The sequence below is a fragment of the Cibotium barometz genome, chromosome 63, assembly GCF_041138505.1.
Source record: "Cibotium barometz isolate CiBa-2024 chromosome 63, ASM4113850v1, whole genome shotgun sequence".
In the NCBI taxonomy this organism is placed as follows: domain Eukaryota; kingdom Viridiplantae; phylum Streptophyta; class Polypodiopsida; order Cyatheales; family Cibotiaceae; genus Cibotium; species Cibotium barometz.
In genome coordinates, this window is record NC_141108.1 from 7,757,875 (window position 1) to 7,829,963 (window position 72,089).

At 41.3% G+C, this 72,089-nt stretch overlaps 1 protein-coding gene across 1 annotated transcript; it reads left to right on the forward strand.

Moving 5' to 3' along the window:
* The first annotated feature begins 13,644 nt into the window (after positions 1-13,644).
* Positions 13,645-55,702, forward strand: LOC147603622 (ubiquitin-conjugating enzyme E2 22-like). Its single transcript, XM_086796099.1, has 6 exons — positions 13,645-13,848; positions 14,536-14,680; positions 15,379-15,456; positions 54,207-54,319; positions 54,431-54,534; positions 54,760-55,702. Exons 1-6 carry the CDS (start codon positions 13,846-13,848, stop codon positions 55,058-55,060), a joined length of 744 nt encoding a protein of 247 aa, XP_086652225.1. The 5' UTR covers positions 13,645-13,845; the 3' UTR covers positions 55,061-55,702.
* Positions 55,703-72,089: the final 16,387 nt, after the last annotated feature.

Consider the following 72,089-nt stretch of genomic DNA (forward strand, 5'->3'; position numbering starts at 1 on the left):
TTCAGGCTTCAGCTCTGCCTCTTCAGCTTGCTCTACCTCATCAGCCTCCTTGGGATGTTCAATGTTAACCTCCACATTGGACCTTGGCTCTGCCTCCATGTGCTCAGAGGGCTTTGCCTCGTCCCTTATAGCCTGAAGGAGCACCTCGACGTCTGTAGGATCGGGGAATTTCGGCTAGTTCTCCTCAGACATCTCTGTGCTATTCTTTAGTATTAATCGTATCATGGTCACTCTGGATCGCTCCACATAGTTACTATCACAATTCTGTAATGCGGTCTAAAAAAATAAAATTCACAAACACCTCACATCTCATCACCTCTATTCACATCACATCCATCTATCCATCCATTCACACCTATCTGATTCTCATCACATCTCATTGCATCTATTCACCTCACATCTCATCACCTCTATTCACATCAAATCCATCCATCCATTCATTCACACCTATCTGATTCTCATCACATCTCATTACATCTATTCACCTCACATCTCATCACCTCACATCTCGTCACATCTATTCATAGAATTTAACCATAAAATTTAAGAGAATTCTAATTTTGATATAAAGATTCTTTACGCATCTATTTATGCATAAAAATTAACTTCAGTGGGAATAACACTTTTATAAAAATCCTTTTATGCATCTATTTATGCATAAAAATCAACTTCAGTGGGAATAACACTTTTATAAAAATCCTTTTATGCATCTATTTATGCATAAAAATCAACTTTAATGAGAATAACACTTTTGAAATAAAAATAAATCCTTTATGCATCTTTCTATGCATAAAATCAATTTTAATGAGAATAACACTTTTGAAATAAAAATAAATCCTTTATGCATCTTTCTATGCATAAAAGAAAATTCAATGAAAACAACACTTTTATAATAAAAAAATTTCATTATGCATCCTTATATGCATAGAAATTAAATTCAATAAAAATAACACTTTTATAATTAAAAAAATCCATTATGCATCTTTCTATGTATAGAAATTAAATTCAATGAAAACAACACTTTTATAATAAAAATTCCATTATGCACCTTTCTATGCATAGAAATTAATCTTAATAATTAATATCAGTGATATCCATGCATATTCATAGGTGAATATGTACATGGAGTAAATTAGAATATTTCTTTTAGAATGCACAAACGGTGGGAATTACTCTTTTGGAATAACATAAAAATAAACTTTCTTTTCCACAAAATTCTAAAAATTTTTGCCATAATCTCCTTTGTATGGCTGACCATTTCTCATTTTTATCATTCTATTTTCAACTTAAATTAACCCCAATTAGATGTAAAGGACTGTAATCTACACAATTTTCAATTTTCAAGAGAGTAAACAATAAGAAAAGTTTAATTAATCTTTTTGTTAATCATTCTAGGATAAAGAAGGGCTGAATTGTAAAGAAGAGAAGGGGGTGGCCTTTCCATCAAGGCATAGCATTAGATTTACTTCAATCAACTATAAAACAAGAAAATCAAGAAAACCATAGATTTAAAATCAAAAAGTAAGAAAAATTTAGCTTACATGGAGTTGTAAGCTTTTCTTTGGCTTGAGGGATTGAGGGTTCTACTCTTGTTTGAAGCAAGAGTGGCCACCAATTACTTTGCAGAGGATTAAGCCAAAAAATAATTGAATTATCAAAAAAATTCAATGTAAATGGCTCTAGATAAGAGTAGAGTAACAGTGCACAAACACCATTAAGATTTTACAAAAGGGAGAGGCTTCTATTTATAGGAAAAAGTGAGCCTCTAACCAAGCAAACTGATTCTAGAATTTTTCACATCAGTTTGGTCAATTTTTGACCATTTTTGGGTCAGTTTAGCTTACTTTTTGGATCTAGTTGAAATAGGAGAGAGGAGAGATGAAAATATCTCATGATTTTTGAGTTTAAAACTCCTCCACACATGTGAAATGGGCGCCTCCTTCATGAGGGGAGATCCCGACACCATTGAGGTGTCAAAAATGCATCATTTTCTCTAAATATCTCTTAATTTTTAACTAATAAACCTTGTACTCAGTCAACTCTTCATCTTATGTGAGCATTTACTCATTTTTGGGAGGTTTTTCTTTTATTCTTTAATTTATCTTCTCCCTACATTTGGATTAATCTTATTGGTCCATAGGAACCTTAATTGGAGCATAATTCAAATTTTTTTGAAAATCTGGACCCTTAGGCTAAGGTCCTTTATACCTATTTTTAATAAATTCCAATTGCACATTGGAAAGTTCTTTTTGAATTTCTGTTTCAAGGAAAATCATTTTAGACACTAGGAGGATTTTTATATCCAAAAATATCTCAATTTTGAATTACCTCCCTCTACATATTTTCTCTCTCGAGGCCAAAACAGGGTAAAACAGGATCTTTCTTTTATTTCAGAGAGGGGAATAATTATAAGATCAGAAGGGGAGGTTCTTATACCTGAACACCTGAAAAGATGGAGAGAGGAATCTTACATCCTACCCCACTTAAAAAATGTGAGATTTCCTCATCTCGCAAACTGGAGGACATCTCTTTCCCTTAAGATCCAACTAATTCTGGGGTTCCTTATAGTCTGGGGAACCCAACAGAATCCTGGGATAAAGATCCCTTATATAGAACTCATCATATTTCAATCAGAGTCCAAATCAACTCATCAGTTCTTCTCAACCAAAATTTAAAAATCATATCAACCACATTCAAATTCATCATCTGGATAGCATTTATGCTTATAATTTCAAGATCTTAGATTTACTCGTATATACTGCCAGTAAAGAGCTACAGTTATACCCTCGGTATATATAGATAGTCACGGTCCTTGGAATTTTAAGGTAAATATCATCATGTCTAGGTCTCAAGCAAGTCAGAGATTCTGTGCGATTGCGGTACTTCCACATTTGAAGATCCAATTACTAATTTATGAATTTCAGTCTGAATATCAATTTGTATGAATTTCATCACACAATTACAACCTTTTACTGCTACTTCAAAATTTTTTGACATTTTTGGCTTCACGATTGATCCACATTAGCCAAATTTGCTCTAATACGAGCTGAAAGATCCTTGTCCCCACCGCGCAACGAATTCAGGGGCTTAAGCCATCTCGAGAGATCTTATGACCCAAGTATAACAATTCCTTTTTCAAGAAATCACACTTAGATAATTTACAATACAGGTTCTCCTTCCTGAGCCTTTCTAGAACCTCTTTAAGATGATTCTCATGCTCAGTCAAAGTTTTACTGTATATCAAAATATCATCTAAGAAAACCACCACGATCCTCAAATATATCATTCATCATTTGTTGGAAAGTTGTTGGTGCATTAGTGAGACCAAAGGGTAACACTAAAAATTCATAATGGCCATAACGTGTCCTAAAAGCAATTTTAGGAATATCTTGCTCAATATGGATCTTATAATAACCGGTTTGCAAATTAAGCTTTGTGAAATACTTAGCTCCTTACAACTTATCAATAAGATTGTCTAATCTAGGCAATGGGTATTTGTATTTAATTATAACTTTGTTAAGACGTTTGTTATCAATACACATCCTCCAAGTACCTTGATCTTTTTTCTTAACCAGGAGAATTGGTGCACCTAAGGAGACTTACTTGGTCTAATTTACTACCTCGTCTTCCTCAGTCTGGCTAAGCCTATATGGAGGAATACTAACAGGTTCTGCACCTGGCACTAGCTCAATCTTATGGTCCACCTCTCGTTTAGGAGGTAACTCATTAGGAAATATATCCTGAAATTCACTCTTAATGGAATTTAACATTGTACTTTTCCAAACATCCATAGAAATAGTGTTTACATCAAAATGAATACATGAAGACACTGGATCCATAACCAATTGAAAAATTTCATAGTTAAAAAGATTTAAAGTTTCCTTAGGTACAATAATGTTTCCCTTAAGAGTAACAAGGTTTCCATTGTGATGGAAAGACATCAAATGTTTGACCTAATCAACAAAAAAATCCGTATTTTTTTATGAAACCATTCCATCCCTAGAATTATGTCTACATGACCCACGCTCATGACATGAAAATCAAGTTTATATGAGTACAATTGGATGTCTAATGGTAGTTTTGACACCTTCTTGTCCCAAAATTGGATTTGTCCTCTAGCCCATCCTGACCTTGTACATGTAATCATTCTGTGTGGTTTCCAGCTTCATCCTCTGTACCACAATGTTGTCAATAAAATTGTTAATACTACTAGGATAAAACAAAATATGAACCTGATGTCCATTTATTGATCCATAAACACGAAATAATTCGTTTAGACCAAAAACGTCTTTACTAAAAGTATAATATGAACATTAGCTTCCTTCAAGATGCATAATATTGACTTCAGAAAATTTACTTTGAAGTCCTGTAATGTGTACAGATTTCTTTGGCATGAACTTCTTCAGTGCCGCCTTTTGTCCAAGCGCCGAAGGTGCTGTAGTTCCATTCAAAGGACATAATTTCTTCATGTGTCCCTTTTCCTTGCATTTGAAACATATGATATTATCCTGTCTCACAAATTTCTACTTCTTGTGCTGGCATTGTTGGAATTTTTTGATTTTGGTGTGAAAACAACTTTCTTTTTTATCCACTATTTGAAAAAGTGAACGTGGATTTCTTTTCATTAGATGATGGTTTTGAAGTGTTGGCGGCGCTGACCATAGTCTTATGAAAAATCTGAGCTGCCTGAATAGCATCCTCAGCCGTTTTGACCTTGCATTTCTTTACCTCATATCATGAGCTAGACTATTGATGAAAAGGTATGATCATCAAATCTGGCTTTGGTAGTCAATTATCTGAATTTCTACACATACTTATCAAAAGACTGATTTCCCATGCTATTTTTAACAAGCTTGGCTATTATTTCGAATTCATCCTCTGGTTGGACAAACTCTTTTTTAAAAGCGTCCTCAAAACTTTGCCAAGTGGTGGGTGAGATCCTTCCAACAAGTTAATGCCTTTCCCTACGCCATCTACAGCTTTTGCGCATCTGTGAATGGATGAAAGGCAAAATGTTTAGTCCACCTATTGAGCCAGGCATCTACACATTCCTGAGTCTTCTCCTTTTTCTCACTGCCGTACACTTTTGGTGTAAATGATGGAGCAACCACTTTGGTAGGAGCAAGAGGTGCTGCCAAAAGAGCTTTTTGTGAAGTATAATTTCTACATCTTTAGTGACTCCATCTCGTCATGACATTTGGCAATAGTTGCCTCAAGGCACTCTATCACTTCCAAAAATTCACTCTTTCCAACAGCCTCCTCTTCTTCAACTTGAAATTTTAGATCTTCCCCACCCGAGTTAGAATGTAATCTGGATCCGTCTATAATGAATTGTGAATTTAATGGCATAATACTACACAGTATTCCTATAGCGGATAGGCCAGTAATATCAATATCTTTCTGTTAGGATCACTCATCTCATCGACATTATCATTGACTGAGAAGTCAATATGAGCTATTGTAATAAAATTCTACAAAAATCACAATTCACTTGAATTCAACTTCACTTGTCCTCTTTTGACCACAATGATCTAGCAAATCAATTCGCTAAGAACTGACTACACATAAGAAAATATGTTTTAATTAGCATTTTGGTGGCTAAACAATGATAAAAAGTCATGAAAACACCATCTAGAATTAATCAAACAGAAACAACTATAAATACGAGATATACTTGCATTAATTATAAGTGAATATTCCGCATCTATCTAATGCCGACACGTAAAAATGTACTTCAACACTAGATAGCTCTCGAAAATATTAAATTCTCGAGAAAAAAGAATTATCATGATTTTTCTCTATTTTTCTAAAACTTAAAAATTTACTAATTTTAAAATCCACCAAATTCTATCTTAAGGCACTCCAAATCTAAAATTTTCCAAAACATTTTAGCAATAAAATTTGCCAAAATACAATTGATATCTCAAAAATACCAATTTGTAGGATTTTTTAAATAATTTCTAGAATTTTTCTAATTTTGGTAATTATTAAAAAAATTACCCCGAGAATCTCATCGGATATAAAATTTTTCAATTCTGCCCGACAATTCTCAAATCCAATTAAAATTTACAATTTTAATAAATTTACTTTTTTGGGATTTAAAAAAAGATTTTTTTAAAAAAGAAATTTGAACGGTCACGGGCGTCCGAATGGACACACCACATGATGGTCACCAAACCCAGATATTCCAAAATTTTGAAATAACCTTTTTCTAATTTTTCATGAATTTTTAAATTTTTTTTAATAAATATTTAATGCATCCCGAACGCATTAGAATACGAATGGTCAAAAAATTCAAAAATCGAAAGGTCATCACAGAATACGAAAAGCCAAGGGTTGCTAGAAAATGAAAAGACAAAAAAAATACCGGAATTTGAAAACCAAAAAGAATTGGACCCCAAAAGATCAAAAGGGCTCATCATGATTTTTTTTGTTAAATTTTTTTTATGAAATAAAAAAAAATTATGAAATCAGAAGATTTTTTTTCTTTTTAAATTTTTAATCTAAATTTAATTAAGCTTTAATTGAATGTTAAATCTATATTAAAGCTTTTAACTAAGCTTTATTAAAAATCTTAATAATTTTTTTAATTGAAGATCAACCGGGGGGGGCTATGCGCTGGTGGCTTGTAGAACCCCCCCCCTAGCACGAACGACTGAGAGAGAGAGGGGAGAGGAACAGAGCTCACTCCCCCACTCATCCTCTATCTCCACTCTCTCTTCCCTTAACCCTTCTTCTCTCTCTGTGAATGAGATTAAAGTCTTAATCATAATTATATTTGCTAATCGATTAAAGCTTAATCAACCTCACCTATGAGGTGTTCACACGAGGGAGAAGAATATGAAATAAAATTCGGATTTGAGAGGGGAGAGGAACAGAGCTCACTCCCCCACTCATCCTCTATCTCCACTGTCTCTTCCTTCAACCCTTCTTCTCCACTGTCTATTCCGTGAATGAGATTAAAGTCTTAATCATAATTATATTTGCTAATTAAAGCTTAATCAACCCCACTACTACGAGGTGTTCACACAAGGGAGAAGAATATGAAATAAAATTCGGATTTGAGAGATAGAAAAAATGCCACGCACACGGGAGAGAACCCAATGCACCGACATGCGCTGTCCCCTACTGCATTTCAATAGAAAATCAACAGAGAATCGATAGCATGCCCGCGAGAAACCCGTAAAAAATGTATAAAAATGTTTCTTTAAACCAAAAAATGCTCAAACAATGTCCTAAAAGTAGCAAAAGATTCCTAAATTTATTTGAGATGCATGGGAATCCTTTTTTAGCAAAATATCCACATTATCATGTGCGGTATTTTGGTTTAAAAAATCCATAAATGCTTATTTTAACCATAAAAATCAAGAAAAATAGCATTTCCACTTGGGGAATTTCCCCGCAACGTCAATACGTCATCTAAGTTGAGAAGCACCACGTTCCAACCGCCATATTAATGTTTCCAACGCATAGACCACCAAAACAAACCAAAAAATAACATTTTTTGCTTAGTAAATGTTTAAATTTTACTTTAAAAATGCTAAATGTTTTGGAATAATGAGAGAAAAATAAGAAGAGAAAAACATCAAAATTTAACTAGAGACCACTCTGATACCACTATTAAAACCCTAAAGATCTCTCTAGCTAATAACCATGCATAACATGCATGAACCAGGCATATACTCATCCACTCAACCACCCCCGAGCCCAAGGGTGCACACATAAATACAATGAAGTATCACATCTCTTACCTTAGTGTCCCATACCACTAAGAGATATGACTTCACTAGTAGCACTTGGCTCTAGCTTGAAATGGCAAGAGAGTAAACTCAATGCTCTACACAAGAGAACATCCCTTGAGAATGCCCCATGCCCCTATTATATAATAGGAGGGTTCTCAAGTGACTCTTGACTCTCCATTTCTATGTGTGACCCTTGGTTGCCTAACCCTAACCTCAACCCAAGGTTAGACCTAACCCTTGCCCCACTAAAAAAATGTTCCCATTTTCCCATGTTCACATGCCTAGGGTGGGTTAACCTCCTAGTATATGCACATATAATGTGCACATAACACCATTACTAGGCCAGACTTGAGCTATGTTATTAGACTTGTCAGTCAGTTTACAGGCCCCTAGGAAGCCACACGTGGATGATACGGCTAGATGGATTCTCAGGTACATAAAGTCCACAGTTGATTATGGACTTTTCTATGAGGCTAGTACATGTACACATATGTTGATTTAGCTGATAGTTTTGTATACATGAGATCTACCAGTGGTTTAATATTTTCATTAAGGAGTGATGTTGTGAGTTAGAGTAGTAAGAAGGAGCCAATAGTTGCCTTCTCGAGTACAGAGGTAGAGTACAGGGGTGCTGCTATGTCAACTTATGAGGTAGCATGGTTTCAGAAGCTACTTGGTGATATGGGTAAGCCCGTGGATAGGGCAGTTGTCATTTATTGTGACAACATGAGTAGCATATAGTTGGCTAGTAACCTAGTATACCATGCTAGAATGAAGCACATTGAGGTGCATTATCACTTTGTGAGGGAGAAGTTCTAGTAGATGGTATATATTAACACATAGGATTAGGTAGCTGACATCTTCATGGAGGCATTAGGCACAGAGAAGCTCCATGGGTTTAGGAGCTTACTTGGAGTATAGTGTGTGGGGTTGAGCTCGAGGAGGAGTGATGAGATGCTACGCGGACATTGATGACCCACCTAGGTGATAGCTTCCGCACTTATACCACTGGCATGGTTGGTGAAATTATGGTTGATATGCCACCATTGGATGACACGTTGTGTGAGCGACTTTGGAGCACTAGAGTTATGGCATAGTTATAACACTGGCTTATATAGTTAGGTTCACACTTGGACTGACCATTGTATGTTATTGTAGGAGAGTACTTTCCCTTTATGTATGTACTCTTATCTTTTAGTTATATGGTTCTAGAGAAGAGAAGATAGAAGAAAATTCAACCATCAATCTCTGTCTTGTGACTTGCACTCTCTTATGCGTGTGTGTTTGCTTGTAAGGAACTCAAGCTCTCTCTCTTATGCGTGTGTGTTTGCTTGTAAGGAACTCAAGCTCTCTCTCCCCTCCGCATTCTCTTTAATAGGGTATGGCCCTATGCAAGGAACTCAAGCTCTACCTCTCCCCCACATTCTCTTTAATAGGGTGTAGCCCAATGCCTGTCTCACAGATCTAAATTTCTAAGAAAATAGAGTTAAAAAAGAAAATCAAATAACTCATCAAATACCACATGTTCAACATATTCAATATTTGAGTGGAAAACAAACAATACTTAGCTCACAAATCACGACTCCAAGATTGGGTGAAATCATCCCCCCTCATGTGTGTGGCCTCTCCCCACACATGAGTATTTACGAGATACTTTATTCCAAATTAGGCCATAGCCTCCAAGAGTACAAAAAGGTGCTGTCTTGCATGACACTCTCTTATGCTCAAAATAGAGTAAGGCTAGGGTTTAAAGCATATCACGCTTTACAAAATAATAAAGTTCAAGTCTATGCTTGATAAACTAAGGCTTTCCAAATAAATCAAAATGTGCACAAGCTAGCACATGTATATACAAAGCTTGTTTACAAAAATGGTGTGCTAATAAGTAATAAATATGTGCGAATTCTCCTTAATTTTTAGAATCCTCTACCTATAAAATAACCAATAATAAATTGGTAAACAAATATGCCATAAGTATACAAACCATAACCACACACATGTTTGCCAGGCGTAAGCAAACCAAGAATCACCCTTCCATACAAACTAACTGAAACAAACATTGGAGGCCCCAAACATATGTTAATATCCACCACACGTATTAATATTTTATAATGGCATCACCCATGATATTAATGTGATTTGGCTTGACGCAAAGATAATCCAAGTGTCCTCGAATTATCTAAGAGGCTAGAATAATATTTTTTAAAGAGGGCTTAAAATATATTCCCATAATAATGCCAATAATAATATTCTAAAGCCCTTTGACAATCGATACATAACACATAATATGTATGGGTAGTTGGTCTTGTTAAACTTATCCTCAACAAAAAGTGTCCCAAATACATCATTGCCTATTGCGAGTTCAGCCTACAAATAACAAATCACTTACACAAAATGCAAATATCATAGCAACTTACAAGTACTATCAAGGCCCATTGATAGTACTAATGTAACTAAAATGGTTGCCTAACAAATCACGATGAAGAGACCTACAAAGTGCATGTAAAATGACTGAGTGTAAAGTGTAGAAATGTTATTGCAAGGATAAAAAAAGCCAATGATAATGATGACAATGTTGATGAAGCTGTTGATGAGACAAGCTTGAAGGCGCGATGTCGATGTGACGAAGGAGCAATGGTGATGACCAAATATCTGCACACCAAAATTATGCTGCTACACTCTGCGCTAAGAACCTAAAATCTAAGAAAGACAATTCAAAATCCTCCAAGGTGTCTGCGAAAAGCTTTCAAAATGCGAACAGGCCCTGAAATGTGCCCGAAAAAGTTACCAAAATCCCAATTTACATAGTTAACAACACATTATAAAGTATAACTTCTTCGCTACTAAGAGGATAGCTTGATTTGAGACAATAAAAAGAGGAACTCACTGAGGTGATGTCAAGAACAAGCAAAGGAGGTGAGAGCCAAGAGAACCTATTTTAATATACCACTTGTTGTCCAATGGAGACAAAGAAAGCAACCCACACATAGATGCAATAACTAGTTTAATCTTACAACACCCCTGGGTTATCTTTTATTGTAGCAACCCATATGGCTGCAACATGAGTGCTCACTTTCTTAGATTTGTAGCAAATAAACTACTTTTCATCCCTTAGAGTTGTAGTACTTTCCGTGCCTTGGAGTTGTATCTGTGTGATGGCACTAGGATGGTTCTTCACCGTGGCGATAATTTCAAATTCAAATTCATAAAGACAGCCCCCCCCCCCCCCCCCCCCGAGTGATTGTGCACTTCAATTAATAGGTCCGAGAATAGACCTACATGAGGCAGGGAGAGATGTTATCTATTATTCTAGTGGTTATTTGGACGGACAACTTCGACGGGGCCCCACCAATACTACTGGTAATAACCCAACCCACCATTGGAGAAATGAATGGTTTTAAAGTTAATTAGATCCGTGATACCCCAATGACTTGCTAATTGAATAATAGGGATAGATGGGCATGATAATTAGATATATAGGAGAGGGCATATGCATCAACAAATAGAAGCCACACATATACAGGAGAAGCATGTGTATGATCCACATTACGTTTTGACATAATAATGTGACATCGTACATTTGCTTAGGAAAGGTAATTCCTTGACCAATGACAAATCCATGGCAAAAATTCCTAATGTTCTAAAAAAACTAAAAACCTAAGAACATTAAAAAATTCGATTGCAGTACTAGGATTGCCAAAGTGTTGGTGCTAACATGGAGTGATTAATGTGTTAATGACTAAACACACAGTAATAACATAAAAGATACCATAAACATAGAGGCAAGTTATCATGAATAATGTCTTGCATTATTGTATTGCTATGAATTCATATTATGATTTTTGTGCTAAAGATTACAACAATTGTGATACAAAGTGCCATTGTTGATTCGGTATTATTGTTGGTATCTAAATTGGAATGAATGTAATAGACTGCGGCTAAGGTATAAATGTAATAGACGATGGCTAAGGTATAAATGTAATACTATGGGTTATCTTCTCGGCTAACATAATTGGACCTAATAACTCATAATCTAGTCAATGCAAAGCAAGGAGGCTTGCACAAAGATCAAGATGTGGTATTACCACCTGAATCTTGAGCATTGAAGGTATATTTGGGTAAACACATGATAATGAGGGATACGTGTAGGTCTCCTTTTAAACTTTTACCATGTGCCATTTATATGTGAGTGGGAATGCAATGACTCCATTATGTACAGCAAGTGTATTTAGATTGTCTTTGTATAAATATTTTACAACTATTTTGAGCAAATAGAAAAGGTATCTTTGGAGTTAACAAAAAATGCATTTTTTTCATAGTAGTGCCATTATGTTTAATACATCTAGGAACATTAAGAAATTGTCTTTGTATAACTATTTTGAGCAAATAGAAAAGGTATCTTTGGAGTTAACAAAAAATGCATTTTTTTTCATAGTAATGCCATTATGTCTAATACATCTAGCAACATTAAGTGAAAGAAGTGGCCAACACTGTGCATGGACTTGAGGCCCCATGCACTAAGGAGATATCAAGCTCATGAATTTGGCATACTTTTGAGCATTCTGATATTGCCAAATAGACATGAGAAGATGGTTGCATACTTTTGAGCATTGTGGTATTGCCAAATAGACACGAGAAGGTGGTTGCATTGTTGCTATTGAAAGTAGTATCTTGCCATAGTATCTTGAAAGTAGTATCTTGCCATAATGAATCAATATACCAAAACTAACCATAGCAAAAGTCTTGAAACTTTGATGTTTTATTGGAGCAAAAACAAGGCGCAATTACTCTACTCACAAATACTATCTTTTGCTTTTGCATCACATAAAGAGCATCTCTTTTCAAAAGTCTAATTATTGCCTCAAATCTAGAGGCTGATGTTTTAACCATTTTAAAACAATTTCCCTTGGTCATGCATCCTTTTTTTTTTTGGCCATTCCATTGCGGTGGGGCACATGATGGGAAGTTGGGTGTAGAGTTGGCCATGCCATTGAAGTACTCAAATGCAATCCACTCTTCTTACTCTCATAAAAGGAAATTGAGGGAATATTCGATCACACATGATTTTCCTCTTTTTTGACGATACTCTCACGACTCACAACCTTAACATCTTTTTTTATTTGTTTACCTTCACACTATGCATGACACAAAATGTGTCTTTATTTTAAAAGCATAGCTTGCATGCATCACATGAATGGGAGAGTGGGTCTGAAATGTCTGGGTGGGTGAAGACATTGAGTAGTTGAGTGATGCGAGGGGTTTATGGAGGGTGGCTCATGAGTAAGGATTGACGATTTGAAATTTCGAAAGGTAGTGTGTGCACGGTACATAGTCTAAAGAAGCTTTCTTACATGCATAGCTGTAAACTCGTACACTCAATTGAGGTGGGATGGAACAAATCTTTCTAAGCTTTTAGATTTTACACGACAAAATGACAAGATAATTTGGCCTAACACACCATCACAATGTTTAGGGCATATGGGGTTCTAGGCAATGCATGATGCAAGGTCCACTTAGGCTACTTGGGTGATGAAAGCCTGGGGTCCCCTTGGGTGGGAAGGGAAATTCACACAAGGTGCTACATGTCCATGCCAAGTGGGAAGGGAAATTCACACGAGGTGCTACATGTCCATGCCAAGCAATACTTTTTTGGCAAGGTAATTCAATTCCGCTAGAACAATGAGACAAAAGTATCGATGGCAAGGAAACAACTTTTGGGACAAATTTTTTTTGATACAAAAGGGAGTGCCAACTTCCAAGGAAAGAGGCTATTTTTTATTTATTGCCAAACGGCTAGTTTAATAAATTGGGGGTTTCAAACAGGGGGGCGCTGTAGGTTTGTTTCATTTCATTTCATTTCATATCACTTACATGTCATATGCAACTAGTTTTCTCATTTCACATTTCAAAAGAGCAGAAATAAGCTTTTTGGCTCTTGCTGCTACGCCATAGCGCACTCGCACAGGAGCTCATCAGGCAGTTGGCCCATTTTGATGCATGAAATCCATCGCTATGCCTGCTTGAAAGAACAAACAGGAAATCTTCGCTCTGATCAACGTTTGCGGAGTGGAGAGCTTCACAATAACCTAATCTTTCCATCTCCATGGTATTCTTTTTGCTCTTAATTTGTGGACATCTTAGGGTTTCCACATTATTTTAGGGTTCTAAAACATAATCTGTATCACATATTTTGCACCCATTTTCACATCTTTTCATTTTAAGTCAGCTGGACATAAGGTCTTTGCATGTGGGCTTTTTGCATACAACGTCTTTGTTTCTGGTGCATTTGCATACTGAATTCCCCAGATTCTTTCGAGTACGGAGTTTTCGTGCAAAGACCCCATCATATTTGGCTTGCCTGACTTAATATCATGCAACCTTTCTTGAAGTTTGGATGGGGGGTGAAGGAAGAGCAACATGGACAGGCAGTGTTTCCCGCCCAACTTTTCCTTGCCTGCATACTCTGATGAAAAGACGGGTGCCCATATGTTGTAAAGAACCTTAGTATCAATATGATGGGCACCCATATAGTGTCAGTGCTGATGTGGCATGGCTTTCTAGTCGTGATCCTTCTCGTCCATGAATAGATGGACGATGGCCAGGGCAAATGTTAAGATGATATGTGTATAGTGATTTGAGGCACGTGAGCTCAATCTATTCCTTTATGTGAAAAGATCAAGAAAGGAATTTTGCTGAGGAGTCACTTGAGGAACTTGAGCTTAACTCACTGATTCTATGTGAGCTTATTGCAAGACTTGCAAGACAATCATCTTTCATTTGTCGGACTGTGCAGGCAACAAACGAGAATCTTCCACCGAGAGTCATTAAGGAGCTAGCTCGGGAGCTGAAGAGTCTTGACGAAAGCCCGCCTGATGATATTCGAGTTCTAGTCAACGATGATAATTTCTCCACAATTTTCGCGGACATTGATGGACCCCGTGAGTACTGGCACCTTTTGTTATTAATTTCATAAATCTATTACCCATGCCACATGTTTCCTGTTGGGTGGTCTGTGTGTGTTTTCAGTGTTATCATTCTACTTTGTTGGGCTTGCTGGGTATTGGGTACTTGATGCCCAAAATGCCCTCCTTGCACTAGGAAGTACTGGCACCTTTTGTTATTAATTTCATAAATCTATTACACATGCCACATGTTTCCTGCTACTATTGTGTAGGCACATGGGTGGTCTGTGTGTGCTTTCAGTGTTATCATTCTACTTTGTTGGGCTTGCTGGGTATTGGGTGCTTGATGCCCAAGATGCCGTCCTTGCATTAGGAAGTACTGGCACCTTTTGTTATTAGTTTCATAAATCTATTACACATGCCACATGTTTCCTGTCACTATTGTGTAGGCACATTGGGTGGTCTGTGTGTGCTTTCAGTGTTATCATTCTACTTTGTTGGGCTTGCTGGGTATTGGGTGCTTGATGCCCAAGATGCCCTCCTTGCATTAGGAAGGTAAAGGTGGACGGAGGGATGATGGGAAGGAGTGCTTCCATGCTCATAGACTATTTTCATGTCAAGATTTAGTTTAGCATATGTGATTTCTCTTTTCAATTTCAAAAAGAGGAAGCTATCTACATGGTATAGCTGTTGCCTCATGCATTGATGGCCTTGGTTATTGTTTTTTAACTTAGCTGGTACACCATACGAGGGTGGGGTCTTTCGCATGAAGCTGGTTCTAAGCCAAGATTTTCCTCAAATACCTCCAAAAGGTGATGATCTCACCTATGTTTTACTTGCTATCAAGAAATATGCTGTGCATGCTTATGATTGAGTGGCTTGTTCTTGAGGTTTTTGTACCTTGGCAACTTTTTTCAGTCATTTAGTCATTGGTATTCTTGCAACGTTCATTTTTTGTGCGCTCTCAGTTTCTCTATCAGTTCTTGTTAAATATAAAGGATGACAGGCTGTGCAAAAAGGATGTGTGTGGATGCAGGATGGAAGAGCTATATGAGACTTATGTTTCAGGATTGCCAATACTTTAAGGTAGCTAAGTAAAGGTGCAAGAAGAATAGTAGCTCTATGTTCAATTGCAGAACTTTTTACAAGCTCTGTTGAAAGGTAGGGGTTGAAGGCAAACATCAGTTTGGTTGTCCGATTGACAGCTAAGAATCACTGCTGGATGGAGGCAAGTTTCATCTCAGAATTTACAAGCCTGATTAATCCAGTAGATAATATTTGAGTGTAAGCGGCAAAGTTAGATGTAAAACGTGTGTAACGGGGCTGATGTAGGCACAGCTGATTGGCTCTAGTTTGGAATGTGGTCACCCTATGGGTTGGCCATTGAAATTTTTTGTAAAATAGAGCTCTGCGTGCGTCTGTGCAACAAATAAGCTGCATACAGAGGAATGATTTGTAGCCGACCAATGTGAAGCAGCAATTGCTGCTTGCATAAGGTCTTGTCCTCGGGTCCCCAGGGCCCAAGCCTACAATTGCAGTAGTTGCCATGTCATGCTCTTTGTGGGAGGCCACGTTTTTGTGTGTAATCTTGGAAACTTGCATATTGGGTTCTGTTGTGAGTTGGCCTACTATGTGAGTGGTCTCCTAAGATTGGCCAACAAAACCTTGTGTGGTCATGCCATGTTGTGAGCTGGCCTACTATGTGAGTGGTCTCCTAAGATCCACCATGTACAATGCTTTATCTAGGCACCAAGGCCCTATCTTATGTTCTCTTAATAAGAGGGTGGTCACACCTAAAGTGTTTACACACCCCTGGACACTTACGAGATTGTGAAATATCCAACAAACTCCCTTTCGGAGTGAAGGAGTGTCATCTAAGAGAGAGATCTTCAATATGATGATTTGGGCTCTAAACTGCAATCATGTGATACAAAGGACACAATGATGCCAACACTTGAAACTCTCATGTTAGGACTGATACAAGAGCTTGACCACACATAATGCCTACATTAGTCTATCCGTAGACAATTCCCCGCCTCAAAGTAGAGAAAGTAAGATAAAAAGTAGCCGAGTCTTTCATAGAAACAAGGCTTACCAAAAGACATCCAAAATATTCATGATTTTGGGAGACTTCTTGGGCAGAGAACCTATGGCTACAAAATATTCAGATTTTGGGTGACTTCTTGAGCAAAGAATCCATGACTCATGCAAAAAAGGACTAGAAAGCCCAATCGTAATCTTCCTCATTAAGAGAAACAATAAGTTCTATTGTAGATTCTTCAGCTTCATCTTCATCTTCGTCTTCATGCTCTTGCACCAAGTATGCACGATCCTTTGATTGCTCTTTGATCATCTTCTTAAAACACTTGTCTTTTGTATGTCCAAGCTTTTTGCAATAGGTGCACTTGATGGTCCTTATTTCTTGTTTGCAATCTTGAAGAGGGAGGCTTTCTCTGACTCGAGTGTTGCTTTAGTCAGCTTTCTAAGATGGCGGTCTTCACTCATCATGTTCCATCTTAGAAAGCTGATACAAGAGCTTGACCACACATAATGCCTACATTAGTCTATCCGTAGACAATTCCCCGCCTCAAAGTAGGGAAAGTAAGATAAAAAATAGCCGAGTCTTTTATAGAAACAAGGCTTACCAAAAGACATCCAAAATATTCATGATTTTGGGAGACTTCTTGGGCAAAGAACCCATGGCTACAAAATATTCAGATTTTGGGTGACTTCTTGAGCTGAGAATCCATGACTCATGCAAAAAAGGACTAGAAAGCCCAATCGTAATCGTCCTCATTAAGAGAAACAATGAGTTCTCTTGTAGATTCTTCAGCTTCATCTTCGTCTTCATGCTCTTGCACCAAGTATGCATGATCCTTTGATTGCTCTTTGATCATCTTCTTAAAACACTTGTCTTTTGTATGTCCAAGCTTTTTGCAATAGGTGCACTTGATGGTCCTTATTTCTTGTTTGCATTTTATCTTGAAGAGGGAGGCTTTCTTTGACTCAAGTGTTGCTTTAGTCAGCTTTCTAAGATGGCGGTCTTCACTCATCATATTCCATCTTACCAGACATCCTTTGTAGTGGTAGGATCTCATTTTCCTTCTATATTGGTGAAGAGGATGGCTTTCGTATCATCTCTATCAACTTGTGCTTTGGTGGCAATAAGGTGTTGAATGATGGAGCCTAAGTTGCTCAAATGTTCACCCAAAGTTTGATTCTCATTCATTCTTAAATTAAAAAACTTTTTCTTAAGGAATACCTTTGAGTTGTTGATTTTGTTGCTGAATAGGTTCTCCAGCTTCTCCCATACCTCTTGGACTGTTTTGTTGAAGTCCACATGGTGGATGGGGTTGTTGGCAAGGCCCAAGCCAATCAGTGCCATTGCTTTGTCATTCTTGTCCTTCCATATTAGGGTTTTTTGGGCATTTGTCACCAGCGTGGACATTTTCCTAAGTTTCATATGTGGATGGCTTTGGATGCCTAGAAAACACTATGTACAAGCTTTGGGAATGGGGGATTATCCAGTATAAAGGACCACGTGTCCTAGACTGTTTCTTGGACACAGAAATGGACATTTGAGTTTAAGTGTCAAGTGGAGATCATGTATGGCGAGCTCTCAAGGATTTGGGAGAAATTTGGCATTGAAACATGTTCTACATGGTGTTCACATACATTTATAGTAAGGTGGAATATCAAGCAACAGACTCCTAAAATTTAGGAGGGTTACTATTTTTGGACAACCTTAGATGGAAATTCCGTTCGCGTTATTACGTCTTTAAGTTAAGCAAATGAGGGCATATGTCAGAGCACATTTGTCCTAGATAGCTTCTTGGACACAAAAATGGATCGGGCATATGTCAGAGCACATTTGTTCCAGACAGCTTCTTGGACACAAAAATGGACTTTGGAGCTCAAGTGTCAAGTGGAAATCATGTAGAAGAGACCATCGTATCATCATAGATACGAGCTGAATGAATGGCCTCGTCCAATGTTTTACATTTGTTATTTTTAACCTGTAAACGGTACGAGTCTGGTAAACCAGCTACGAAAAACCCCAAAAGAGTAGTGGGATCCATCTTTGTAGCTTTCATCTGCAAGTCACGAAACTTCTGGAGGTAGACCTCATAAGTGAGGTGCTGCGAGGTCATGGTCAAAGCTGAAAACCGGGCAACAACATCATAATCATCCTCTCTCTTGAGGAATTCTTTTTTGAAAACGTCTTCGAATTGTGCCCAAGTCGTTGGCTTAGGGTTGAGTTCCTTCCACCAAAGCAAAGCTTTGCCGAACAGGAAACCTGCTGCTAACTGTATCTTCTTTCCATCATCATATGGATGAAACTGAAAGTGAACCTGCCACTTATGTAGCCACGTGTCCACGATCTCCTTGGTGCGTTGCTTTTGCTCGCCCCCGAACGGTTCCAGAGTAATGTTGGGGCCTAAAGCTGAAGCCAAGGTATTCATACCCGAGAAAGTAGAGAGGGTAGTGGTCAATAGAGCAATGGAGTTCTTCAAAGCTTGCATCTGGGCTGCGATTTGTGCCTGACGTTCCGTTGAAGAAGCTTCGAGAGCTACTTTGAACTCTTGGAAATCTGATTTTGACACAAAATCGTCAAAAAGATCGGCATCGGTACCTTCCGTAGCCGGCAAGCCTTCGCGTTCCACAAGGGGCTCCAACTCTGATTCTTGGGTCGACATCGTCAAGAGGGTACGTGGAGAGAAAATTTGATCTTTGCACAACGAGAGTGCGAGGGAGCTTGAGAGCTTGAGCGCTTGAAACTTGAGAGATGTGTGGCAAGAAGCCCACTAGAGGGGGTTTATAAAGGTTTCCCAAAAGCGAAAAATCTCCAAGAGCTAGGCTTAGCTTTTGCTTTGCTTTTGTGTTTTTTTTCTTGAATAAATAAATAAATAAATAAATAAATAAATAAATAAATATATATATATATATATATATATATATATATATGGATATATATTTCCTGCAAACAAACGAACAAACAAACAAGCAAGGGGGTGCGGGCCTGACTCACCTCCCAACCATGACAGCCGTGGGTGAACCCACAGTCTTGGCTGTTCCCACCGAGCCACGAGCTGAGCTAACTAGGATGACGTACCGACCAATCTCCTCCTCGCGACGTCCCATACTGCCACGAAGCTGCCCTCGCGGGCCTCGAGATTGCTGCCGGCCTCGGCTGCGTAAAGCAGGTGCACGTCTGCACTAGATCCAGGCTCCAAGACCTTAGAGCTCTCACAAACTCGCAAGACTCTCTATATCCCAATAACTAACCTTGGCCACCGTTTTATAGGCTCTTGGCCGGTCATCGGGCGTCCACACTTGGACGCCCGCTCGTCCATACTTGGGTGCCCGCCTGTTAGTATATCCCTAACTCAGCTCGTCAATCAGCCTGCCTAGTTCCAAGCTTCCCCAAGCCTCGAAACTAGTCTTGCGTGCGTGTAGCACACGGTAGATACACACTGTGCACATGACACCTTTGTTGAAGAAAGAAGCTCCTTTACCTTTGTTTGACTTTATTGTCTTCATCTAGTAAAGATGCTTCCACATCTACTAGCTTTGGGGCTAGCAAATTTGTGAGAGTAGTAAACAATGTTATTAAACTCATCGTGGGACAATCTCTTCAAGAGCACAGCTATGACCACATCCTCCTCCATATTTTAATTGATGCCTACAAGTTGGGTATGGAGACTCTTTATATAATCGAGATGAGTCGAGAGTGACTCACCCGGATTCATTTTAAGCTCAAAGAATTTGATGAATAGGCTAAGCTTTGAATTCTTTGATTGTGTCCTAAATAATATGTCAAGAGTGTTTCCATGCATCATGAGATGTATCTTTTCCATCTATATGATGGATTTAGATATCACTAAGGTCCAAAGCAATGATTGCCAATGCTTTCTCATTCCTGCTAACCCATAATGACTTTTTCTCTCTGGTGTTTGACATCTTTTCCTTTCCATTAGCAACTTCCTATGATGATGTCATCCATGATAATGTCTGCATGATGATATCATCCATGATGATGTTGTTAACTCCACCATGATGATGATATTTCAGCCTCCAAAGCTGAAATATCATCAAAAGATATTATATTGAGTCAAAAGATAAGGCTTGATGCCTATTAAAGCATGTACTGGGGTGTTTATTCATTAACATGAGAATCATTTGAGTTATGCAAACTTGCTCTCTCTTGACTTAAGTATCTTATCTCTCTGTCTCCCTCTTACTTTCTGTCTCTCTCTTCATCTTGTACAACCATTGCCATGGCTTAAACCTACTTCTCTCATTGCTTCATCTCTCTTCTACACACTCCACCATGATGATGATATTTCAGCCTCCAAAGCTCCTCTTGGGATACCCTGATTTCAATACGTTATCAAAGCTTGGGTAAGAAAGCGCCTCTTCTCTGCTGTGTTTTTTTTCCTTCATTTGTCGCCATTTTGGCCACATAAATGGTCCGTTCACTCTTGTTTTCTCACTATTATGTGTATGCATTGGATTGGCGTCCATGGCTGTTGATTAATATGATTGATCAGTGGACATGATCTTCCATTGGGACTTGATGTTTTCATACCCGGAATATCATGTTTGGGAATAGATGTTCCATTGGGACTTGTGCATGTGTATTCATGCCTAGAATATCTGGTAGACTTGGCTTTTCGCTAGGATTGGTACCTATTGAGATATCGAGCTTATCTAGTGAGGCGGTGGACATTGATGACCCGCCTGGGGGATAGGCTCCACACTTACACCACTGGCATGGTTGGTGAGATCATGGGTGATATGCGGCTAGTGGAATGACAGGCTGTGTGACAGTCGTTCTAGAGACTGGCATAGTTATAACGCTCATTTAGTTGGGTTGACACTATAGAGAACCCTAGTATGTATTTGGTTGAGTACCTTTTATATGGTGTGTACTCTTATCTTTGTATATGGTGTGTTGAGTGTTGAGTGAAGAAGAAGAAGATTTTCAACCTCTCACCTTGTGTGTTCTCTATTAGGGTTTTGTGAGTGTGTGTGTGCTTGCAAGAGCTCAAGCTTTCTTCTCCCCTGCATCTTTTCATGGTATCAGAGCCTGGTTCATGCTAAGGACTGAGTTGCAAGCAAGAGAAGCACAGGAAGCGGTACGAGGGTAAGAGCTTCAACCACTCTTCCCTATTTGTGTTGGCGACTACACCCTGTCGGGAGCTCTACAGGAGGCATCGGCAAACGATCTCTGATTGAGGAGCTTTCTTCGCGGGAGTAAAGCTATAGGGCAACTATATCTTCCTATTTGACAACTTTTTTTGGCCCGAAATCGCGTTTCGAGCGCGTCTCGACCTCCGTTTTTCAAAAAGCAGGTGATTTCGAGCACTACGGGTAAGTCATCGATTCTCTGCAGAACTCTGTTTTAAGAATTGCAAGAAGATAGATTGGCTGTGCAGACACTGTGTGAGCTGCAAGGAGGTCAACTGTTGCCATTGGGTGTATGTATGCACATTGAGGTCACTGGTTGTGACATTTGAGTCTACTAGAGTACCGCTGCAGAAAATACAGCAGTTTGTGCAGGACAAACCAGAGTGCTGTTTCTAGTAAATTTGTGTGTTTGGCAAGATGTCAAATGATGGCATAACCCAGATTGTTGCTGAGAAGCTTGATAGGAACAACTTCCATGCTTGGAGGTCCAGGCTGACAAATTTCCTGATGGGAAAGGGCTATTGGGACTATATAGAAGGTGAGCATGAAGAGGCACCGGAGATACTGGACATCAATCCGATTGCTGAAACCGGCCTCTGATAGAAAACCAGAGTGCGGTAGATTAGCAATCACCCGTCCACTTGTAGTCTAGATGTGAAAACAAAACAGATTGGAGCTAGAGTGCCCAAATCTGAAAACACAGCGACACCTGTTGGCCCCAAAGCTTGGCGCCCCTTGCGGTATTTCTTTATTCAATTATAATAATATGAATGGCTGAGTACAACACAAAAATCAGCCAAGAGTTTACACCTGTATGTCCAATGTGACGGCCCACAATCCCTCTTAGCACAGAGGATCTATGCACACAGATCTGTGTTCCACAATAACACACTGTGTCTCCCTCAGATCAGCCAAGACCACTAAGCAGGCCAGCCATGGGCATACATCTGGCATAACTCAAGTGCATGATACATCATCTCAGCTCATACATACATGTGCTGTCCAAACTCTGTCTCAACCCTTGTCAATCTGCCATACCCCTCCTCTCACAAGGGGCCAGATAAACTCATATCTGCAACAGACATCAAGCAGTAGAAAGAGAGATAGATGAACGGAAACGAAGCTTACCAAATTCAGCTCGTGACACAGCACTGGAGGAAGCAACGGTACCAATCTGTACTTGCAGGCACTTGTATCCATAACCCTGCTTCACATATGTGCATGTACTTGCCTGTACCTTCCTCCTTGTGTTCACCTCTATGCTGACTTTGAATGTACAGATCTGAAAAATAGCACTGTACCCGTCTGTACCACCTCGGGATACGTGCCAGGAATTGTACTTGCACAAGCAGCCTGCTGTCCTGATTCTGGTCGCCTGAATCTGTGTAACCAGGCATGTCCAGCTCCTGTTTGCACCGCCTGCAGCAACTGTACTTGTTGTACCTGGTTGTCCGTACACTGTACGGCAGTCGTACAGTTTGGTACTGGCTGTGTACTTGCTGGTACAGCCTGTACAGGGCCTGTGCGCAGAGAATCCAGCAGAGAACACAGCGCTTGCAGCAGATTTCAGCAGCCGCCTGTTCTTGCACTGTACGGACTGCACACGTGGGAAGTACAGCTGATTATGCAGAAGAAAACAGCAGCAGCACACAGAAAACAGCAGCCGCCTCCTTCCTCTGCTTTTCCACAAGCGCATGAAGGCTCCTCCACGATTCCTTTCCCAAAAGCTAGAGAGAGAGGGAGGAGAGAGAAGCACTACTCCAAAAGTGGCTCCTCCCCAAAATAATCCCTAGGGCCCCAAACTTTAATAAGTTCCCTAGGGCCACTAAGGCCTAGGGGCAAACTTTAATAAACATTAAAGTTTAATGTTTCTAGTTCCCCCTTTCACACCTAGGGATGTCCACACATCTTAAACTCTGTCCGGGCACCCCCCATGTGAATCATAAAATATTCTGACTCTGCAACCACCATGCCCACACTTGTACTGTTCCATTTTCACAGGGCCATGACATACCCCCCTCTTGAGAAATGGCAAGCGTCCTCGATTGCATTCTGGTGATGCGTCAAAATATCCAAAGTGAAATATACAATATGGCAAGATCAGCGTCCCAATCTCTCTAAGCCATACACATGTATCATCATTCACTGCAAACCAATGGCATAGTAATAGTCCAAGTTGTATACCACTGTGAACCATACATATCCACAAAAATCTCATGTGACTAGTACACATATATCATAGAAGTCCCATAAACAGATGTACTGTCAGCCTCAGTACCTTCGGGTGAAATAAAAACTGCACCAAGCGACCTCTAGATGTCATCTGAGCCTGTCTGTATCAAGGGAGTGGAGGTGCTACCCCCCTCTTGAGCATCAGGTAATGCTCCAAACCCATGCTCTGCTGAACCTGAATGAGCCACAATAAGAGTCGGCTCTAACTCAAAGGCATCGAGATAAAGCTGCAAAACCTGAGGTGAATCTGTTAATTCACCTTCCTCCATCCACTTCGCATCCATCGGTGAATAGTTCTTGAACTTCACAAGATAGCGACGGGAAACTTTACCTCGTACCTTCCTTTCTTTATGTGCCAGTATCTGCTCTGGAATCAGAACCTCATCAAGTTCCTCAACTTCCGGCTGAGCCTCATCTGATACATCCTCAGGCACATCCCCACGGAAAGGTCTAAGAAGACTCACGTGAAAAGCATTGTGAATCCTCCAGTGATCTGGTAACTTCAAACGATAGGTTACCTCACCAATCTTTTCCAAAACCTGAAAAGGCCCATAATATCGCATGCTCAACTTAGGGAATAAGCGCTCTTTACCCTTGATCTTGTTGAGTCTAGCCTTTTCAAAGCGCAAAAGAACCCAATCACCCAATGCAAACTGTAAATCACGTCTGTGACGGTCTGCGGCTTTCTTTTGCTTTTGCTGAGTTTTCTGGAGGGCCAACTTAACTCTCCGATAAGCTTCATCCAAGCTCTCCACATACTGATCAGCCTCAAAGATCTTATCCTTTGTATGCAAAATGGGTGGAACCTTCTTCCCTCCTTCTACAATCTCAAAAGGCACCTTGCCTATCGAGCTATGTACAGTGTTGTTATATGCAAACTCCACCAAAGGAAGATACTTTTCCCATTGTTGCTTGTGCTCTGACACATAACACTTGAGAAGATCCAACACTGTCGAGTTAGCCTCTTCTGACTGACCATCTGTCTGTGGATGAAATGACGATGAAAACTTGAGAGTTGTACCCATGTTGTCAAACAACCCTCTCCAAAACAAACTCGTCATCCGTGGATCACGGTCACTAATGATAGACGTAGGCAAGCCATGATACTTGAAGATGTTCGCCATGAACAACTTCACCATATGATCCACTTTAATTGTCTTCCGCACGGGAATGAAATGAGCCTGCTTACTGAACCTGCATATGATAGTCCAGATGCCATCATTTCTCGTTTGTGTCCGTGGAAGATCAAATACAAAATCCATGGCAATGCTCTCCCAAGGTCTATCCGGAATAGGTAAAGGCTGTAATAACCCTGGTGTCTTCTGACGGTCAAACTTTACCTTCTGACATACGATGCATTGCCTCACAAAGGCATCAACATCTCTTCTCAAGGTTGGCCAATAAAAGAAAGTCTCCACTGCTCTGACCGTGGTGTCAATACCTCTATGACTTGCGTACGGTGGAGCATGACTTTCAATAATAACCTTGAGTCGCAATGGCCTGGTAACACATAGTCTGCCATGCATCAATAAATACCTATCTCTGAGAGTATAGTGCTCATGCCGCTGACCCTCAGACATCTGATCATACAACCTTTCAAAATCCTCATCATGGGCATTCTGCTCTTTCATTTCATCAAGCTCATGATGATAAGCAAGTGAAACTGCAGAGACCTGTGGCTTGCGTGACAAAGCATCTGCCACTACATTCTTTTTGCCTTCCACATGCACAATATGGAAGTGAAACATTGACAAAAAGTTTGCCCAACGCATATGCTTCTCTGAAAGCTTAGTTTGCGTGAGGAAATAACGCAAGGTTTGATGATCTGTCTGCACAGTGAAATCAGCCCCAAGCAAGTAGTGTTTCCATGTAGAAAGAGCGTGAATTACAGCCAACATCTCTTTCTCATACACCTGTAAATGCTTCTCGGCATCTTGCAAAACTCTACTCTCATAGGCTATCACATGTCCCTCTTGCATGAGAACTGCACCAATGCTACTTCCACATGCATCACACTGGACAACAAAAGCCTTTCGGAGGTCCGGTAACACCAATACTGGGTCCGAAGTAAGCTTTTCTTTGAGCTTTTTGAATGCTGTAATTTCCCGATCAGCCCATCTAAACAGAGTTGCTTTCTTCGTCAAAGCATGAAGAGGCGAAGCAATTTCAGCAAAGTGCCGTATGTAACGCCTGTAATAGGAACACAATCCTAGAAAGCTGCGTACATCATGCACGGTCCTCAAAGCTGGCCAATTAAGTATTGCTTTCACCTTTGCTGGATCCATACGGACTCCATGACCAGACACAATATGCCCCAAGAAATGTATCTTCTGCAAAAAGAACTCACTCTTCTTGCCATTAACCACCAACCTATGGTTTCTGAGTTCTGCAAACACAATGGCCAAATGCCTTCTATGCTCTTCCTCAGTTCGTGAATGCACAATCATATCATCAAAGAATGTGCCCACAAACTCTCTATGAGGCCTGAAAATCCTGTCCATCATTCTGTTAAATGTGGCAGGCGCATTTGTCAAACCAAAGGGCATAACCAAGAACTCATACAACCCAAACGTGGTTCGGAATGCTGTCTTATGCACATCCTCGGGTCTAATGCGTATCTGATGATACCCGCTTTTCAAGTCAATACGACTGAAAACTGTGGAGCCTTGTAAGCGGTCCAAGATGTCATCGATCCTCGGTATGGGGAATCGATTCTTGATGGTATTCTTGTTCAGCGCCCTGTAATCAATACACATGCGCCAAGAACCATCCTTTTTCTGCACTAAGAGCACAGGTGAGCAAAAGGGTGATGAGCTAGGCTGTATCAACCCTTTATTCAAAAGCTCCTGCACCTGACTCATAATCTCTTCCTGTTGGGCTGCACTAACACGGTAGAGTACTACCAGGAATCAAATCTATGGCATGATCTTCTGGCCTCTCAGGAGGTAATTCTCCTGGCAATGACTCGGAAAAACAGTCTTGAAACCCAGTTAAGAAATCAGCCCTGTCCTTATCTAACATTGACAAATTAGACTTAGACTCATCATCCTGTTTTACATAAATCAAGTACGCGGAAAGATGCTTTTTCATTACTGATGAAATCGCCGAAGCGGATACAATAGGAACAGATTCCCCTTTGAGTTTTACATCCAATACATGCTCTTTCCCTCTATGAGTCAGAGTAATTTTCCTATTGTAAGTATCCACCACCGCATGTACCCTGTGGCACCATGGCACCCTGTGGTACCCAACAAAACATCACAGCCATCCAAAGGCATGATGAAGAACTCCTCGCTGTCCACATAACCCTGCAAATGAAGCCGAAGCTTCCCAATGATAGGAGTAACGGGTTCTGCATACCCTGGACAAGCCATATTTGCCTCATGTAACGGCCCCATCTCCTCTGCGTGAATCCCCAATCGGCCAGCCAAATCTGGTGAAATGAAGTTGGCTCTAGCACCTGTGTCAAAGAAGATCAAAGCATTCTGATCTCTCACTTTGCCCCATGCCCTGCACAACTCTGTAGCTTCACCACCTAGCTGCTCCCCCACAAGATCAGGAACTAAGCCTGCAGAAGGCTTTGGTTTCTTTGGCTTGGGCTCTCCTTTATTGTCAGGGTCCTTTTTGGACGTTCTTTTGGGACAATTGAATGACATATGCCCCTCTTCAGTACAGTAAAAACACTTTTGAGCATCTCTCAAAGTGTGTCTTTCCTCAGAAGTCCTCTTGGGCATTGGCAACTTCTTATACTTTGTCTCTGAAGACCCTTTAGCATCACGAGAAGCATGCCCAAATTTTTCAGCTTTCTTGCTCAATTTCTTACTGCCTTTAAACCCAGATGAACCACCTGTGAGTAACGCATTAGCTGTCATAGCATTTTCAATCATCTGTGACATGTTCGTTACTCTTGTCTTTATACAATAATCTCGTTCCTCCTTGGGCAGCCCACAACAATACTTCTCTACCTGCTCAGATAATGGCACGGCACGATAAGAAGTCACTGGGAGAAGAGCTTCCCAAAACTTCTTGTTATAATCCTCCAAACTATCACACTTTGAAGCATCCATCTTGTGCCATACAGTCATAACATCCACCTCAAATGTAGATGTGAGCCATACGGAAGAGAGAACCTGTTTGAATTGGACCCATGTTGTGGGTGCTATGCCCTGCAAAAGAAGAGTAGACCACCACTGCAAAGCATTGCCCTTGAGAAAAGTGGCAGCTTTCCTCACCTTAGAGGACTCTGTGTAATTCCCACCAGAAAAAGCAGCATCAAACTGCTGTAAAAAGGTAAGTGCTTTCAATTTATCCTTGGCCCCACTGAAAGTGTCAAACTTCACTGCAGCTCCCCCTTCCTTGTAATCCCTCGCCTTTCCCATAGGCGTTAGATTATCATATGGAAGTGGTTTCGTAAGATTGCTACCCCCAACATTCATTACTATCATTGGGTCAACATTTCCCATTCCCATGCCAGGCATACCATACATTCCAGCCATGTTTCCATACATTCCATTATGCATACCTGGCTGCATACTACCAAACATATTGCCTTGCATCTTAGATTGCATGCCTCCAAACATATTTCCTTGCATACCGGACTGCATACCACCATACATATTTCCTTGCATGCCAGGCTGAAAATTGGCTCCAAAAGTCCCATACATACCCATGCCTCCTTGAGGATAGCCCCCAGTCATGGATTGGAACACCGAGCCACCACCAAAATAACCTGGATGCATATTCTGCTGAGGAATAGGTGGCTGTCCATAGAAGGAACTCTGAGAGTTTGCACCATAAGCATGCTGCATATTCGGAAACTGGCCAAAAGATGGTTCCTGTGGGATGGCACCACTATGACCCTGAGGAAGATTCTTTGAACGAACCTTCTTCTTCTTTTTCTGGGGCTCTATGCGGGGTTCTTTGCGAGATCTCATAAATTCAGCAAATCTCTCACTCTGTGTGAGCTGCATAAAAGTATCCATAACACTAGCCAAGCGATCTTTGAACCGAGCATCATCATCCTCTTTACCATGCACATCTTCTGGCTGTGTTACATCCTCATAAGGCTCAACATCTGCAGCCTGTTCTCCTGCAAAAATATCCTCAGATACATCTCTCTCAGGAGAAGTCTCTTGCTCTTCTTCTTCATGATAGAAGTACTCATCCTCTGTATCAGACATGATTGCTGAATTTTCAGCGATGATTTTCTTCAAAGCAACCACGAGCTCACCCCCTTCAGAAAGTTGATGATTGGTCTCGGGGACGGAACCTTGAAACCGGCCTCTGATAGAAAACTAGAGTGCGGTAGATTAGCAATCACCCGTCCACTTGTAGTCTAGATGTGAAAACAAAACAGATTGGAGCTAGAGTGCCCAAATCTCAAAACACAGCGACACCTGTTGGCCCCAAAGCTTGGCGCCCCTTGCGGTATTTCTTTATTCAATTATAATAATATGAATGGCTGAGTACAACACAAAAATCAGCCAAGAGTTTACACCTGTATGTCCAATCTGACGGCCCACAATCCCTCTTAGCACAGAGGATCTATGCACACAGATCTGTGTTCCACAATAACACACTGTGCCTCCCTCTGATCAGCCAAGACCACTAAGCAGGCCAGCCATGGGCATACATCTGGCATAACTCAAGTGCATGATACATCATCTCAGCTCATACATACATGTGCTGTCCAAACTCTGTCTCAACCCTTGTCAATCTGCCATACCCCTCCTCTCACAAGGGGCCAGATAAACTCATATCTGCAACAGACATCAAGCAGTAGAAAGAGAGATAGATGAACGGAAACGAAGCTTACCAAATTCAGCTCGTGACACAGCACTGGAGGAAGCAACGGTACCAATCTGTACTTGCAGGCACTTGTATCCACAACCCTGCTTCACATATGTGCATGTACTTGCCTGTACCTTCCTCCTTGTGTTCACCTCTATGCTGACTTTGAATGTACAGATCTGAAAAACAGCACTGTACCCGTCTGTACCACCTCGGGATACGTGCCAGGAATTGTAAGCCTGCTGTCTTGATTCTGGTCGCCTGAATCTGTGTAACCAGGCCTGTCCAGCTCCTGTCTGCACCGCCTGCAGCAACTGTACTTGCTGTACCTGGCTGTCCGTACACTGTACGGCAGTCGTACAGTTTGGTACTGGCTGTGTACTTGCTGGTACAGCCTGTACAGAGCCTGTGCGCAGAGAATCCAGCAGAGAACACAGCGCTTGCAGCAGATTTCAGCAGCCGCCTGTTCTTGCACTGTACGGACTGCACACGTGGGAAGTACAGCTGATTATGCAGAAGAAAACAGCAGCAGCACACAGAAAACAGTAGCCGCCTCCTTCCTTTGTTTTTCCACGCATGAATACAAGCGCATGAAGGCTCCTCCACGATTCCTTTCCCAAAAGCTAGAGAGAGAGGGAGGAGAGAGAAGCACTACTCCAAAAGTGGCTCCTCCCCAAAATAATCCCTAGGGTCTCAAACTTTAATAAGTTCCCTAGGGCCACTAAGGCCTAGGGGCAAACTTTAATAAACATTAAAGTTTAATGTTTCTAGTTCCCCCCTTCACACCTAGGGATGTCCACACATCTTAAACTCTGTCCGGGCACCCCCCATGTGAATCATAAAATATTCTGACTCTGCAACCACCATGCCCACACTTGTACTGTTCCATTTTCACAGGGCCATGACAATTGCTGCAGATGTGAAAGAGTTCAAGGACTGGAACCAAGGAGCCAGAAAAGTTATGTATTGGCTCTCTATCAGTATACAGAACACCATGATTGGGCACATACAAGATACCAAGTACCGGAAGGAGGTGTGGGACACCTTGGTAAAACTCTATGAAACGAATACCAAGGCACGCAAGATACAGTTGAAGAATGAACTTCATACTGTGGAGAAAAAGAGCATGTCTGTGAATGACTATGCATTGAAGATAAAGGGTATTGTGGAATCCCTTGCATCTATTGGTGTTTCAGTAGATGATGATGACAAGGTGGAAGTTTGTCTACGTGGTCTCGGATCACAATACAAGGTGTTCAAGACGTCTATTCAGACTCGGAAAAACATTCTCAATTTTACAGATTTGGTGTCTATGTTGATAATAGAAGAGAAGAGCTTGGGTGAAGACCAATAGTCTTCACAAAACAAAAACAGTTCAGAGCAACAGGCCTTCTACACAAGTTCAAGAAGAGGACGAGGTAGAGGAGGCCGTGGACGCGGTCAAGGAGGTGGCCGAACAGGTAATCAGAATTATGGCCAGCAGCAGCAGCAACAACAACAGTCCGAGAATTCACAACAACAACAACAACAACAACACGCAGGTGGAAGAGGCCAATTCAGAGGCAGGGGGAGTCAAAGAGGTCGTGGAATTTGGCAAAGGCAATATAATGATATACGTGGATGCTTTTATTGTGGTAAGCCTGGACATGTGCAGGCAGATTAATGTAAGAAGCAGGTTGACATTCAAAATGGGAAATTGCAGCAAAACAACTATGCATCCTCGAGCAGAAACAATGAGGATAATGAAAGGTTGTTTGTTATGAAGCATGTCTGAAAATGTTACGTTGTATGGTACGTTGATTCAGGTGCGTCGAACCACATGACAAGTCACGGCAGGGAGTGGTTCAAGGAGATGAAAAACCTTGAAAGACCAGGTTTTTTGGAAGCAGGGGATGACACTGCTCATCCAATTGCCCATGTTGGAGATGTGCCATTGTCTATGCAAGATGGCAAAGTGAAGTACCTTGCAGATGTACTTCATGTTCCGAACATAACAAAGAATCTGGTTTCAGTTGGCCAGATGATTGAGCAGGGTTTGCAGGTTCGGTTTAATCTTGATGGTTGTTATGTTGAGGACTTTAAAGACAAGTGCAGGTTGGCTGCAAAAGGCAACAGAGTGGGCAGAATGTTTACGTTGAATGTAAACATGCCTGAAGTGAGTGCTGCGATGTTTGCAAATGGTTCAGAAAATGTTGCAGACACAGACATTTGGCATAAAAGATTTGGACATGTGAATGTGCAGAGAATGAAGTCTATGCAAACTAAAGGAATTGTCACAGGGTTGCCAAAATTTAAAGTTGAAGGTATCCAGAGAATATGTGAAGCATGCTAATTTGGAAAGCAAACAAAGCATGTATTTCCACGTAACAGATATGTGAGCAGAAATGCACTAGATGTTGTGTATTCAGATGTATGGGATCCTACGAAGACTATGTCTATGGGAGGCTGCAGGTATTATGTGACATTTATTAATGACCACACAAGGAAAGTGTGGGTATACTTCATGAAGGAGAAGAGTGAGGTGTTCACTCACTTTCAGAATTTGAGAGTTATGGTTGAAAAGCAAACAGGAAAATATGTAAAGTGCCTAAGGTTAGATGGAGAGGGAGAGTACTTCTCCAATGAGTTCTCTGAATTTTTGAAGAAAAATGGTATTTGGAGACAGTTTACATGCAGATATACTCCGCAACAAAATGGAGTTGCTGAGCGGAAAAACAGGCACATTGTAGAGATTGTGCGAGCATTGATGGAAGAGAAGAATATGCCGCATAGCTATTAGGCTGAGGCTCTATAGCAGTTTACACCATGAACAGGACTCCAACTGCAGCCATACATGATGTAACTCCAGAGGAGAGGTTTACTGGCAGAAAACTTGATTTGTCTCATCTAAAAGTTTTTGGATGCATTGCATATGTGCATGTGCCAGATGAGCTGAGAACTAAGTTGGATCCAAAAGCTGAAAAATGTGTGTTTATTGGATATTTCCTTGAGCAAAAGGGATACAAGTGTTATAACCCTGCTACACGTGAGTTGAGGGTAAGCAGGGATGTTGTCTTTGATGAGATGAGCAGTTGGTATGCTGCTGAAAAAGAAGCTGTTGGGGTTGATGTGAGTGGAAATGTGGTTACACAGAATGCAAGTTAGCAATCACAATCTTTGAGTGGACCAGGAGAGTCCTCATCTAGTGGTTCAGTTGATAGACCATGAAGTGGCAAGCTGCATCATAATACCAGTCCTGCAAATGTGATTAGTATATCACATAAAGGCAAAGAGAAAGTGGTTGAGCCCCTTAGTATGCCTGACATTTCTGCAGGGCATTCTCATGTTGATGGAGAGTCTAGTAGCTCAGAGATGAGTTTTGATGTTGTCTTTGATGAGATGAGCAGTTGCTATGTTGCTGAAAAAGAAGCTGTTGGGGTTGATGTGAGTGGAAATGTGGTTACACAGAATGCAAGTCAGCAATCACAATCTTTGAGTGGACCAGGAGAGTCCTCATCTAGTGGTTCAGTTGATAGACCATGAAGTGGCAAGCTGCATCATAATACCAGTCCTGCAAATGTGATTAGTACATCACATAAAGACAAAGAGAAAGTGGTTGAGCCCCTTAGTATGCCTGACATTTCTGCAGGGCATTCTCATGTTGATGGAGAGTCTAGTAGCTCAGAGATGAGTTTTGATGAGGAGCTTGGGATCCCAACTATGAGAACACCTGGTGTAAAGAAGGCTATGGAAGCCATGAATGCAAAGTTGCGAAGATCTGGGAGAGTAAAGAACCCTGTGCAGAGGTTTACCTATGATGGTTATGTGGCACATCACTATGCATACATGGCTAAGGTTGTGCAGGTTGTAGAGCCCACATGCATTGATGAGGCGGTTGGAAATGTGTGTTGGGAGAAAGCTATGGATGAGGAGATGGATGCACTATATGGAAATGAGACATGGGATTTAGTGCAATTGCCTGAGGGCAAGAAAGCCATTGGATGCAAGTGGGTGTACAAAGTAAAACATAATAGTGATGGAAGCATAAGCAGGTACAAGGCCAGATTGGTGGCCAAAGGATATGCGCAGACATATGGCATTGATTATGAGGAAACTTTCAGTCCAGTTGCCAAGATGGCAACAGTGAGAGTTGTGATAGCAGTGGTTGCGTCAAAGCAATGGTCTTTACATCAAATGGATGTAAAGAATGCATTCTTGCATGGGGATTTGCAGGAAGAAGTGTATATGTTGCAGCCACCTGGTTATGAGGATGTGAGTCACCCCGAGCATTGTTGCAGGTTGAAGAAAGCCTTGTATGGCTTAAAACAAGCACCAAGAGCATGGTCTGATAAGATTTCTGAATATCTTGTGACTGTTGGCTTTCGTGTAGCCAATGCAGATTTCTCGTTATATGTGAGACACGATGATAGAGGGGTTGTGGTTGTTGTCATCTATGTATGATGCAGAGATCTTTGATGTAAAGATCTTGCTTACATAGAAGTTTGAGCTGAAGTATATTTCTTGGGCATTGAGGTGATTAGGTCACCACATGGTATTGGATTACTGCAGAGACAGTATGGCTTGGACATGTTGTCCAAGTATGGTATGACAGGCTGTAAGCCTATCTCAGTATCATTGGATTAGAATGGCAAGTTAAGTGCAGATTCAAGAGAGATTTTGGAGGATTCTACTATCTATAGGCGCATAGTAGGAAGCTTGATCTACATGACGATCACCAGGCCAGATTTGAGCTATGCTGTTGGGTTGGTGAGTCAGTTTATGCAAGCTCCACCACGGAAGCCGCATTTGGATGCATTGAGACGCATACTGAGATATGTGAGGTCTACTTTGCATTGTGGACTATTTTATGAAACTGGGACAGAGATATGTGTACATGGATACACAGATGCTGATTGGGATGGTAGTATCTCAGATAGAAGATCTACTAGTGGCTTTGTGTTTTCTTTGGGGAGTGCTGCTGTGACTTGGAGCAGCAAGAAGCAGCCTACGGTTGCTCTATCCAGTACAGAGGCCGAGTACAGAGGTGCTGCTATGGTAGCATGTGAGGTAGCTTGGTTGAGAAAGCTACTTGCAGATTTGGGTCTATCAGTGGATAGACAAGTAGTCATTTTCTGTGATAGCATTAGCAGTGTACAGTTGGCCAGGAACCTAGTTTTTCATGCTCGTATATAGAGGTCCACTACCATTTTGTCCGAGAGAAGGTCTTGGCAGGAGATGTTGATCTTGTTTATGTCAGCACACAGGAGCAGGTAACGGCATCTTCACCAAAGCATTGGGTAGAGAGAAGCTCCGCAGATTCAGGGCTTCGCTTGGTGTACATGAGATGGAGTTGAGCTCGAGGGGGAGTGTTGAGATATCGAGCTCATCTAGTGAGGCGGTGGACACTGATTACCTGCCTGGGGGATAGGCCCCACACTTACACCACTGGCATGGTTGGTGAGATCATGGGTGATATGCGGCTAGTGGGATGACAGGCTGTGTGACAGCCATTCTAGAGACTGGCATAGTTATAGCGCCAGCTCATTTAGTTGGGTTCACACTATAGAGAACCCTAGTATGTATTTGGTTGAGTACCTTTCATATGGTGTGTACTCTTATCTTTGTATATGGTGTGTTGAGTGTTGAGTGAAGAAGAAGAAGATTTTCAGCCCTCTCACCTTGTGTGTTCTCTATCAGGGTTTTGTGAGTGTGTGTGTGCTTGCAAGAGCTCAAGCTCTCTTCTCCCCTGCATCTTTTCAGTACCTCCTGTACTTGCCCGGAAACACCTAGAGGATTGGCTTTTCCGTTGGGATTGGCACCTCATATACTTTCCTGGAAACATCTCGAAAATTGGCTTTCTATTGGGTTCGGTACCTCGTGTACTTGCCCATAAATGTTCCTTGGGTATAGTCTCATGAGCGGGGATTGTCCATACCAATGTTGCAATGCATAGCATATTGATGTGCTTACTTGCATATTAAATTTGCATGTTGTTGTCATGCTTGCATGACCAATGTGTAGTTCAGGGTAAGGAGACGCCTGCCCGTGAACCATGTGTATGAAACTGTCTGGCTGACATTGTTATGTTGCATGTGGACAAGTGGTAAGTATTGGTCAAAATGCATTAGTTTATCTCTTGGACTCAATGTTAATTTATACGTGAGTGAATTCACACTTTAATATTAAAGTTTTGGGCGACCAAACTCACTTATAAATAATGACCAGCCCTGTGTACACACTCACTGAAGTCCCGAAGCGGTCACAACTCAATGTCCAGGTGCCCAAGCCTTACCCCTTTGTCCAAAGTAAGTATCCAACACTTCCATCTTGCATCCCTTTGCCATTACTTTTTGTTGTAGGACCTCTCTCTCTCTCTCTCTCTCTCTCTCTCTCTCTCTCTCTCCTCCATTCTTAAAAGTGGGCACCTATTTCAAGAGGATAAGATAGCTGCATGCTTCCAATGCCATGCCTTAAGAGGAAGAGCATACGCATGTTGTGCATAGTAAGGAACATGAACATGTAGGACAACTGTCCCGTGGTAAAGAAAAAGTGCAAGAAGGAGAATCCACATCATTATGGGTTGATCTTACTCGTATACAAGCTCTTCTTAATACACAAGAAGAAGAACTGAAGTTCTACCGCCAAGATCCATTACTCCATGACCGCTTGAAGACCAAGAAATCTGAATCGTTTATGGATCATGCCTTGGGAGTCATAGCTCGGGAGTTGCATATGCAACTGAGGGATACAACATGTGCATACTTGGCTCGTACTGAGGATGCCTATGAAGAACATGCAGATATTCCAAATGTCCACTAATGGTTGAGCAAGAGCACATGCCTAAGAGGATGAAGCCACATGCAAATAGAGAGGAACCATTAGTGACTTCACGCCTTGTGGGTGTACCTCACGTAGCCTTTGAAGAACACAATGCATATTGCAATGGTCAAAATGCCATTGAGCTCCAATTTTCTCTTTGTGCAGAGATATTCCATATATCTCACATACTACTCTTGCCCCTAAAGCATACTTGTGAGAGAGAGGTTATGGATGAGAATGCACCAATGTAGAGGAGCCAGCCATGCCTCATGCTTACAGGGCACATGTTTCTATGCTCAATGCATGCCCCTTTGTTCCCAAAATAATGTCAGTTTTAGAGGCAATCCCAATGGATGTGGACAAAGGGAAACATGTTGAGATGCACAATAATGTATCAAAGGCTCGTCACTTCAAAGCCACCGACAAATCTGTTAAGTTTGAGACATATCATGGGGCTTTTATTGCCCAACTTGAAATTGCCTTCAATGATAAGGATTTCACTCAAAAGTCCATTATCCAACATGAAAGCATGTTCATGAAAGGCACTACATACAACACATTGGTGGCTTTGCATATGCAACTGAGAGATATAGCATGTTGGATACTTGGCTCGTACTGAGGATGCCTATGAAGAACATGCAGATATCCCAAATGTCCACTAATGGTTGAGCAAGAGCACATGCCTAAGAGGATGAAGCCACATGCAAATAGAGAGGAACCATTAGTGACTGAGGGATACAACATGTGCATACTTGGCTCGTATTGAGGATGCCTATGAAGAACATGCAGATATCCCAAATGTCCACTAATGGTTGAGCAAGAGCACATGTCTAAGAGGATGAAGCCACATGCAAATAGAGAGGAACCATTAGTGACTTCACGCCTTGTGGGTGTACCTCACGTAGCCTTTGAAGAACACAATGCATATTGCAATGGTCAAAATGCCATTGAGCTGCAATTTTCTCTTTGTGCAGAGATATTCCATTTATCTCACATACTACTCTTGCCCCTAAAGCATACTTGTGAGAGAGAGGTTATGGATGAGAATGCACCAATGTAGAGGAGCCAACCATGCCTCATGCTTACAGGGCACATGTTTCTATGCTCAATGCATGTCCCTTTGTTTCCAAAAAATAATGTCAGTTTTAGAGGCAATCCCAATGGATGTGGACAAAGGGAAACATGTTGAGATGCACAATAATGTATCAAAGGCTCGTCACTTCAAAGCCAGCGACAAATCTGTTAAGTTTGAGACATATCATGGGGCTTTTATTGCCCAACTTGAAATTGCCTTCAATGATAAGGATTTCACTCAAAAGTCCATCATCCAACATGAAAGCATGTTCATGAAAGGCACTACAACACATTGGTGGCTTACTGAGCTCCTCTCCCCAAATCATGTTAGAACATGGAAAGAGCTTAAGCAAAAGTTTTATGCACAATTCTTACCTCCCAACGCATTAAATGAGATAGCGATGAAGTGGGATTGGGTGAAACAGAATGAAGGGGAAACAATGTGTACAAGTTTTGGAAAGTACTTTTGGAGATGTCTCCATTTATGGATGTTCCAAAAGCGGAAAGGAAGAGAGTTTCAATCGGGATTGTAACCCGTGTACAAAGCGAGATTGCAAATGTAACTTGGTTACACCTTACAACAACACAACTAATCGCAGACACGTGTATGTTCCAAAAACGGAAAGGAAGAGAGAGTTTCAATCGGAATTACAACCCGTGTACTGAGGGGGATTGCAAATGTATCTTGGTCACACCTTTCAACACAAGTGATTGCAGCCGCGTGCATGTTCCAAAAGCAGAAAGGAAGAGAGAGTTTCACTCGGGATTCCAACAAAGTGGGATTGCAAATGTATCTTGGTTACACCTTACAACACAACTAATTGCAGCCGCTACTACCACTAACGAGTGATTGGAGCTCAAGTTAAACCGATCTCATAAGGTTAAACCCTCATTCCAGGGCAAAGAAAGGGCTGTCCCAAGCCTGCAAAGTAGTAGATAGCCACCTAAAAGGGACGAAAACCAAGCCAAAATGATCCAAAAGCTGAAAATAATTCTACTAGGAAGTGTACCTACAAAGTGGCAAGCTATGGTCTTACTGTTGTGCAAAAAGAGCTGTATATGGGCAAGGGGAAATGCTTTACTTGTGGAAGCACTAAGCATATCGTAAAAGCATGCCCAAACATAAAGAAGCATGATAATGCAAATGCAACAAAGCCCAATGTGCATACGGTTCCCAATGTTCAGGGGAATACATTACATCATGGCAAAGACAGAGGACAGGGGGACTACCTTTGTTGGTAAAGAAGTGCAAGTTACGCCAATTAATTTAATAATGAACGAGAATCAAACTTTGGGTGAACATTTGAGCAACTTAGGCTCCATCACTTGTTGCAACCAAAGCACAAGTTGATTTAGATGATACCTACGGTTGGGTGGTGAGCTTGCTTGCACCCTTCTTTGTTTCTAATAACCTTGTTTTGGCCTATGTATTAGGGATGATCTTGGGTGCCTCTTACAATGGAGGCACACAAGAGCAACATGTTCATTGAGAAGTTACTGGAACAAACTTCCTAACATGGCAAACTAAGATCCGACTTCTCTTAATGCGAGAAGGATCGTCAAAGGATCGACGCAAGAGCTTGAAGTAGATGTTGTAACTTCCCGGGCACAACGTGCGAGGGAGGGTGTCGCAAAACATTTATGACTGTTGATGCAATTAAACACTTAAACTGGCCACAACCTTAAACATATGCCACTTAATCCACAATGCTAAACATGGAGCTTGTACATGTGACACTGCACTAGGGCTCGAATGGACCGACCCTCCCCTTGGGTAATTTTATTACCAAGGAGTACTGTACAAGCTTTGGGGGGGCCACCCAGATTCAAGTTCTTGCTAGATTATCCACATACAAACCATAACGCAACCTAGCACGAGGCAACCATAGAATTCAGCTTGTAACCAGACTGTAGAAATCCCGAGCCATATACCATATACCTCCATGTAAGTACTAATACTTGGGCTTGAACGGGGTAGGTACAGCCCTCCATTCAACTGGTACAGCAAGTACATGGGCTGATACAATAGGTACAACTCCTCAAATCAGTTGGTACAACCCTCCACTTAACTGGTGCAAGCATCAAGAGGCTAAAGAGATACATAAACCTTTTGTTGAGGGGAGTGAAACAGTGTAGAAACTCTCCACAAGTAGTAGTTGACGAGAATGCAAGCAACCAACATGGTAGAGGCTAGCATGCAGCAAGAGAGCCTCTCTAATGAAGAGAGCGCGCTCCAATTGATAGATTTGGGCCTCCCATGAGCTAAAATGGCAGAGAAGGCTATAATGACAAGCGGAGAGCCACACAATAGAGCTGAAGTGACAAGTGTGAGGCCACTTGTCTCACTTTGATCGACTACCAATCTAAGAGATGGGTCCTCCCATAATCTTTATCTCTAAAAATATCCCAACCGGTAGACCTTCTGCCAAATGTGCATTGACATGTCCCCCCCATTTGCTTGACTTACGAACGTAATGACGCGAACAGAATTTCCACTTGAGGTTGTCCAAAAATAATAACCCTCCTAGGGATTTTAGGCGTTTGTTCCTCGGTATTCCAACTTACCAGAAATGTATGTGAGCACCATGTAGAACATGTTGTTCCTTGGTATTCCACCTTATTAGAAATGTATGTGAGCACCATGTAGAATATGTTTCAATGCCAGAGTTCTCCCAAATTCTTGAGAGCTTGCCATACATGATTTCCACTTGACACTTGAGCTCCAAGTCCCATTTATGTGTCCAAGAAAGTGTCTAGGATAGGGCACGTGGTCCTTTATGCTCTACTATCAATGTAACTTCCCAAGCGCGATGCGACACGCTTGGAAAAACACTTATGACTATTAATGCAATTAAACACTAAAATTGGCCACAACCTTAAATAATGCCACTTAATCCACAATGCTGAAAATGGAGCTTGCACACGTGACATTGCACATATAGTCAATGTTTATACCCCAACAAGATCGTCTTCACACAAGTGTGAAAGAGTCAATGCTCGCATACCAATGTACCTTCCTAGGCGACGCGCGCAGAGGGGTGTTGCAAAACACTTATGACTATTAATGCAATTAAACACTGAAATTGAGTATTTCTTCTGAACAAGCTTTGAAGACTCACCCACATTCGTGTTCTTGCCAGATTATTCACATACAAACCATGACACAGCCGAGTACAAGGCAACCCTAGAATCAGTCGATACAAAGATTGCAAAAATATTGAGCCAACAATATAATCCATATACCCCCGTGTGCGTACTAATTCTTCCCCACCAGCCACAGGTCTTTATGCAATAGAGCTGATATAGCAAATATAGCTCTCCTTTCAACCTGTATAGCCATCCTCCATTCAATTGGTACAGCAAATACATGGGCTGGTGCAGTACGTAAAGCCCTCCATTCAATCGATACACCCCTCCATTCAACCGGTAGAGCAAGTACATGGACTGGTACAATAGGTACAACTTTCAAATCAGCTAATACACCCCTCTATTCAGTCGGTACAGTACATAAATTAGCGAGTACAGGGACGGTGTGTTGGAGTACACATAAATGGAAGCATAGACAATACAAGAGAGAGAGAGGGAGCAAAGAAGATAGAGAGCTTGTGGACAAGATCACCTTTTATGATAGCATGAAGCTTTTACAATGGGAATAGCCAGCAAGGGGACCTGCACAAAGTGCTTGGAATGGATTACAAGTGAATATGAGGAGCTGCCTTATATAGTGAATATGTGAACGCCCTCAGCAACTGCCCCTAGAAATAGGCTGACAGCCTCACAGCTTACTACACAAGGAAAAAATAGGTTAAAGCCCATAAAATAGAGATGGCCCCATAACACTGAGATACACAATATCTAACACCCTCTCTGCAGTTCATAGTGTGCAAGAGTTTGAAAAAGATAAATTGATGAAGATGCAACCATGGACCCTCCAGTATTGCAGATACTGGAATCACCTCGGAGAGAGCACCCGCCAACCCGTTTCCTCGAAACAAAATGCCACCACAAACAGCAAGGAACTTCACTTGGCTCTGAATTCCCACACAAGTGTGCAGTGAATTCCAAGAATAAGATGAGGAGCTGCATGACACACCTCGCCCATAATCCCCAATAGTGGACTATGAACACATCACGTCCCAAAAGCCTCGAACAATGAACTCGAAACAGATCCTATCCTTAATTTTTGCTACACCAAAGATGACCGTGTCCTACCAGATTTTAATGCTTGGAACTCCGACTCACAGTTCCCATGCACCAGAAAATGGAGCTGCTACCAACCCCCTCTCCTGCCCACAAGCCTCCTCTGGCTGGAAGCACATGGGGAAAACTGCATGTATACTAGAGAAGTACACCATCTTGGTCCTCTTGAGGTGGAAGCGCCCTGGCAGCCCTAGATGTGTTGCTTGAAGTATCTGAGTCACTACTCTGTGTCGTGTTTGAGATGAAGACTTGCCCTTGTCCTTGTCCTTCTTCTTGGACAAACAATCCTTGGAGAGTTGCGCTCTCTTCCCACATGAGAAGCAACGACTCTGACCTTTCTTCTGAACCGAAGTAAGGGCCTAATCCAAACTATTAAGAGACACATTGATCTTACCCTGAGAAACGAGGACGGACTCTTCTTCCAAGAGAAGGGAGCTTAAGTCATGAAAATCCAATTGAGTGGTTGTGACTTGGCACCTCAAAGCTCGAGAAACCACATCATACTCCAGGGGAAGCTTGGTGAGAGTACAAGGAGAGGCACACAACGCAATGTTGTAGATTTGACTTGTAGCAGTCAACGCTACCATCTTTAACTTGTAAACCCACTTCGTACCAATGGCCTTTTTGTTGTAAGGCAAATTTGCCAAATACCATGTGTCATCTTTGAGTATGGAGGCATACTCATCCTACATAGCATGCATCCAATGATCATCTTCCTGTGCTTCCTCAAAGGAAACATGCTCCTCTTCATTGCACAAGGTGTTCATGAGAGCATGTTCTCCCTGGCAAAAACTAGCACGCGTTCTCCCTGGCGAAGGAGTCTGAACATGGCTGTCCTGTAAGGTTTGTAACAACCAACGAGGTATTGCTTTAGCTTTGTGCATGGCTCTCCTTTCCTTTGCCATTGCATCATCAACATAAGGCTTGCTTGACTGCCGATTTTCAGTTGTTATTGGCTGATTTCCAGCATGTATGGCCTGATTTCCTACCACATGGTAATTGTGTACCATTCAAAGGAAGAAGAGTATCAAAGAGATCATGTGAGTCTACATGCGGCTGTTTTTTGCACTCAAGCAAGGGCCGTGATGAATTCTCCTCAAAAACCACATCCTTTGCTAACCATGTTCCACTGTGAGGGAAGATGGTACAGACGGTACCCTATGCTCTTTTGCTTGATCAGCATCACATGAAGCTTGATAATAAGGTAGTGAAGTGCATTTTTGTGAGCTAGTGTACAGAGGGTATGGTCAAGGGCCAAAATTTGCCTCGTAGATTTTGGATGGAAGTTGTTACATAGTGGAAGCATTATTGTACTAATCCACAGCCTAAGCTTGATTAAGAACAAGATGTTGATTAAACATGATTAAGATTGAGGAGCGAGAGGAGAGAGAGTTGTTCAGGGTTTTCTTTGTATTTAATATGGTACGAAAAGGTTGTTGAACGCTTGTACATAACTTAGGTCCTTGCTCAGCCCCATAGGGGTGACCTCTGGCCCTACATGACTTCCATTGACTTACGAGAATCATGAATGAATGAACTGAACTTGAACTGAATAATTGTTGAATATTGAATGTATGTGTATATAATATGCTGGTGTGTTGTTCAGCCAGTAGGATGTTGTTGTTGGCCAGTATTGAAAAAATATTATTCTTATAATATTCCTTAAATTTGTGCGCTTCTTCCCATGTTTGCCCATAGTGTTGGTCATTGCCTAGTTGCTACCGACTGGCTGCTAGGGTCCTTGGCTAGCTGTCGACTGCTGCCTAAGGGCTTGTATGGCTGTCGACTGGTTTCCTACCTCCATGATGATGCTTATGCTGTTGATGGTGATGCTGATGTTAGTAGTCATCTCCTGTTTGTACCATATTACTCAGTGAGGGCCTCTGTTGTGGGTGTGCCCGCCCAGGAGTTCTCTCCATTTTCCTCATTTTTTCCATGTTTTTTCCTTGCTTTTGGTCGTGGGGGTTGTCTGGTTTTGGCCGATTGAGGTTTTTGTCCTGGCCGACTGTGTATATGTTGGGTGACTGGCTTTATTCCAGTCGTGGACATGATTTGCTACTGTTGGTTGTTTTTGGGCTGGCCGACTAGCACCATAGGGTGGTATTTATACCACCCTTGCTCCCCACTTCCACGTATACTGGATATTGTGTATATAGCAGAGTTTATATAGCTTCTCTCTACACTTTTGCGTTTTCTTTCTCCAGAGCAGTTGGTATCAGAGCCCCAAGTGGCTTGAAGCTTGGAGACAGTGGGAGCTTGAGGGTTTGCTGGTTTTTGGTGTTGATTGGAGATTTCTTGGGTTGTTCGGGACTTGGAGAACGGGTAGAGGCGAGCCACCTTGCATAGTGTTTGAAGCCTATTCTTCATTTTTTTTCCCACCCACCCTTCCTTCACAAGACTTTGTGAACCCTTGAGATGGCTGAGAAGCATGTGAAGGTCCCCACTCTTCCCACATTCTCGGTGGATCGACAATTGGACGGGACTAACTATGGCATCTGCAAGGTAGTGATGGAGTCTGTCTTGGAGTCTTATGACTTGGCTGATTTCATTGTGGTTGGTGTTCCACGGCCAGAGTTGGAGGACGGGGAGCTTTTACCCTCTACGAGGAAAGAACGGGAGGCTCAGGCACAATTAAGGGATCATGTCAATGCCGTGTGCGTTCTTTCATCTTTCTTAATTGCACACCCCAGGTGATTAATCATATCAAACACATGACGCTGGCCAGAGGGATTTGGCAACACTTGGCTTCTCTGTATAACTGGGTATGACCAATGAAGCGGATTTTCTTGGAAGTGCAAATGCGAGTGATGAATCTTGCAAAGTCTTTGACGATGCGGGAGCACATCAACAAACTCCAGGCTCTTTAGCAGGAGATTCTTTAGGTTGGGAAGGAGATATCTTTAGAGGATATGTCCATCAATTTGCTGTCTCATCTGACCTCGCAGTATTCAGCTTTCTATTTCTCTTTGATCACCAGTGGGAGGCTCAACACCATCACATGGGAGGAGCTTGTGCCTATGGTCTTGGACCAGGAAGAGCGGTTTACGAATCCTCCACAGGGCGGAGGTTTTGAGGCCTTGACTGGCCAGTCGTCGAAAGGCCGCAACAAGGGCAAAGGGAAGTGTGCATAGGCGAAGTCATCTGAGCAAGAGCCGAACTTGGATCGTGACGCCTTGAAGGCAGAGCGGACTTGTAACCATTGTGGCGAGAAAGGCCACTATTGGAGGAAATGTCCTTAGTGGAGCACCGAGAAAGGTGCAGATTCCTTAGCAGTAATCGGGCACCGGAGTTTCATCTTCTTCGAGCAAGGAGGCGGTTGGACTCACCGCTAGGGATACTCGGGAGTGGATTCTAGACAGTGCTTCAACCACCTGGGGATGAATGTTGTGGTGGATAGCAGCACCACTGTCAAAATGGATAAGCATGGGTTGGTTAGCCACTTTGCTCCAAGTCTTGAAAAGTTGCCTTACCTCTGGTGGTGTATCATCCTGATGTTGAAGTTCCTTTGGCAATGCATTGGTTTGGGGTAGCTTGTCGGGACATTTTATAGCCATATGTCCGTTCTTCCCGCATTGGAAACACTTTCCTTCTTTGACATATTCTTCGAGTTGCTTGCGGGATAGCTTCTTTCGGTAAAGTGGAGGTTTATCCCTACTCTTGTCCTTCTTCTTCTGTGGCTCATTTCTTGATCGAGATCCTCCTTTGAACCTCTTCTTTTGGGATGGATCTTGATTATCGTTGTTTGCTTTGCCCACCATCCAAGGCATATGTAGGGCATCGGCTTGTAGAGCTCTGTCTTGTGCTTCCTCCAAGGTTTTCGGTCCCGCCATGTGAACTGCTTGCATATAAGCTTAGGTTGCAATCCATTGATAAACTTACGCATTTCCATTAGTGATGGAAGGGAATATAAGAAGTAAATTTTAATGAGACGACTGAAAAGTTATTAAGGTAAGTTGCCACATTCTCACCGACTTTTTGCACATCTGCTTTAAAGTTTGCAAGAATGAACTTTTTGTTGAACGTGGTCTTGAAGTCGGTCCACGACTTTGGCTCGGTTCCATCTTGCAACACCTTTAGCCACCAATTCAAGGCAGCATTCTTTAAATGCATACGAACCATGCGAAGTTTGGACTTTTCGGATAAGTTCTCGCCTCCAAAGGCAGAATTAAACTGTTTGATGAAAGATAAGGCTTTTTGGATATCCCGCTTTCCATGAAAGGTATCAAACTTGACACTCTTCTCCGTTTGAAGTTCACTTTGCCGGTTGTAGAAGGCTCCTTTGCCTTCTTTTCCCTTGCTTGGCCCGAAGAAGCTGCATCCAAGAGAGCGGGCCTAGGGGTAGCTTCTCTATTTTACCTCCATGGGTAGTGGATCGGGTAGTTTTAGATTCTTCTGCAATAGTGACTCCTTTGGCTCGAAGATAGGCTTTGGTGGCTGATCTTTAATGAAATCTTCAAACATCCAAGCCCTTCTATGATCATGCTCCTTCTTGGCTCTCCAAGCTAAGAACTCTTCATCTTGGAGAAACTGTTTGAATTGTTGAAAATCTCGGTACTCTGCTGGTGTCATAGTTGCTCTCTCATGAGAGAGAGATTGACAATCTTGGGTTGGCCTCATAATTGTCCCTTTCAATATATCCTTGGTATCCCTCTACTCTTCTCTCACCCCAAGAGAGATTTCTTCAAGAGAAATCTAATAAAATATTACTCAACTTTGGTTAAAGTTCTTTAGTTATGCTTTTCTAACTTCAGGGTCTTGCTTTTTTTCCTTGGAGTTGCTTTTTGGAAAAGTGGCCTTTAGTTTTTTGGTTCAGCTCAGTCTCCTATTTCCAACGGCAACGTTGGCTCGCGGTCAACCAAGTTTGACTTTGTTCTTTTCTCTACTTTTTGACTAAAATTGGTGCCTTTTCTTGAGTCAACTTCAAGATCGCTGCTCCCATTTGCTTTCATCAATCTGTCCATGTGAAAAAGAGCTAGGAGGGCCAAATAGTTACATGACTTAGGGGTGGCCGTGGCCCTTCTACATAGCTTCTACTTATGAATGCAATGGATGAATTGCTGAATGAGACTTGATGAATGATTGAATCTTGAATTATGCTTATATATATATGTTGAGGTCCTGTCGGCTAGCACCAGATGCTGTCGGCTTGATGTGGACATGAATATTCCTGAAAAATTCCTATTAAATGGGTTGCGTTGATTGTACTACTGTCCCTTGTGTTGGCCTTAATGCTGAGGATAGCTGACTGGCTGCAAAGGTCCTATGCTAGTTGCTATTGTTGCTGTCGAGACAGGTTTCCATGTCCCCAGATGAGGTTGTTGCTGATGATGATGAGATGATGGTGCTGAAACTACTGTTGATGATGATGCTTCTGATGCTGACACTATATGATGTACTAAATGTTGCACTAATCAAGGATTAAAACAGTTCATGCTGAAGATTCAGCCATGGCACGTGACAACGAGCCTCGTTGCGCTCCTTATATAGTGCTTGCTGCAAGGGCATCCCACGCTAACTTAGCAATGACACATGAACGGATATGTGGTAATAGGTATAATGCTTTCTTCACTGAGAGAGCAACGAGGGAATGTGCCTATGCATTCGTAGAATCCCATCGTCTTTGATCCACAATAGGAGGTGCAGGTGCTAGTATGACTGAAGCAACTCTAATACCTATATTGTAAAAGTAGCAAGAGCAGGCTGTTGCACTGGAGATATCCTTGACGTTCTTCATCTCCAAAACTATTTCCCAAATCTCTTTGGCAACCAATAAGTGCCTCATCGTATAAGTTCGCAATGGGTAGTTAGCCCTGTCAATTTTGTCTCTGCCAGCAAGCATCCCAAACATATCACTGAGAGAGTAACAAGGGAATGTGCCTATGCATTCCTAGAATCCCATCGTCTTTGATCCGCAATAAGAGGTGCAGGTGCTAGTATGACTGAAGCGACTCTAATACCTATTGTAAAAGTTGCAGGAGCAGGCTGTTGCACTGGAGATATACTTGACGTTCTTCATCTCCAAAACTATTTCCCAAATCTCTTTGGCAACCAATAAGTGCCTCATCATATAAGTTCGCAATGGATAGTTAGTCCCATCAATTTTGTCTCTGCCAGCAAGCATCCCAAACACATCATTACCAACCATACTGTTTGCAAGTCTACTCTTTGTACCCAACTGAATGCAAGTGATGCAAACCTTGCAAAATACTGCAAGTATGTACATAGTTATCTTTGAAACTAGTCCTGCTCATGAGGTACGTAAAAAATGGTATGGTATGAAACTATGCAAGCGAAACTATTTTTTTTGTGACTTTTTTTATGTTCGTTTTTTTTCCTGTTTTGTTTTACTAATTTTTTATGGCCGTTTGGGCAATGGGGGCTTTCTACCTTGCCACCTTCTCTCGACTTTGCATCTCTAAATGTGTACAAATATCTATTGGTTCTTTTGTTTTTTTTTAATGGCCGTTTTTTTGGTGACTTTTTTTATGTCCGTTTTTTTTCTTCTTGTTTTGTTTTACTGTTTTTTATGGCCATTTGGGCAATGGGGGCTTTCTATTCTACCTTGCCACCTTCTCTTGATTTTGCATCTCTAAATGTGTACAAATATCTATTGGTGCTTTTGTTTTTTTAAATGGCCGTTTTTTTGGCGACTTTTTTTATGTCCGTTTTTTTTCTTCCTGTTCTGTTTTACTGTTTTTTATGGCCGTTTGGGCCAATGGGTGCTTTCTACCTTGCCATCTCTAAATGTGTACAAAGGTCTATTTTTCAAGTGTTTTTTAAAGTCGACCGTACCTCTATCGAACTTATTTTTCGGAAATAAAAAGTCTCCTACCGATACTGTTTTTTCGTACCTTCGTACCTGACAACTATGAGTATGTATGTATGCTACTGATCGCAATGTGAAACAGTGCAAGTAGCTCTCTGAAGACCTGCAAAAGTATTGAAAGGAGTAGGGATAGAGATTTTACCTTTGTAATTTCTGCACCCATATGCTCGGTTCAACTTTGTTTTGGGACAAGCTGAAAATATGCAGAAGTGTTTTGGAGGCCCAAACAAACTCTGATTTTGACGATTTTTGGCTTGGGAGACACAAGAAGAGACGAGGAACACAATAGTGAAAAAAACATTTTTTCAAAATAGGAGCTGCAATGGTGGTGCTACCGGCTGAGCTGGGCGGTGGCAAGTGGCAATGGGCTGAACCACCACAAATTGGGTAGAGCTGGGCTTAAACACCCAAATAAAAAAATTGAAAAGGGGATGGTTAATTGGACTGCGATGAGTTTGTGTGTGTGTGTACACGGCGGCTTCCTGAAGTGGGCTATGGAAGATGGCCAGGTTGACGTGTAGAGTGGCGGCTAGTTTTCCTGCTTCTCCTACCTCCGATGGAGCTGAAAATATGCATAAGTGTTTTGGAGGCCCAAACAAACTCCGATTTCCCAAACAAACTCCGATTTCGACAGTTTTTGGCTTGGGAGACACAAGAAGAGACGAGGTGTCACGATTGTGACTTAGTTCATTATACACAGTCTCCTTATGGTTACAGATACTGAAGTGACATGATTACAGAGGACCCCTACACTCGGATGGTCACGACTATTCGCTCTAGAGACATGCCTCTTCATCAAGAGCCACACTCCTTCGACGACTGGTCACACCCCTTCGCTCTAAGGTTGCAACTCTTCATCCAATGGTTGCAGCTATTCGTCCAAAGGATGTGTCTCTTCGCCTAGAGTCATGACTATTGGTCATGGGATGTGTCTTTTCATTCGTGTCTCTTGGACTCCTATATAAGGAGCCTATTGTATCACAATTTCAATCAATCAATCAAACATCTGTGTTCAAGTCTACTTTCAGTTTCAGTCTTAAATACACAGATAGTGGATGAAATACTAAGTAATAACAGTAATCCTCACAGTGGTATCAGAGCAAAATTTTTTCCCGGGCCTACGGTTGTGAGCCTCTCACCCTCTCCGCTCTGCTCTCCTCTCGGTGTTGTATGGAAGAAGCAGAGCGATGGTGGACTTGGCGTGAATCCTTGCTCGCAGTAATGTAAACAAGTACACAAGGTCTCACACCCATATACACGTATTGTGTGTATAGCAGAGAGGGACCCCCTGCTGTATTTCCGGAATACCCTCCCTCCCTGCTGACCGGTGGTGTTCGGAGTTCGCAACATGGCCGGAACTGCCCCTTTCGCTGCTGAATATGAGGCCCCTCCCCTCTCTTCGCCTAGGTTGCTGCCAACGTGCGCTCTTGTTTGCTGAGAGTGGCTGCCGGTTGTGAGCCTCCTTAATACATGCAGCGTCTGCTGGTGGCACACTGTTCGAAGAGGCGCTGTTCGAAGAGGCGCACCCGGCGACGTGATCCAACTCTTCGAAAAGGCGCACCTCCTCGCATCCAGTCGTCGACGACGCGTACAGGCCTTCGAAGCGGCGCACCCTTTCCAGTCGGCGACGCGTCACCTTTACACACAAAAAAATAAAAAAAACAATAAGCCTTATAACTTAAGGCTTATAATTAAGCCTTATTATATACGTACGTGAAGCAGCCGGCAGCCAGCACCGAACGGCCACCCGCCAGCGCAAGGAAACCCAGCCGCCGCGCTGACCAGCGCGCACACAAAAAAAAAGAAAAAGGAAAAAAAGAAGAGACGGACAGCCAGCGACCTGCACATTTTTTAAAAAAAAAAAACCCATACACTTACGGGTTCATACGAAATGGCGCCTGCCTTGGTCTTCTGCGCGCCAACTTGCTGCCGTCTCCCTTTCTCGAAAACAGTCTTCTTCATTGCTAGGCTCCTGCGGTCTATGACGGTGTTTTCCGCAGCTTGACGACTATGACCTTGTTGCTTCTTCTCCAGCAAAACTATTTATTATGACATTCACAGCAACAAGCTGCATTCCAGCGGTTTGAAGCCATGTTCCATCAACAACCAAAAGCTTGTATCGATGAGCTTCAACATGTTTCTCAACAAAAATTCTCTCAGCATGGTTCTTCAGAGACAACTAGACACAAAGTATCTTCGTGCGAGCAATGCAAGCCTCAGCATGGATATTCTTGGAAATGTTACGGTTCTAAGCAACCAACTTCTTATTGGAATCATCAGCAACAAAAGCAGCAACATGAAGCTTCCAAAGGATCACATCTTGGAAAGAAATCAGCCATATCAAGATGGGCTTACTTAGTGGCACGATTGTCCACTGTCCGACCCTAGTCGAGTACTCGGTCGTGAACGCCGCGACGTTGGACAAGTTTCCCCTCGCGAGCAATGCCCTACATTCAAGTCCTTGCAAGCTCTTGGTGGCAGTGTTGAAGACTTACTCATTCTCACGTTGTGCAAGAGGATCCTTGAGAGGTCTAAGAGGCGCAAACAACCTCAACCTCCCCCTTCTACATTGGAAGCCTTAATACCTGCTGAGAAAGCTGAAGATTCAGAAGATTCTGGTACATGTGTCCACAACCCCTTTTCTTGCCGTGACCCAGGCAGAAGCAATAGCCTCGTCACCGCCCGTGCAAAACGGAGTCTTTGCCTCTGACCAGATACCGGACGTCGTGGTGAATGATGATTCTTCAAAAATGAAGACTCCAGTCCTTACCTTCAGTGGTGCAAATGAATCTTTGGACATAACTTGTTCCGAGAACAACTTTCTGAGCAAAGAAAAGCATATGGAAGATATTTCTTCTCAACCTACGACAACACTTGAAGACTTTTGTGTTCCAGAAAAAATCAGTGGAATCCCTTTCAGACATCCAACAGGTGGTTGTCACCTCTCAGTTGGAAAGCGTGGTGACACAATCAGATAATTTACCAATAGTTTCACTTGAAGCAGATAAAGATTCAATCTTTTCTTGGACAAAGCTCGAAGTTACCAATGATGTTAACAAAAGTTCTACTCAAGTTACAGATATGATTCTCATGCTTTTGGTAAAGATGAGACAAGTTGCAGATGCAGTTAATATTCAGTTTGATATATGCAAGATTGTTATGGTCAACAATAATGCCATGACATGGGATCTAGCAGCTAGAGCTTTGGATGCAGAAGCAATACAATCATTTCCCTTCTTCCAGAGTCACAACAACTACCCCTGGGTTTTATTTTAAATGGGAGGGAATGTCACGATTGTGACTTAGTTCATTATACACAGTCTCCTTATGGTTACAGATACTGAAGTGACATGATTACAGAGGACCCCTACACTCGGATGGTCACGACTATTCGCTCTAGAGACATGCCTCTTCATCAAGAGCCACACTCCTTCGACGACTGGTCACACCCCTTCGCTCTAAGGTTGCAACTCTTCATCCAATGGTTGCAGCTATTCGTCCAAAGGATGTGTCTCTTCGCCTAGAGTCATGACTATTGGTAATGGGATGTGTCTTTTCATTCGTGTCTCTTGGACTCCTATATAAGGAGCCTGTTGTATCACAATTTCAATCAATCAATCAAACATCTGTGTTCAAGTCTACTTTCAGTTTCAGTCTTAAATACACAGATAGTGGATGAAATACTAAGTAATAAAAGTAATCCTCACACGAGGAACACAATAGTGAAAAAAACATTTTTTCAAAACAGGAGCTGCAATGGTGGTGCTACCGGTTGAACTGGGCGGTGGTAAGTGGCAATGGGCTGAACCACCACAAATTGGGTAGAGCTGGGCTTAAATACCCAAATAAAAAAATTGAAAAGGGGATGGTTAATTGGACTGCGATGAGTTCGTGTGTGTGCACACGGCGGCTTCCTGGAGTGGGCTATGGAAGATGGCCGGGCTGATCGCTATTTTTCCTGCTTCTCCTACCTCCAATGGAGCTGAAAATATGCAGAAGTGTTTTGGAGGCCCAAACAAACTCCGATTTCGATGATTTTTGGCTTGGGAGACACAAGAAGAGACGAGGAACACAATAGTGAAAAAACATTTTTTCAAAACAGGAGGTGCAATGGTGGTGCTACCGGCTGAGCTGGGCGGTGGCAAGTGGCAATGGGCTGACCCACCACAAATTGGGTAGAGCTGGGCTTAAATACTCAAATAAAAAAATTGAAAAGGGGATGGTTAATTGGACTGCGATGAGTTCGTGTGTGTGTACACGGCAGCTTCTTGGAGTGGGCTATGGAAGATGGCCGGGCTGACCTATAGAGTGGCGGCTATTTTTCCTGCTTCTCCTACCTCCAATGGAGCTTTACCTCCTTGCAAATGAAGGCCTTAATGCACCCCAAGGGGTATGGGGTCTTTTGAAGAGACCAAAGGTAGGGAGAGGAGGTGATTGAAGCTGCAATTGTACTCATGCTCTAATCACTTTTGGTCAACTCTAATCTCTTGCTTAAGTTAGTCATCATGCTTAATCCAGTGTACTCATGCCTATTTAAAGGCTTCAATTTAATGCAAGAGTACACTCATTCTCTACTTTCATGCTGTCATTATGCTGATCATTTATCTAATCACTTTTGATTAACTCTAATCTCTTGCCGAAGATAGTCATCATGCTTAATCCATGTCATTAATCATTCCATTCAAGCCACCATAATTCTAACAGGGCGAACCTTCCCTCCCGAGTCCCATTCATGGGAAAATCCTCTGGATGGCAGGCAGTCAGGGGGAGGGCTGGAAGGTGGAGGCACACAGGTGCGCAGGCAGGGGAAGAAGTGCGGAGCAAGGGTGGAAGGGTTGAAAGCTGGGCTGGATGACGGGCAGTCAGTGAGGAGGTGGGCAAGGTGAATGGCAGGCAGGGCTGGAAGGTGGAGGCGCACAGGTATGCAGGGGGGGGAGGAAGGTGCACAGTAGTATGGGAGCTCAGATCGCAATGATGTTCCTGTTTCCGTTTTCATTTCCATTTCCTGTTTCCGTCAACTATGGATGAGTACCCATGAGATCCTCTTCAAACATGTGAAATGTTGATTATGATTATGCTTGGTGCTGCTTATGTACATACGTGCTAGTGCCCTTTGCTACTCTAGGGACATGGCTCTTTGATGATTCATCAAAGAACTGTACCATGATGGACACTGAGCAGTGTTTTTAATCTCGATCCTTAACTGCATCAGTAGAATTTTATGGATATTACGTGTCCTTTTAAGATGCACATTTTTAACCATGCCAGCACAAATGTGCACATTCTAGAACGTTAATGCCCTCTTTAAAAGTGACTGACATGGGATGCTCGTATATATGTATGTGTATAAATGCCTGCGTGGGTGCGTGAATGTTCAAAGAGTAGTTTATGGGCCTGTATGAGGCATTTGCTTGTGTCTTAGCGTTAAATCATGAGACTCTTTTCATGCAGGCTACTTCATGACAAAAATTTTTCATCCAAATATAGCCAAGAATGGAGAAATCTGTGTGAACACCTTAAAGAAAGATTGGAAGCCCACTCTTGGATTGCGGCATGTTCTTCTGGTAACTTCTTCTCCATTAAAGTTGAAGGTTTATGAAGCCAATTTGCAATTTTCATGATTCAAATCTGCACCTTGCTTTTAGAAAATGGACACTAATAATACATGTGAACAGGTGGTGAGGTGTTTGCTTATTGAGCCTTTCCCAGAGTCGGCTCTGAATGAGGAGGCTGGAAAGATGCTGATGGAAGACTATGAGGGATATGCTAGGCATGCCAGGTATACTTTGTACGTGTATATATATATATATATATAATTTGAAATTATAGGTCTGCTGGTGCATTAACCATTATAATACATGAAGGATTAGGTTATCGTGGCTATTCATGTACAAAAAGGGATTGTTATCGTGACTATTTTACATGTTTACATCCAATCATAATATTGAGATTATGCTAGTTTTGTATAATTTTTTGTTGTGGTATTGCTTAATGGCTTTTCCAGATTAATGACCAACATACACGCTATGAAACCCAAAGCCAAGAGCAAGGTGGTAATAGGCGAATCGATGACCATCAACGCAGGACCTGGTGACAGCCTGAGTTCCCAGAACCTTGCCCTTCCTAGCAATGTACTGCACAGAGACAACAACCGAGATAGTGGGGTCGGGCCGAACACTGATACACATGTATTGAGTGCTTCGACAGTGAGTCCGAAGAGGGTTGAAGTTGAGGTAAGCACAGCCAAAATGCCTCTAGACAAGAAGAAGCTTGAGGCAAGGAAGAAGAGCTTAAAAAGGTTGTAGGCTGTGTTGCCTGCATGCACTATCATTCAAAAGTGCTCATACATCTCTGAGGCTTGGGCTTCTTGGTCCACCTGTTATATATTAAGGACTGCATTTTGTGCATATTTGTACAATGCCAAGAGAGTTAACAGGAACATTTGATTCAATTTATCTATTATGAGTTTGTAACAGGTTTATTGTGGCATGTACTCCAACTCCACTCCATCCATGCAGGTAAACAGGGTTGGGTTAGTATAGGATCCATCCAAAGGCTCAATGTGTGTAGCCTTTGCCAACAACTGCAAATAGTTCTGCTGCATTGATATTTTCAGCAGGGCATGAGTTCGGTTTTTTTCATGCTTTAAGTTTGTGAACATGACAAATCTGAAGTCCCTTCCAAATATACCTCCTGTTCCTCCTGTTCCTGCTGTTAGAGGATCTGATTATGGGTGGAGGATGGCTGCCTATTTATAACCTGTCTTTAGGTTTCATGGGCTGTTGTGTTGAGGAGAGGAACATGGGGGAAGCTTCATTTTGCCTTACGAGTGTTCCCTGTTGTGTCCTAAGTGTAGATCCTTTCACTGTAATAAGTTCTGAAGAGAAATTAATGTAGAAATGGTACATTGTATGTATTAAAGTTCTGAAGAGAGAAAGGTACACTTGTATGTGGTGTTCTTTGCATCATTGAGACTACTACTCGTGCCATGCAGTTCAGTGTGTAGGTAATAAGAAAAATTATTACATGTATATTGTACAGATTTCTGAGCCTTGAAGTTCGTAGATTGAGAAAAAGCATATTCTAGTCATATATTTAGCCAATTAATTTAATCAAAGAGTGACTTCAGAGTGCCGATGAAAAAAGCAGTCTCATGGTGGTGGTGTTATTTGAGTTGCATGCAAAGCTAGAGCCAATGGCACATGCAAGATCACTACCATGTGTTGTCTATTGCATAGCCTCCTTGGGACTGTCTTGCATGCAAGCTGCGCTGCTACCATGTTTGTCTTGTCACCGAGCCTTCATGTTGTCTTCTTCAAACAAAGATTAATACAACACTTCTACTCTGTTAGGCATAAGAATCTTGTTACGCTACTTAATGGTGAAGGCATTGTGTTGGAGATGGTGTTAATTTCCATATCTCAAAAATGACTTTGCATTATAGCCAATCAGAACTTTCAATATGCCACTGAGAACTTTCAAGTTGGAAGGATACCATTGGCCAAACTTGTACTTGGAGGGTGCTCCCAACGCTTTGGCATAGGCGGGAGGAATTAGCAAAATGTGCTACATGTTGTCGGGAATCTTTGCATCAGATGCCTCTTGATTTCGGAGGAGAAACTCTAATTACGGAGCTCTACAAGCATCACTCTCTAACTCGTGCTAGCCCCGGGGGTTTTTGGGAATGACAAATCAAACTGTAGGCTCATAATTTGGAAAAAAATGATGCTAATTGCTAATTTCAAGATTGGGTACAACATCTCTAACTCATTTTGGTAAATCAAAAGATTAAGCTTTTATTATATAGAGCGTACACACCATAAAGAGTTTAATGTCCCAATTAGCAACACCTACGGGAGCACGAATAGATGATGAGGATGCAGTTGTCTTTTTAAGAACTATGCTTGATGAAGAGTATGGATAATTAGTCTCTACTCTTAAAAATATTCCACAACCTTTTTTAGAAGACTTTGAAGCTGTACTCTTTGAGGAGTATAAGAAGCAAGAGAAGACTTCACCAAGAACAAGTTCTCCACCAATAAGAACATCAACAGGAAGAACTTCACTGACTCAAAAGCAAAGAAGTCTTTCGGATTTTGTGGTAAAGATAACCATATTGAGGAGAGAATTATTTCTTTAAGAAAAAGGCACAAAAGGCGTACCTTGCAATTGAAGAAGAGGTCTTTGAAGAGGCCAACTATATCGAAGCAGATTAGGCTTTTTAAGTACCCCAAGGTGTCTGCCCCTACTATGTTAAAAACCTCATCTTACTAAACATAACTACCTAACCTTGAAGCTTTGTAAGCATCATCAATATTTCTCACATGACTATCTAGCATTGTCATTATAATCATTAAGACTTACAGGTAGTAACGTGAATCTTTCCTAGGCAAAAAGGAATCTTTTAGGTATCTATCTTGTCCCTTCTCTGAACCCTATCGTGTTATATATCAATGGATAGCTTTTGAAGAGTAGAATCTAAATATGTGAGGTCCGACAAATTTGGAGTTCGTTTGTAAAAATTTTATCTAGTGTCTCTTTTTGAATATTTTGGTCAAACTTCCTTACAGGGCCCCAAAATGAGCTCAAAAATTTCCTAATGCTCCATCTCCAAAGATTTTGCATTGATTCTCATTCTCAAGGTCCTTACTTTCTTTGTATTTGCTTTGTTTGTTTGTTCCCGTTCTATCTAAAGTTAGAGCACTCTATGATCAACATCTTTGAGGGCTGCAGATATACATGTCAAGTTTGTTTTTAGTTCCTCTTCCTTGGCTTGGAATGTACTCTGTACCCCCTGAAGCTTTTAAGCATGGATGCTGGTCTGTTCTCTAGTGTAACTTCTTTTTGAATATGTTCTTTGGCTTGCTTCACTGCGCCTTTAGTTCTGTAGTTTAATTCTTTGTTCTATTAATTGGCTGAGGACTAGATTATTGCTCTCTAGTACTTGGTATCTTGTTTCTTGCTCTTCGGCAACCTTCAAGATTTTTAAGATTACATCTCTATGTGTTGCTTCTACTGTTGCTAAGTGTTCCTGGAGTGTCTGGACTTGGTTTGTGGCTTCCTAGACTTGTCTCCATAGTGTTGCATTTCTATCTTGAAGCATGTGAGTTGTCAATAGGTGACAACACCACACCCTCTATTCTTGTTTTGAAATGGAGGCACTTGTGGGGCAGTTGTGCCGTCTACTTCCTGGTGTGGTAATTGTAATAAATTATCCAGGCCTTATAAAGTATTGTCGAGGAAGCTCTCGTAATTTAGATTATGTAAAAAGGAAGATGGCGGGATGCTTTCTGGATCATCTAACCTTTGGCGTTTGCTTGGGCTAGCTGCTTCCTCAATTCTCACTTGGTTGCATCCAGTCTTTCTTCGGGGACCTCTATAGTTGTTGAGGTTACCTCTTCGTGGCTTTGGTGGCCTTCTTCTTGCAACTGCTCTTGTTCTGTGTTGCTTTCTCTCAGATGATGCATTCGGATCTGATATAATGGAATTTTGAAGTGGGGAGAGGTTTCTGAAAATGATCTATGCTGGGCTAGGAGGGGGGTTGTCGATGCATTTCCGTTGCTATGCTTACTGAAGTTTCTCATAAACTTAAGTCCTTGGCTTCCTTTTGCTCCACCATTTCCTGATAGGAAGCTATTTCCTGGGCCAATTTTGCTGCTATGCGTTGTGACTGCTCTGCGACACTAGTATAATACTTCGCATCTTCTTGTCGGTTTTATTTTTTCTTCTCTTCTTGAGCTCCTTCATGATTTCCTTTGTGTCTTTTAATAATGCTTGCCCTTCTTACAACTCTCTAGAGGTGAGTGCTGGTGGTTATACATTTGCTGCTTGTTGCTGTTCCTGTTCTTCGTGTACTGGATCTAGAATAGGGAGTTATGGTACATGATTCAGCACCTTGGTAAGTAAGTAGGGATTGCAAACCTTTGCCTGGTGTGCCTTTAGGTAGTTTGCCATCTCCTTATGAATGTACCAGGCCTAATCGTCCTCTTTTTCTTCATGCACCTTGGCGATTCTGTTAAGGGGAACCCTGTTGTAGGAGTCAAATGGTTTTACCTGTATCATGAGGGACATGGCTGCAAGCTTTCTCTGTCACCTCATTATTAAAAGACTAAGGTCATGTAAAAGGGTAGGAGAAGGGTGTGTGTGTGAATGGACTTATGGTCCACTAGCTCACCTATTTAAAGGCAAAGCTAGAAGGCATCTGTGTGTGCAAAGGCCAAGTTGTATGCATAAACAACTTAATAAACAAGATTTGTTCTTGTATTTTTTGGGTCTCTCTCCTCCACTCAACTTGATCTAGCATAAGCACCACATTTTCTTAACATGGTATCTAGAGCTTGGGTAGATTAGGTCACATTTTGTGTGGTGTAGACTAGGTTATCCATAACTCACTACTTGTGGAGATGAACCCCCAACCAGTGGAGGCCTTCCAGCTGCTTGTGGAGGCCATGTGTCATCTTGGTTTGCTTCCAACTAGGAAGATAAAGCACATCATCGGGCGCTCAGAAACATATAGTGAATTGAAGGTTTTCTCCTCTCTCAGCCGCGCCATTGTGTTCTAAGCAGGCCAGTGCCCAGTTCTGCAGCGCTGGAGTTCGTACAACTACACGCCTACTGTGTGCAACTATAAGCCACATTAGCTTAGGGATTTTGAAGCCCTAATCCTCAACGTTCTAAAGCCAAGAAATTAGCCTCAATGGCTGCTTGTTGTGCGCGCTAGAAGCAAAAGACCAGGCTGCTCCTATTTTTCCATGAAAGCTTCTTCAAAAGCTTGATAATAGTGTTTATAAACATTAATAGTGTTAATTAACACTAATGATATAACTAATCTAGCAAAGGGGAGCCATTTCAGAGTGTTTCTAAACACAGAGTATTCTTAAACCTAATGGTGAATCTAATCACCAATGCAAGTGTCATTAGACGCTAAAAATATGTCCTTAAGCACTAATAGTGTTGCTAAACACTAACGGTGATCACCAAAGAAAGTGTTCTTTGACACTAATGAAGCTCATCTCCATCAGAATTAGTGGTTGGGCACAAACCCTTAGTGCAAACCCATAAGCTTTATCATCTTAATCTCTTTTTATGCAACATCCTTGGCTTGATTAAGGGTTGTTGCACTCTCATAAGCCATTCTCTTTCTACTTAAGCCAAAACATCACAAATTTTTTGGTTTTCTTCTTCATAAATCAGCCCATTACACTCTTGTAATCCCCCTTCAATACCCAATGTCAAAGGAAAACACCCAAATTAAGAAGTTCTGAGGAGAGGGCTTCCACACTTGGCAAGTCTTTTCAAGTACAAGATGATGTCCAAAAGTTTTTGGCCATTCATTTTCGGCACTAAGGTTATTGATCAAACTAAGGCTGAAGATATTGAAGATGATGAGAGGGCACAAGCCATCATAATGCTCCATCTTGATGAGGCTCTTATTCACCATGTGGACCAGCTTCCAACTGTAAAGGAGAAATGGGATGAGCTTGACAAGCTCTATGGAGCTCGTGGTAAGAATTCCAAGATCTCACTTAAAATTGATTTTTTCAGCTTGGAGCTCAAAGAGGGAGACGGCATTGGAGCCTTTATCTCTCATTTGAAGGGCCTTATGGCTCAACTTGCATCAGTGAATGCGAGAATGGATGAAGATGATGCAGTGGCTATTTCGTTAAAAGCAGGTGTATCCCACCTTAGTCACCACCCTGAAGAACATACCTAATCCCACCCTTGAAGGAGTCATTCAATCTTGTGTCTTGATGAAGAAAAGAGGCCAAAGGGAGGAGCTGAATCTTCAAATGCATCGACTCCATTGAATATTGAACAAGCTTTATCACATCAAGTGAGCAAGTAAGGTGTGTCCATTGCAAAAAGGTGGGTCATTTGGCAAATAATTGTTGGATCTAATATCCCAACAAAATGAAATGTAACAAGTGTAAACAAACGGGGCATATCACTTCTAAATGTCCTAACAAAGAGTCAGAGGCTAACTTTGCATCAGCCTCTAACTCCACTGAGAAATTGTTTTAAATCTCAAATGTCACAACACCTATATTCCTAACCTTGTATGTCTAATGTTATAAAGGCAACCTATGTCCAATACCACCTATTCCAATTTTTTTCATAGTTGGTATTGAGGAGGGGTATTAAAAGACTAAGGTCATGTAAAAGGGTAGGTGATGGGTGTGTGTATGAATGGACTTATGGTCCACTAGCTCACCTATTTAAAGGTAAAGCTAGAAGGCATTTGTGTGTGCAAAGGCCAAGTTGTATGCATAAGCAACTTGATAAACAAGATTTGTTCTTGTATTTTTTGGGTCTCTCTCCTCCACTCAACTTGATCTAGCATAAGCACCACGTTTTCTTAGCACATCCCTGATATTTTCATATTTAGCTCCGTTGGAATTGTAAGAGATTTTCTTTAGCATTGCGTCCAAAGGCATCTTTTCAAAGTTGTGAGAGTGGATTTTTATTTGGTGGTGGTAATTGTAAGGCTACCCGGATCAATTCCTCCTAGAGTAGGACCTGTTCTGTGGTTCCATCTGCTTTGGTAACATTCCCTCTCTTAGTGGCCTTGTCATAGGACTTTAGGTACTTTGCACATAATTCTCTATTGATGGTATGGGGGAGACACTGCCATTCATCCCAGGCCTACTTTCTCTAGCTTGTCCTTGACTTTAAATTCTTCCAAGATCTGCAAACACTTCGGGCTGTGGTACTGCAGTGCTATCTTCCCATGGGTAGTACAGACATCCTTGCTAATGATTGATCCATGGAACAATTGTGCATACTATCCCGAATAGCTTAGTTTTGGGCCATGTGTTGGTCTCTTCTTCTTGCTTATAGGGGACACAATGGCACTAGCTTGTGTGACTGCCGGAGTCTCCTCGACTTCCAATTCAGAGGTAGCGGAGGTGGACATCTGTAATATCGATAAGAAAGTCAGTCATACTGAGACTGGTGTGAGAGCATGTGGTTGTTGCCTCTTTTTTTTGGTGGAAAATGAGTGTGTATTGTGAGTGTTATATTCGATCAGAAGGGTGTTAGTGGTGTGAGCAATAACAAGGTACAAGTCTACAGGGCGGGAAGGTGCAAACTGTGAGTGCAGAAATGTTGTTCTGAGATAGCAGAGTACGAAACCTGTGAGATGGCTAAAACCTTGAGAAGGTTCAACCGTGAGGCAATTAATCCATGAGATGGGTTGAAACTGTGAGGCAGTTAATCTGTGAGAAGGGTTGAAACCGTGCGCTGATTAAAATTGTGAGATGGTTAAAACCGTGATATGGGTTAAAACCGTGAGATGGGTTGAAACTGTGACATGGGTTGAAACTCTGAGACAGTTAATCCATGAGAAGGGTTAAAATCATGAGATGGATTGAAACCATGAGCTGGTTAAAATCGTGAGAAGGGTTAAAGCCATGAGCTGATTAAAATCGTGAGATGGCTAAGCAGGTTTATGCACTATGAAAGTGCACGTTTATGCATTGTGAAAGTGTAGGTTTTTTGACTAAGTCCTTTGTGTAACTTGTGATTTTTGATCATTTTTTAGTGTTAAATTGTGAGCTATTATCTTATCTCTTGAGTGTAGAATATAAGATCAAACACATGTATGCAGCAATCATAGTTTGGTTCGTTTGCAAGAATTAATCATGACATGCAATTTGATTACTTAAAAGAAAGAAAGAAATGAAAAGAAGAACAAAAAGGCAAGGCACAAGCTCCCACCTCAACCCAAAGGTGCCGAATACGTGGGCAGACGAGCACTTGGGAATCAAGAGCGGTGAGAGGCAATGCTTGGTGATGCACATGATGAAGAATTGCAAAAGCGGAATGCACAAATAAGGAAAAATTGATTTTATGGCATGGCCGTCGGCCCAGGCAGCTATCTTAATGAAGTATTCCACATGGCATTCCATGATTGGCCGAGGAAGGTTGACTGTTTCACATTGTGAAGTAGTGAGGCGGTTCACGGTGTGAACCATTTAGAACCAGTTCACGACATGAACTGTTTTGGACTGGTTCACGGTGTGAACTATTTTGGACTCTTTCACAGCGTGAACTGTCTTATGTTGAGTGTGTGCAAGGTTGATACCCTATGTTCCTTTCTGAAACACTCAATCATGCAGTCAAAAGTTGGTTGAATGAAGCGAAGGATCATGTTAACTGAATCTTGTTGATTGGGATTTGTCTCTGTCTCATTTGTTTGTGCCTTTTCTCTTTTCTTCTCATTAACTTTGTCCAGATCTTTTATTTTGGTGGGTGCAGTTGGCGGGAGTGCTATCTTCAGTTCATCGTGTTGAATCGGCTTCTTTCTCTAAACCAATTTTGTTGCTTTCCTAGCATTTGTTTTACCTTGGAATTGTTCTTGGTTGCTCTTACTATCCCTTCCTGTGTTTCTGAAGGTATTTGCAACACTGAAATTTGGGTGGGATTTTGGCATCCATATTGTTGTATTGCCCTGCTAATAGCCTTGTGTGCAGCTAGCAAATCCCTTAGAATCCATTGTTTTTGAGTGCCTTCTTGTGGATGGTGGCTTCGTTTGGAATACTGCTGGCTAACATTGGAAGGCCATCTCTATCCCTTGTCTGTAGCTCAAACTTTTTGCCATGATTCCTCAATTACTCCTTTTGCATCATTGTATATCTGGGCTCAGAGTTGATTTTTAGGCACCCACTACTCAATTATTGGTGACTTTGGCTATTTTTTGTGTAGGGAATGTGGGGTTGATGCTTTCTTTGGCATTGGTGTTTCCATACCATTAATAGCCTGCTTCCCCTTGTTTATTGGGCTCCATAAGGGCACGGTAATGATATTGTTGGCCTCGTCCAGTTGTGCAGCCCTCTTTTCCCGTTGGATATTACAAATACTGGCGCAAATCCAAGATCATCCAAGGATCATTTCTTCCTCCATAGATCCTGCAGGCATAACAAACACCTTTCCAACCAAGGGATTATTTCTAATGGAAATATTAACACTTAGAAATCCAACAACTTTGGTAGTTGACAAGTGTACACTTCATACTTGTGCATTGGTGGCCTCAAGGTGTGGTTTGTCTAGAGCTTCCCATGTCTCACAAGAGATTAGATTATGATTTGATCTCGTATCTATTAATGCAATGCTCGTTGCATGACTTTTGGTCATAGAGACTTTCACCTTGAACTGTGCTGGCTCAATGTCTAGGTCATCCTCATCAAAGGAGAGTTAGTGAAGCTATGTTCACATGCAATACTCTCTCCTGGAGTATCTATTTGGCCTTGGCCTCTCTTTCCTTGGCTTCTTTCTGAGCTTGCTTAATTTTTTCCTTGGCTAGCTCTTTCTGTTGTTTTAATAGATGCTCTTGCATGAGCATCTATTGGGTTGTTAGTGGTCCGTAATTTTTTTAAAGCTTTCTTCCATTGATGTAACCCTCCATTTGTACACCCTCAATTGTTTCAATTCTAACTGACCCTTGAGGTGTGATTTCGGACACTCAAAAAGGTCTTAATCCTCTGTACTTGTGTTTTTTTTTGGGGTGCTTCTGACACCATACATGAAGACGAGGTCTCCCATTTTTTAGTTCTTTTTGTTTTAGGTTATTGTCAAACCAACGCTTCCTTCACAATTTTTCAACCATAAGACCATGTGATGCAATTAGTCGGGTTTCATCAAGTTTCTCTAAGTCAACCAACATTTCGGCTTATGCATTCTGAGTTCATCGTTCTTGCATTGCAATTTGCAGGCTTGGAACTAAGTTCTCCATAGGCATTACCGCCTCAATGCCATAAGCTAAACGAAAGGAAGTATATCTCGTCTCGCTACCTTATACGATGTTCGATATGCCCATAAAGTTGTAGTTAGCTTATGTTCCCAATTTGTGCAACTTGCTTCTAATGTTTTTCTCAAGATAGTACACAAAATCTTATTTGTACTCTCCGCTTGACCATTTGCTTGTGGATAATAAGGGGATGACTTCTGGTGGACTACAAGAAATCCAGCAAGTAAGTGATCAATGACCTCATTAATGAAGTGTGAAATGCGATCATTGACTAATTCCAATGGGCAACCGAATCTCGAAATAATTTGTTCATATAAGAACTTAGCCATTGTTTGTGCATTAGCTCTCTTAGTGGCCCTGGCCTTTGCCTATTTCGTGAAATAGTCTATAACGATCACATACCGGGCTTGTGATGGATGTGCAATTGGACTAATAGGTCCAACAAAATAAATTTCCCATGTCTCAAAAGGTTGTCTTACAATAACAGGGGTAAGTGGAATCCTGTCTCTTCGTTGTGGAATAGAAAATCGTTGATATTCTTCACATCTTTTTACAAACTCCATGGTGTTCCCGAATAACGTAGGCCATCATAGTCCTTTTCTTGAAGCACCTTCTTGCGAGGTGTAATTTCTCTAGCGAAGTGTTTTCTAGCTATTCCTGAGTGTGCTTCATCTAATATTCTGACAAATTCGTCTTCTTGCACAAATCTCCTTAAGACATTGTCCTTACCTAGCTTGTATAATTCTCCAGCAATTAACTAATAAGGTGCAGCCAGCTTAATAAGCCAATGCTTTTTATCTTTGTTCAAAGGTCATTCTTGTGGAAAACTATAAGCTAGATAGTCTAATATTTCTTCACTCCATTCAAGCACCATGTCTAGTTTGAATAAACAAGCATTTGGGAGATCATCAACACGATTTGCCGGTTCCCCATTCGGAACTCTCGACATATGATCGGCCAACACATGCTGTGTTCCCTTTCTTACTGTGACCGTGAAGTCGAATTCCAATAGTAATAACAAATAGCGTGTGATTCTTCATGTGGTGCAAGGCTTATTCACTAAATATAATAAGGCCTAATAGTCCACAAAGAATACAAATTTGTTGGCCAATAGGTAATGTTGATACTTCTTGACAACATAAACCATGGCCAAACCCTCCCGTTCTATGGTGGTATAATTCACCTTTGCATCATTTAATTGGCGACTAGCGAAGCAGACTGGTTTTAAAGGGTTTAAAGATATACGATAAAATCGACATCAATTAAATACCTTTCTTATGCAAGCCAAATGGTTTGACCATTGGGAGTGTGCATATAGATCATCAATGAATACCTCCAACCACTTTTGCAAGTTGTCTTTGTAGGCTATGCACATTAATCTTTGGAACGTTGCTCGGGAATTGGTGAGACCAAAAGACATAACTTTGTAAGCAAAAGTCCCCCACATTGTATTGAAGACTGTTTTATGCTGGTCTTCGGGTGCTATAGACACCTGATTGTAACCTGAAAATCCTTCTAAGAAGCTATCAGCTTCTTCACCAGCTACTCTTTCCAAAACATGTTCCGTATAAGGTAGTGTGGGTAATGGTCCTTCCTACTAGTAGCTAGATTGACCTTTTTTAGATTGACACAGACCCTAGGTTTCTCATTCTTCTGTGGCATTATTCACGATTGGTGTAACCAATCTGTATGTTCTATCTCATAGATGAAGTCCGCAGCAAATGAGTTTATGAATTTTCTCCTTTACAATTGTTGCATATTTAGGATTTATTTGGTATGGTTTTTGCATGGTTGGTCTTGATCCGTCCATGATTGGAATCGTGTGTTGTACCACTTCAGTGATGAAAAGATGCAGGAGGGGAGAAGTGAGCTTGAGCTCTTGCAAGCACACACACACTCACAAAACCCTAAAAGAGAACACACAAGATGAAAAGGTAATCAACCAAATACATACTAGGGTTCTCTATAGTGTGAACGCAACTAAATGAGTCGGCGCTATAACTATGCCACTCTCTAGAATGGCTGTCACCAGCCTGTCATCCCACTGGCCGCATATCACCCATGATCTCACCAACCATGCCAGTGGTGTCAGTGTGGGGCTTATCCCCCAGGTGGGTCATTAGTGTCCACCGCCTTACTAGATGAGCTCGATATCTCAACACTCCCTCTCGAGCTCAACTCCATCTCATGTACACCAAGCGAAGCCCTGAATCTGTGGAGCTTCTCTGTACCCAATGCTTTGGTGAAGATGTAAGCTGCCTGATCCTGTGTGCTGACATACACAAGGTCAATGTCTCCTACCAAAACCTTCTCTGGTAGTGGACCTCTATATGCTTCGTGTGCAAGCATGAAAAACTGGGTTCGTGGCCAACTGTATACTGCTAATGTTGTCACAGATAATGACAACTTGTCTATCCCATTGATAGACCCAAATCTGCAAACAACAAGTAGCTTTCTCAACCAATCTACCTCACATGCTGCCATAGCAGCACCTTTGTACTCGGCCTCTGTACTGGATAGAGCAACCGTAGGGCTGCTTCTTGTTGCTCCAAGTCATAGTAGCACTCACTAAAGAAAACATGAAGCCACTACTAGATCTTCTATCTAAGATACTACCAGCCCAATCAGCATCTGTGTACCCATGTACACATATCTATGTCGTCCCAGTTTCATAAAATAGTCCACAATGCAAAGTAGACCTGACATACCTTAGTATGCGTCTTAATGCATCCAAATGCGGCTTCTGAGGAACTTGCATAAACTGACTCACTAACCCAACAGCATAGCTCAAATCTGGCTTGGTGATCGTCATGTAGATCAAGCTTCCTACTATGTGCCTATACATAGTAGGATCCTCAAAAATCTCTCTTGAATCTGCACTCAACTTGCCATTCTGATCTAATGGCATTGAGATAGGCTTACAGCCTGTCACACCATACTTGGACAACATGTCCAAGCCATACTCTCTGCAATAATCCAATACCATGTGGTGACCTAATCACCTCAATGCCCAAGAAATATCTGAGCTCCCCCAGATCCTTCATCTCAAACTTCTGTCTAAGCAAGATCTTTACATCAAAGATCTCTACATCATGGTCCCCTGTAATGATCAGGTTATCTACATAGATGACTCGAGAAATATAATGATTTGCGTATTAAAATTGTAATCATAATGATTCATGTCACTGCTTGCTGTTGTCAATTTTAAGCAAGTGTCGTAAATTGCATGTACCTTTTGATGATTCCAATGTCTTATATATTGAGCGAGAGCAACATTCTTTTGAGATGACCTGTTGATTTTGAAGTGGAAGCTTCGGATGATCTTGAGCCTCCTGCTCTCTTCAGAAAATCATTATCATATACAAAAACTTGGTACCAATGATATATGTTTAATTGACACAATCGATAAAGCCCACGTAAATAAAATTCTTATAGTTTAAAAAATCTTCGACTCTATTACCTATTGATTTTCATCACCCTCAAGCATGGATCTTGTCCACAAAGGGATCATGGACTTGCTGTCTTCATGCACAGTAGGTCCCAAAAATTTTCCCATATCTGCCAAACCAAGACGGTCGGCAATTGCTGCAGCTTCCTCCTTGGAAGGCAATTCGGTTTCATATGTCCTAGCTTCATCGAACATCTTCTTTAATATCTCCTTTCCGACAGGTACTCGGAGTCCTGGACTGCAAAATCAGCTAGTAGATAATTGTCAACTCCTTCCTCTCATTAGGGGGTCCTTAAAATTTTGAAATTTTCAAGATCTCCCCAAAAACCCATCTCAAATTTCATTGTAGTCAAAAATTTCATTTTTAAGTCCGCTTTCCCTCTTGAACGTCCAAATTAAACTCTTTCTCCCTACCTCTTCCATCTCTATCTCATTTGCCCAACCCTAATGAAACCATCAAACCCGAAACCCTAATCTGCATAGCATCTTCACGTTTTCTTTCTCTATCTCATTTGCCCAACCCTAATCTTACTGCTATAGCTTCACAATTGATATGGTTGCACCACGAAGAAGACCAAAAGATAAGATTGAGGAGATCTCACTGTACAATAAGAGGGATGATGATGGTGCTTGGGTGAGAGAGGCATTTTGCAAGGGTGCTTGGGTTTTTTTGCAGCCTACTGTAATTGGTTCCCATTGAGTTCTCGACGGCAAGATGTGATGGAGCTTCATTGGAAAGGTCATCTACTGGGTTTCAAAAAGGCGAGCAATGGAGAACTAGTGGCCATGGTACAACACGTTTACACAACACGAGATATCCATCTTCGCCAACAAACTAAGTTTCCATGCAATTGTAAGTATCATGAGTTTGAAAGGAATATAATGGTCATGAAATCAAAGATGCTTTGTGATATACAAGGGTCTTCAAAGTTTGCAAAGCCCTCTCGATCTGTGGGTCTTAGTTGGGTATGCCCAATACATCTTTTTGCTAAGATATTTAATTTATTTACCTTCTCACAAAAATCTACCATGTTTGTGTGCAAGAAAGTACTAGGTGATGACATGGTTGCCTTGCTTGGAGAGCACTGGAGTATTATAGAGGGGGTGCATAAAAATGACACATTCAAGTGTAATATAGTAGACTCTAGTGTTTCATTTCGGTATCTCAAAGCTCGTTCCACGTTATACATACGCTTTAATTATGAGCGGTGGATGAAAAAGAATAGTTATTGGGTTCCAATGTAGGCAGATGAACAAGTTGTTTTACCTCTTGACATTTGTGTTCGGTTGCCAAGTGGTGTGGTGGAAGTTGTAAGTGCAAGTAGACATTGGAGCCTCCTAAATGTTAGGGAGCACCTTCAAATCGTAGGAGGTGAGGATATTAGCAAGGCATAATTCAAGGTGAATAATAGAAAGATTCATAAGCAAATGGAGCCGATGGCCGTGGTAGATACTGGCTGGGAGGCTGAGGGTATATTGAGATGAGTTAATGAACTTCTCTTGAACAATACCTTCCAAGCTTCCTTTTCAAATCATTTTTGTAAAATCTTTTATGATTTACCCATCAAAAGTGCAATGTGTATTTTAATATATTTTCTTGGATTGTAGAAATTATTTAAGAATGGTCAATTCATTATAGGCTGGGAAAATGGTTTTATGGCACACAGGATTTGAGATGACAGTTGTTTAAAACTAGGGTGGTTTTATGGCACACATGATTGTGGAACATGGTTTTCAGCAGTATATAAAGACATCCTACATATGAAAGTTGTGACATTATTTCTTACTCATAGCTCATAACAAAAGCCAGCCTCCCATGGATGTGAATTCTTCTTGCGATAAGGATGCTCCTAGAAGGTTGCTACGCCTCCTCCAGTCTCACAAGATGACTCAAAGTATTCCTTCAGAAGACCCAAAACAAGCCAACTGAAGAAAAGCCTACTCACAGCACGATGATTAGGAATTTTAGGAATGTTTTGTATTGAGGACTTGGGCTCAAAACAATTTGTATCTCAATGTTACTTTAATGGAAAATATCTTGTGACATTTCAATTTATCTGTGTACTTGTATTAAACTTTGCTCTCTCTCTCTCTCTCTCTCTCTCTCTCTCTCTCTCTCTCTCTCTCTCTCTCTCAATTTTTTTCTAAATTGTTTTTAAAGCTGTCTTAAATTGCTAAAATTATAAAGGGCCAAGGATCTATTTATAGGTGAGGGAGGCCTCTAACCAAGTCCAACTAGTTTCTAGAATTTTCCAGGTTCAATTTGGCTTAATTTGGACAAGATTTGGACCAGTTTGGCTCCCTTTTTGATTTGGTTTGATCCAGGAGAGATAAAAATATCTTATTATTTTTGAGTTTAAAACTCCTCCACACATGTGAAATAGGCGCCTCCTTGAAGATCCCCCTTCTCCTTACCAAGGTGTCAAAAATGTATCATTATACCCAAAATATCTCATTTTTTCAGTAATATTCATAGTTTTTTTAACTAATAAACCTCGTACTCAGTCAACTCTTCATCTTATGTGGGCATTTACTCATTTTTGGGTATTTTTCTTTTATAAATTGGATTTATCTCCTCTCCACACTTGGATTGATCCTATTGGCCCCATAGGAACCTTAATTAGACCATAATCCAATTTTTTTTGAAAATCTAGACGTTTATGCTAAGGTCCTTTATACATATTTTCAATTAATTCCAATTGCACATTGGAAAGTTCTTTTTGAATTTATGTTTTAGGGGAAACCATTTTAGACACTAGGAGGATTTTTATATCCAAAAATATCTCAATTTTGGATTACCTCCCTCTAGACATTTTCTCTCTCCACGCCAAAACAGGATCTTTCTTTTATTTCAGAGAAGGAGATAATTATAAGATTAGAAGGGGAGTTTCTTACACCTGTACACCTCAAAAGCTGGAGGCAGGAATCTTACATCCTACCCCACTTAAAAAACGTGAGATGTGCTCATCTCGCAAACTAGAGGACAACTCTTTCCCTTAAGATCCAACTGATTCTGGGGTTCACTTATAGTCTGGTCAACCCAACAGAATCCTGGGATAAAGATCCCTTATATAGAACTCATCATCAGATAACAATTCATTCAGATCATATCATTCATATCCTTAACACAATAATGGTCCATTAGATCAAAATTTCCATCTGAACATTCCTCCATGTGAATTTCAATTATAGAGGTTTTTAATTTGTTATCCCATAACTTGATTCATTGGGTCAAGTGTTAACAGTAGCAATCTGTCAACATAATCCACTAATCTCATAGTGATTTGCTGAAGTCATCATCGTCATTCTAGTTACGAATATCATCACTGGGACTTGTCCCATTCATCCTCATTGTGGTTTTGCTTAGCTTATCGCTTTTCAACCAAAATTCAGGAATCATCATTTTTCAATCAGAATCCAAATCAACTCATCAATTCTCAACCAGAATTTTAAAATCATATCAACTACATTCGAATTCATCATTTGGATATAGCATTTTTGCTTATAATTTCAAGGTCTTAGATTTACTCATATATACTACCAGTAAAGAGCTGCAGTTATACCCTTGGTATATACGGGTAGTCACGGTCCTTGGAATTATAAGGTAAATACCATCATATCTAGGCCTCAAGCAAGTCAGGGATTCCATACAATTGCAGTACTTCCATCTCAAGACCCAATTACCAATTTATGAATTTCAGTATGAATATCAATTTGTATGAATTTCATCACACAATTCCAACCTTTTACTATTACTTCATAAATTTTTGACATTTTTGGCTTCTCAGTTGATCCACTTTAGTCAATTCGCTCTGATACCAGCTGAAAGATCCTTGCCCCCTCCACACAATAAATTCGGGGGTACTAAGCGGAAGTAGCACTTCTTGCCCGAGGTAGGGTTCTTCACTCGGGCCTCGCCCACGGATATGTGGACAAGAGACTAATCCCTCGGTTCTTCCAAAATCGAACTCGAAAAAACTTCCCTCGCGCCTGAAAAGCACGGGTGATTCCTCCGCGATATTTTTACTCTAACGTAGTCAAGAGCCTTAACTAACTGAACTGATCCGACCGAACTCATAAGTCCCATGGTCAGATCAAGGAAGAGACTTGTACTTGGATCATAGAGACCAACGCTTTTTTC

Bases quoted from the DNA above. Each gene is read 5' to 3' on its own strand.
- LOC147603622 (XM_086796099.1), top strand. The intron at 14,681-15,378 runs GTGAGTACTGGC...TTTTTAACTTAG, and splicing joins CGCGGACATTGATGGACCCC to CTGGTACACCATACGAGGGT. The intron at 54,535-54,759 runs GTATACTTTGTA...TGGCTTTTCCAG, and splicing joins GGATATGCTAGGCATGCCAG to ATTAATGACCAACATACACG.